This window comes from Cynocephalus volans, chromosome 4 (genome assembly GCF_027409185.1).
Source record: "Cynocephalus volans isolate mCynVol1 chromosome 4, mCynVol1.pri, whole genome shotgun sequence".
Lineage (NCBI taxonomy): Eukaryota > Metazoa > Chordata > Mammalia > Dermoptera > Cynocephalidae > Cynocephalus > Cynocephalus volans.
In genome coordinates this window covers 41372135-41444223 of record NC_084463.1, presented here as the reverse complement: position 1 = coordinate 41444223, position 72089 = coordinate 41372135, and the positions used below count along the sequence as shown (strand labels likewise).

At 39.4% G+C, this 72089-nt stretch overlaps 2 protein-coding genes across 2 annotated transcripts; both read left to right on the top strand.

Annotated features, from left to right (window-relative positions):
• Nucleotides 1-20039: 20039 nt before the first annotated feature.
• Nucleotides 20040-57557, top strand: LOC134377293 (death-inducer obliterator 1-like). Its single transcript, XM_063095937.1, is given in 15 exon segments — nucleotides 20040-20875; nucleotides 21632-21953; nucleotides 23910-24122; nucleotides 27391-27604; nucleotides 47340-47784; nucleotides 47924-48083; nucleotides 49227-49343; nucleotides 49487-49537; nucleotides 49540-49593; nucleotides 49856-49991; nucleotides 50235-50739; nucleotides 51035-51187; nucleotides 51924-52014; nucleotides 52915-53110; nucleotides 56670-57557. Coding segments are annotated over 15 exon segments (4173 nt in total). The 3' UTR covers nucleotides 57350-57557.
• Nucleotides 57558-61348: 3791 nt separating this feature from the next.
• On the top strand, nucleotides 61349-61609 carry LOC134377294 (cytochrome c oxidase subunit 7A2, mitochondrial-like). The gene has a single exon (XM_063095939.1). It carries the CDS (start codon nucleotides 61349-61351, stop codon nucleotides 61598-61600), a length of 252 nt encoding a protein of 83 aa, XP_062952009.1. The 3' UTR covers nucleotides 61601-61609.
• Nucleotides 61610-72089: the final 10480 nt, after the last annotated feature.

Sequence of the window (72089 nt, the reverse complement as noted above, 5' to 3'; positions counted from 1 at the left end):
ACAAAGTTTGACAAAAGAGGCCAAATGCTAAAGAATAAAAACGGCTTGACTCCATTTATGTAAATTTTATAAACAAGGCAAAACTAGCATATGTGGTAGTAAGACAGATTAGTAGTTACCTTTGACAGAATAGAGATATGTGTGATTGGAAAGGAAGGACAAGGGGTCTTTTGGCAGGGATGAGGGTATCTAATATCCTGTGTTTGCTTCATGATAATATGCTTAGGATTTGTGCACCTTTCTGTACTTGTATTTACATTTTACTTCAATTTTTAAAAAACGTAATAGTATATGGAAGAATTTGAAATAGCAGATGATTCTTAAAAAGTTTTGCTATAGGGGGAACACAGAAATGGGGTGTTAGCTAAAGGGTTATTTTAAAGATGGAAAAAATGACTGTTTTGGAAACTTTGCTTACTCATATTTACTATTAATGAGAAACAACTGTCCTGTTACGTACTCAGATTTTCTTTGAATCAACTCATTTTCAACTTAAGTTTATTTAAAAAGCAAATTTCTTATCAACACCGTATCACTTGCCATGATAGAAGTAACTGTAAAAATAGAATGAAGTCACTTAGTTAAAATAATTTTCAAATGTAAAAACAACTGAATGCAAATAAAAACCAACCTAATTGAACTACAAATATGAGCACCTAAAAATAAATTCCTCAGTCAGAAAAATGGAGCTGTTAGTGATTATTCAGGAAAAAAGTGTTCCACTAATAATCACTAATAGTCTGTCTGATTATTAGACTATCTAGTAGTCTATCTAATAATCACTGCCACTGCTCGCACATCCCTCATCATCTTCACCTTTATACTTTAAGCATCCTGTTTTTTAACACGTATCTATGTTGAGCTCAACAGAGGGACAAAAAGAAAATACAGCCCCACGCCTCAAGGCAATAGGGTGCTGCTATGCTCGGCACTTGAGGTTGTCCTCAGTTTCGTGTCTCTCCAGTTTAAAGGGAAATTGGGTTTGAGAAAAAGTTTCCACATGCTGCTGACTGAAAAGAATCCCCACTCCCACATCTCTTCTTGGAAAATACTGGTGTCCGTATCCGTGGGTGTGTGGGATGCTGCTCAGCAGTGAATCCAGCAACCCTGCATGAAACCAGGCAAAGGTACGAGACCATCCAGAGGGGCCCCTACCAGTCACTGGGGCCCCAAATCATTTGCTCTATTCTGTACTTCTATAACAATGGAGACAATATTTTCTAAATTAAAAATCAGGGTACCCAATCTTTCAACAACATAGAGTATTTACAGATAAGGACTGTCCAGAAAACCTGGAATTTGTGGTGCCTTATCTAGGACATTCATTTATTAGTCCACAAAGTTAGACTTTTTAAAATCTGTACTAGAGCTAGACATTGAGGATATGAAAATTTGTAGATATAACTCCTGCCCTCAAGGTAAGGTTGCCAGATAAAAATACAGAATGTATGGTTAAATTTGCATTTTGGGATAAACATGGATTATTATTGTTGTATGTCCCAAATATTGCACTAGACATACATATGCTAAAAATGTATCTGTTGTTCATCTAATATTCAAATTCCTGGGTGTCCTATATTATTATTTGCTAAATCTGGCAAACCCACCTCAAACGCTTTTGGACTATTGGGGGACAAGGTGAGAGTATAAGAAATATCAGGGCAAAGGAGTCATCATAGGATACTTGGGTGCATGTTGAACAAATATCCATCTGAGGGAAGACTTCTGGGAACTAGTCATACTGAAACTGAGTCTTAAGGTGAGAATTTATAGAGCATACCATTTATTTCAGAATTTAATAACATCATTATGATTTGTGATCTAGCTTTCTGATGAGCATGTGTTTTGTCTGCAGAACTTGATATTAAGTTCCTTGAAGACGGGCCATCTCTTTGTGTACCCACACCATCTGGGACTGGATGGCACACCTAAGGCATGTATTAAATTACTGCACAAAGTGATTCAAATGGTTTTTTCTTCCCAAAGAGTAAAAATATTCTGTTTGGTGCAATCTTTTTTAACTGGTGGTGTTCTAGTGTCAGTGTTCGAACACTGCAGCCAAAAACCCAGTCTGGAATCTTGGAAGCCAAGTTAGTAGTAAACACATGGGTTGTTTGCAGTGCAGCAACCTCTCATGTTAGTTTCATGATGGATTGAGTGTGGCTGGAATGGGCAGCTTTTTGATTCCGGGGTTCCTTTCTAACACCTGCGTGTATGGTATATTCTTGGTTGGATCTGGGATATTAAAACAGTTACAACAGCTGAGTAGTCCAATCTCTGCCCATATTTAAGTTCCTCTTTGACCTATTACAGTTTGAAACTGTCTCCTTTTCCCTAGCGGTCTGTCTGTTGGTTGGTTCAAGTTAAGGTCTACTGAAGCCATGGGAAGAGGAAGGGAAGATAACTTTTCTCCTCTTCTCTCCTAGTCCAAACTCTAAAGACTAAAACTGGGAAAAAGCAAAATCCTCCAAACACATTCCCCAAGCGTGGCACCTTTTCAGCAACTTTTAAGGTAATATGTTGGCATGACAGATGTTAGACCGATCATGAGAAGACTTTAAAAGAAGCATGAGAGAAACGTGTAGAGAAGGCAGTCAAACGGAACATTTTTAACAACATTCTTCCGCTTCAATTCCTTGAATTGGGTCTGAATTATTCCTGCTGATCTCTGGGCCCAGAACATACTTGGTGGTCTTGCCTAAGGTTCTTCCCTAATTTTTTCACCACTTTACTACTAAGAGAAGAGGACAGCAATCAGGCCTGGGGTATTACAGGGACTGGAAACCTAGTCCCTGTGGCACCAAAGTCCAAAATGTTCTTAAAGTCTATGCACTCCAAGGCCCCTTTTAAAGTTAGTTTGGTTATAAAGGAAATGTTTTCCCTGCCTTATCTCAAAGATAAATGAAGCCGGACACTAGGTGAAGCAGTAAGGACAGATTGTACTCAGTAACACTACTGCAGTAGGAAAAAGAGTTCAGTGTGAACGGAATTCATTGATTTGTGCAGAGGTGACAGGATGTTTTAAAGAGAGAAAGAAGCTGAAAGAAAACAGGAGAAACACTTCAGGAAGTAGGAGTGGGCACAGACTTCATGCCCCAAAAGCATGGGCAACCAAAGGAAAAATAAACAAATGGGATTGTATCAAACTAAAAAGCTTCTGCACAGCAAAAGAAACAACAGAGTTAAGACAACCAACAGAGTGGGAGAAAATATTTTCAAAATATACATCTGACAAAGGATTAATATCCAGAATATAAAAGGAACTGAAACAACTTTAAAAGAAAAAAACAAGTAAACCAATTAAAAAACGGGCAAAAAAGCTAAATAGGCATTTCTCAAAAGAAGATATACGAATGGCTAACAGACATATGAAAAAATGCTCAACATCACTCAGCATTCAGGAAATGCAAATCAAAACCACACTGAGATACCATCTCACCTCAGTTAGGATGGCTAATATCCGAAAGACTGTGAATGATAAATGCTGGCGAGGTTGCGAAGAAAAAGGAACTCTCGTACATTGTTGGTTGGACTGCAAAATGGTGCAGCCTTTGTGGAAAATGGTATGGAGGTTCCTCAAACAATTGCAGATAGATCTACCATATGACCCAGCTATCCCATTGCTGGGAATATACCCAAAGGAATGGAAATCATCAAGTCGAAGGTATACCTGTTTTCCAATGTTCATCGCAGCACTCTTTACAATAGCTAAGAGTTGGGGGCCGAGCCCGTGGTGCACTCAGGAGAGTGCGGTGCTGGGAGCGCAGCGATGCTCCTGCTACGGGTTCGGATCCTATCTAGGAATGGCCGGTACACTCACTGGCTGAGTACCGGTCATGAAAAAGACAAAAAAAAAAAAAAAATAGCTAAGAGTTGGAACCAGCGCAAATGTCCATCATCAGATGAGTGAATACGGAAAATGTGGTATATCTGCAGAATAGAATACTACTCAGCTATAAAATGAATGAAATACTGCCATTTGCAATGACATGGATGGACCTAGGGAGAATTATAGTAAGTGAAACAAGTCAGGCACAGAAAGAGAAATATGGCATTTCTCACTTATTTGTGGGAGATAAAAATAAATAAATAAATACACAAATGGGGTGGGAAGAAGATATAACAATAACAATTCCTTGAAGTCGATATGACATGCGAACAGAAAGGAGGTTGTTGGGAGGAAGGGGGAAGAGGAAGGAGGGAGGGAAGTTTTGGTAATGGGCCACAATAATCAAACACATTGTATATTGACAAAATAAAATTAAATTTAAAAAAAAGAAATAAGATATCTTGGCAAGGGCAGTGCACATTCCAACCCTCTGTTTGGCTTGAATGGATCTTTTCTGTCCACCAAAATGCACCTCCCGTGGTTGGGCCATGGGCATAAAATGTTATATGCATTCTGGATCCTATACCATGTTTGATGGCTCAGGGCTGTGTCCTCTGGAGAAAGAGCCCATTGCCTAGGAAGTTACATGAAGGCCCGTTTTTTTCCATTCCCAAAAATGTACTATAAAGACTACTCGAAATCCTGAAATCCAGGGGCAGCTGAAGAACATGTGTGAAGGCCACCAGGAATCTCCTGAGTCAGCAAGGATACTTTGGATAATCTGACCTGAAAATTTAAAAAATATTAATTGAATTTAGAACTATTGTTTAATTCTGTTTTTGTTGACAAGGACTGAGATCAGACAACCCGCCTGGGTAACCCCCCTCTGAGACATTGAGCTCACACATGGAAATGTTTGGAACCCAGCTTCTCCTGCTCTGCTGTTTCCCAGGAATAAAGTAACATCAGTTTTCCCTTTGTTGACTTCTGTTTCTAGCAATCTCAAGGCCTGGGATGTCCTGCATCGACAGGTGGCATAAAAATTATGCACCTAGAGGGAGATGAGCTGACAGCATTCCTTCCTTACAGCCATGTCTTAGGGACCACAATTCACATGCACATAATTACTCCAGGACTCAGCTGGGTGAGTGTCTGTTTCTCAGCTTCATTAATAGTGACAGCTCAAGACTCAGGTGGGTGGTGAAAGGAAGCAGGATTTTCTCAGTGATGTCTGTAATTCTCTCATAATTTTGTTCTTATATCTCACGGAATTGTAAGTAATCAGTAAGTGTTTCCAGACAAAATATACATTTTGTTAAAGTCAGCACATAAATGAATGGATTTGTGGAAAGAAATTTGAAATTTTGTGATGTTACATTTAAAGTGAAATTTTATTTGACTCTTTATTTTAATAAATTAGTACAACAACAAATTTTAGGAAATTATGATCCTTTTTTATCTTTTAAGGCATGGTAAATCTAAACTAATTCAGAATAATTGAATCAGATTGCTGTGTTTTCTTAAGTTTAGAGATCCTTTAGTATATTTCTAATGTTTTAGGACTATGTAGCTAATAATGTCATAAAACATGAGATTTTTTAACATTTTACAGTAATGAAATTTTATGAGATGACAATATATATGTGTGTGTGTGTGTGTATATATGCGAATACAGGGTTTTTTTGTTGTTGTTCCCGGAAAACTGTCTGGAAACATTATCTTCTGCTATATATCAAATCTCTATAGAGTGAATGACTACCTTATGTAAATGAATAGTAATGTTCATCATAATTTCAAATATTTCTTTAAATTTAATATTTGGTGTTTTCTAAATCTTTGAAAACATAAAATGTTCTATATATTAGCTTGTATGAGATTGTTTAGTGATGACAAAATAATAATTTACAAATGTGAGTGACATGTCATTTCCTTATTAAAAAATCTAAATTTAATCTCCCTACTTTTTTCTCTGAAAGATTCAAATTTCAATAAGCTCAATATGAAAATATAATTCCAAAAATTAAGTAAATTTCTATTTAGTTGTTGAAATTCACAAGTTAACATGTGAGTTCAGTCAGTTTAATGCCTTCTAATGCTCATGTGTCTTTAAAATTGAAGACAGAGAGGATGGAATCATGATAAGGTAGAAAATAGAAGAAAGTGGCAGAAATTGTCCATTTGTTGCTCACAAGGGCATCATAACCTTAAGAACCTTGATGAGTAGAAAACTTTTGTTCTTGAACATTGGAGAAGTTTGTCTTAAATTCTCTCTTGTTAAAAGCCCCTGCATTCCATGTATAGGGAGGATGTCTGAGGATGGGCATGACTGATCCTGACCAGGCTTCCTGGCGCATAGAGGACAGTGACCAGTCATAGGTTTTACAGTGCTGTGCATAAAATATAGTGAAATTGATGAGGAATGTGATATTTTTTTACTATTATAACAATAAAATAAGACAGAGGATGTTGTTTTGTGATATATAAGGATACATTAAAAAGATCATGGGAAGATTCGCATTATCTTTTAGTTCTCTTTTTCCATGAAGTTTTTAATGTACCCTCATAGGTTTATACTTAAATATAAATCGGGAAGAATGTGAAGAACTGTGTTAATATGATATCAGTCCTAAAATAATACAAGTCTAAATATTAGATATTAGTATAAATATGAGAAAATAAATGTTATTGAACTTCATTTTCTAAAAATAAAATATTTCTTAATGCAAATAGCATTGGGTTTGTAAGTGGCTTCCTCTTTTCATTACACTCATCCTCTTTTTTGGACATCTGGTCTAAACCCATAGATATTATGATCAGTCTTTGGTTCCTTGTCCATGTAATGATGTTATTTTCCCTACAACAGTTATGACTGCTGATATTCTTTGGGGCTTACAATACTAAGAATATTCTAAGTTGAAAGTAAGAATAGTGAGGATGAACTTGATCTGCATCATCTGTCTTCCGATTATGCTCAGGGACTTCACCCTCAGCCCAAGGACAGCCTGGTTGTCACTGCTCACAGTGAGTGCTGAGATGTGCATTCAGGTTTGTAACTTTTCAAGGCATCAGGACCTTTAAGGTGTTAGGCCCCAATTCTCCTTCACACTCAGACTAGACTATACGACCTCTATGAGTTTTTCTTCTATCCTGTTTCTCCTAGTATGTACCATGTTTTCAAATCCCAGTATTATTTTATGTTGGGGTTGCCAGATTCACCAAATAAAAATACAGGACACAGAGTAAAGTGTAAAATTAAGAAAGAAAAATAACTTTTTAGTATAACTATAAAATCTTTGCATATTTGCACATAATACTTCTATGTAATATCTGGGGATATATTATATATTTTATATATACATGTAATTCATAATAATTATCTGTGAAATGACTTTCATTATTTATCTGAAATTCATGTTTAGCAGACTGTCTTGTGATCTATCTGGTAACACCAGTTCATGGGAACCACAGTCCTCCCCAGTCCAGGCTGAGCACCAGTGCCCTCCAGAGTCTCATCGGAGAAGGATGCACATGATGGAGTAGCAGATACACTCTTTGCTCAGGATGTGATATTCGGTTACAGAGTGGGGCCATGAATTAGAGGAAGTGAGCTGGATATGCCTTGGGGTGAGAAAAGAAACATTAAAATTCTTATCTATGTTACTTTTTCTACTATTTTATTTCATTTTGGTATATGTCCTATAATATACACAGGGCAATAACAAAATGGTTCAGACACGTAGTTATTAAATAATTACACATATATTAGTGGTTCATGACCAAATATTGTTTTCCTTGCACTAGATGGTGAACTTTAAAATGTAGAGACCATTGTGCATAAATCAATATTATTCTGGTGTTTTCCCAAGTGGAACATGCCAACAGATTTCAACTGAGCTGAGAGTGCAGATGTATATTGTTGGGATTACCAGTTTTTTGGTTCTGGCAGTTGAGATAAATAAATGACTTCTTTGCTAAATTAAGCATTTGAAGAAAGAGCAAAAATATATATAAGCATTCCATGTATTTTTGTTCTTTCTTCAAATTCTTAATCTAGCATGTGATAACATATGCTATTATATATATATATGTATATGCTTATTATATATCTATGATATTCATAGATACAGAAGTCATATGTGTGGAACAATGTTCTCCTTCAGCTATAATTTTCTGAGGATGACCCAAGAGCACTTTCTGCTATCTGCATTGCTTTCCATATTTATATTTAGGAGCCTGTATAATCTTAAAATCTAATTGAATAGTCTTCTATCTAAAAAGAAATAGAGTGAATGTGTGGATTTTTTGTGTGTGTCATACAGTTGAATTGTTCTAAGCCATAGATTGGTTTAATCTGATAAAATAATAATGCCTGAATTCAGGGAAATATCATGATAAAGTGATTTCAGGATCATTCTGTGAACATTTACAAAGGGTTTCTGATACAGATATCTCTTGGTTAAGACAAGAGTGGAATTGTCTGCATTGGTCTTATACAGGGAGGGATCATTCCTAGGTCTACAAAGTGGAGTGGGCGGGAAGGGGAGGAAGGTTGGGGGATAACTGGGTAGGGACACAGAGTACAAAAGTAATTTCTGGTAATGTGTATGCCCCCAGTATGAATCTGGCTCTCACATTATGGGCAAAAGAGGTGACAATTGGGTTTGTATCTTATGAATATCTATAATAAATGAAGGGAGGGAGGGAGGAAGGAAGGAGGGAAGGAAAGAAGGGGGGAGGGAAGGAGGGAGGTAGAGAGGAAGGAAGGAAGGGAAGGAAGGAAAGGAAGGAAGGGAGGAAGGAAAGAAAGGAAAGAAGGAAGGAAAGGAAGGAAGGAAGGAAGGAAGGAAGGAAGGAAGGAAGGAAGGAAGGAAGGAAGGAAGGAAATTGTCTTTACTATTGGAGACCTAAGTATTTTTACAGGCATAGGAGGGTATCCTCATAACTGAAGTCTGAGGAAAAGAATCACCATGTAAATATTTTGATGCAATCTCATCAATGTTACAAAGTAGATAAAAGTACTGCCCTCTTGAAATTGAGAGCTGGGCTTAAGCAATTTTCTTCGTTAGATGAATACTTTACATGGGAGGTCTATGGTCTAGAAAGTAAACTGGGAGAGAGCTGGGATTATTTTGAGGAGATAGTTAGCATAAAGATGTCACACCTTAATCCCCTGATCTTGTGAATATATTAGGGAATGTGGCAAAGGGAAATTTAGGTGCAGATAGAATCAAGGTTAATAATCAACTGACTCTATGATAAGAAGATTATCCTCCATCATCACAATGCTCATCATGTAAAGACAAGGGTAGTTAAATGTAGAGGGTTGATGAAGAAGAAAGAAGTGTCAAAGGATTTGATGTAAGATGAACCACACCCAACTTTTATTAAAAAAACGTTTTGGGGTGATTCTTTTCTAATTAGCATGAAATTTACTTCAGTTCATTTTCACAGACAACCATGGTTTATTTTTATATGCACATCACTGCTCTGGTGGCAAGAATTAAATAAAGATAGTAAAGCAATGCTCTCTAAACAGTGAATCGCAGGTGCTACGGAAGTATAGATAATGTGCACCCTGCACATGTGTGATTGTGGATGTGTTGGTGATTAATGTGTATTGAGTATTTGATAGATAAAATAATATTCAGACTGTACTTTTAAGAATTCATGTAAAAGAAGGTAAATCAGCATAAATGAGTAAAGTTCAAATGATGTTGGTGATAATTTTGACTATGGGGTAAATAACATTAGTGATAAGAGGTCTATTTCTTTTTTTCAGATGTTCCTTCTTTGCCGGTAAAATGATCAATTTCAATTTATATTATTAAAAATGCCTTTCTTTTCCAAGTTGGCATTGGACTCATAGCCAGCACCTTCATTCTTCTCATCTGTATCTTCACACTCTTTCTGGATCGCAGGCCTAGGCCACTGGTCTGATCACCTGTCATTTGGCTCTCATCCACATAGCAGTGCTAACTACTGCTCACTTTCACCCATGAACTGTATTACATACATGTTTTTACTCTGACAGTATCCAGCAATGTCTCCTTTGAAGGGATCATTCTTCAAGTGTATACATGGTGATTCTCTTGGTAATGGTTGTAATGTCACTTAATATGATTATAAATGTGTCAGTTTTGTCATTTTCCATGAATCTTTTTGTTATACATTTTAAACTCTTAGCTCTAACATTGAGAGGGCTAAGTAAATACTCTGATTTGTCAAATTTTATTTGTTTATTTTTCATTTACCAAATTATTTTGTATCTGTTTTTATTAAAATTTGCTTCTCTGATGTGTGTAAATACTGATTTAAAAACAGGTAGGCTAATGTGCTATCTTGATAAAATCCGAAGTCGAATGGAATGCTTCACTGTTTTCCTTTAGATTTAATAACTGTTTGACTCACACAATAAATATGAGTATTAAGTACAGTAATTATAGTCATATTCTCCATCCTATATCAGAAGAAACTTTTGGTCATTCATTAATCACACCAAAGCTTCATTCTTTTAGTGATGACAAAATAATAATTTACAAATGTGAGTGACATGTCATTTCCTTATTAAAAAATCTAAATTTAATCTCCCTACTTTTTTCTCTGAAAGATTCAAATTTCAATAAGCTCAATATTAAAATATAATTCCAAAAATTAAGTAAATTTCTATTTAGTTGTTGAAATTCACAAGTTAACATGTGAGTTCAGTCAGTTTAATGCCTTCTAATGCTCATGTGTCTTTAAAATTGAAGACAGAGAGGATGGAATCATGATAAGGTAGAAAATAGAAGAAAGTGGCAGAAATTGTCCATTTGTTGCTCACAAGGGCATCATAACCTTAAGAACCTTGATGAGTAGAAAACTTTTGTTCTTGAACATTGGAGAGGTTTGTCTTAAATTCTCTCTTGTTAAAAGCCCCTGCATTCCATGTATAGGGAGGATGTCTGAGGATGGGCATGACTGATCCTGACCAGGCTTCCTGGCGCATAGAGGACGGTGACCAGTCATAGGTTTTACAGTGCTGTGCATAAAATATAGTGAAATTGATGAGGAATGTGATATTTTTTTACTATTATAACAATAAAATAAGACAGAGTATGTTGTTTTGTGATATATAAGGATACATTAAAAAGATCATGGGAAGATTCGCATTATCTTTTAGTTCTCTTTTTCCATGAAGTTTTTAATGTACCCTCATAGGTTTATACTTAAATATAAATCGGGAAGAATGTGAAGAACTGTATTAATATGATATCATTCCTAAAATTATACAAGTCTAAATATTAGATATTATAAATAAGAAAATGTTATTTAACTTCATTTTCTAAAAATAAAACATTTTTTTAATGCAAATAGCATTGGGTTTGTAAGTGGCTTCCTCTTTTCATTACACTCATTCTCTTTTTTGGACATCTGGTCTAAACCCATAGATATTATGATCAGTCTTTGGTTCCTTGTCCATGTAATGATGTTATTTTCCCTATAACAGTTATGACTGCTGATATTCATTGGGGCTTACAATACTAAGAATATTCTAAGTTGAAAGTAAGAATAGTGAGGATGAACTTGATCTGCATCATCTGTCTTCCGATTATGCTCAGGGACTTCACCCTCAGCCCAAGGACAGCCTGGTTGTCACTGCTCACAGTGAGTGCTGAGATGTGCATTCAGGTTTGTAACTTTTCAAGGCATCAGGACCTTTAAGGTGTTAGGACCCAATTCTCCTTCACACTCAGACTAGACTATACGACCTCGATGAGTTTTTCTTCTATCCTGTTTCTCCTAGTATGTACCATGTTTTCAAATCCCAGTATTATTTTATGTTGGGGTTGCCAGATTCACCAAATAAAAATACAGGACACAGAGTAAAGTGTAAAATTAAGAAAGACAAATAACTTTTTAGTATAACTGTAAAATCTTTGCATATTTGCACATAATACTTCCATGTAATATTTGGGGATATATTATATATTTTATATATACATGTAATTCATAATAATTATCTATGAAATGACTTTCATTATGTATCTGAAATTCATATTTAGCAGACTGTCTTGTGATCTATCTGGTAACACCAGTTCATGGGAACCACAGTCCTCCCCAGTCCAGGCTGAGCACCAGTGCCCTCCAGAGTCTCATTAGAAAAGGATGCACATGATGGAGTAGCAGATACACTCTTTGCTCAGGATGTGATATTCGGTTACAGAGTGGGGCCATGAGTTAGAGGAAGTGAGCTGGATATTCCTTGGGGTGAGAAAAGAAACATTAAAATTCTTATCTATGTTACTTTTTCTACTATTTTATTTCATTTTGGTATATGGCCTATAATATACACAGGGCAATAACAAAATGGTTCAGACACATAGTTATTAAATAATTACACATATATTAGTGGTTCATGACCAAATATTGTTTTCCTTGTACTAGATGGTGAACTTTAAATTGTAGAGACCATTGTGCATAAGTCAATATTATCCTGGTGTTTTCCCAAGTGGAACATGCCAACGGATTTCAACTGAACTGAGAGTGCAGATGTATATTGTTGGGATTACCAGTTTTTTGGTTCTGGCAGTTGAGATAAATAAATGAGTTCTTTGCTAAATTAAGCATTTGAAGAAAGAGCAAAAATTTATATAAGCATTCCATGTATTTTTGTTCTTTCTTGAAATTCTTAATCTAGCATGTGATAACATATGCTATTATATATATATATATGTATATCCTTATTATATATCTATGATATACATGGATACATAAGTTATATGTGTGGAACAATGCTCTGCTTCAGCTATAATTTTCTGAGGATGACCCAAGAGCACTTTCTGCTATCTGCACTGCTTTCCATATTTATATTTATGAGCTGTATAATCTTAAAATCTAATTGAACAGTCATATCTAAAAAGAAATAGAGTGAATGTGTGGATTTTTTGTGTGTGTCATACAGTTGAATTGTTCTAAGCCATAGATTGGTTTAATCTGATAAAATAATAATGCCTGAATTCAGGGAAATATCATGATAAAGTGATTTCAGGATCATTCTGTGAACATTTACAAAGGGTTCTGATACAGATATCTCTTGGTTAAGACAAGAGTGGAATTGTCTGCATTGGTCTTACACAGGGAGGGATCATTCCTAGGTCTACAAAGTGGAGTGGGGGGAAGGGGAGGAAGGTTGGGGGATAACTGGGTAGGGACACAGGGTACAAAAGTAATTTCTGGTAATGGGTATGCCCCCAGTATGAATTTGACTCTCACATTATGGACAAAAGAGGTGACAATTGGGTTTGTATCTTATGAATATCTATAATAAATGAAGGGAGGGAGGGAGGAAGGAAGGAAAGAAGGAAGGAAGGAGGGGGGAGGGAGGGAGGAAGGAAGGAAGGAAGGCGTGGAATTGTCTTCACTATTGGAGACCTAAGTATTTTTAAAGGCATAGGAGGGTATCCTCATAACTGAAGTCTCAAGAAGAGAATCACCATATAAATATTTTGATGCAATCTCATGAATGTTACAAAGTAGAAAAAAGCACTGCCCTCTTGAAATTGAGAGCAGGGCTTAAGCAATTACCTTCGTTAGATGAATACTTTACATGGGAGGTCTATGGTATAGAAAGTAAACTGGGAGAGAGCTGGGATTATTTTGAGGAGATACAGTTGGCATAAAGATGTCACACAGTAATCCCCTGATCTTGTGAATATATTAGGGAATGTGGCAAAGGGAAATTTAGGTGCAGATAGAATCAAGGTTAATAATCAGCTGACTTTATGATAAGATTAGGCTCCATCACGATGCTCATCATGTAAAGACAAGGGTAGTTAAATGTAGAGGGTTGATGAAGAAGAAGTATTAAAGGATTTGATGTAAGGTAAACCACACCCAACTTTTATTTAAAAAATGTTTTTGGGTGATTCTTTTCTAATTAGCATGAAATTTACTTCAGTTCATTTTCACAGGCAACCATGGCTTATTTTTATATGCACATCACTGCTCTGGTGGCAAGAATTAAATAAAGATAGTAAAGCGATGCTCTCTAAACAGTGAATCGCAGGGGCTATGGAAGTATAGATAATGTGCACCCTGCACATGTGTGATTGTGGATGTGTTGGTGATTAATGTATATTGAGTATTTGATAGATAAAATAATATTCAGACTGTACTTTTAAGAAATCATATAAGAGAAGGTAAATCAGCATAAATGGGTAAAGTTCAAATGATGTTGGTGATAATTTTGACTATGGGGTAAATAACATTAGTGATAAGAGGTCTATTTCTTTTTTTCAGATGTTCCTTCTTTGCCAGTAAAATGATCAATTTCAATTTATATTATTAAAAATGCCTTTCTTTTCCAAGTTGGCATTGGACTCATAGCCAGCACCTTCATTCTTCTCATCTGTATCTTCACACTCTTTCTGGATCGCAGGCCTAGGCCACTGGTCTGATCACCTGTCACTTGGCCCTCATCCACATAGCAGTGCTAACTACTGCTCACTTTCACCCATGAACTGTATTACATACATGTTTTTACTCTGACAGTATCCAGCAATGTCTCCTTTGAAGGGATCATTCTTCAAGTGTATACATGGTGATTCTCTTGGTAATGGTTGTAATGTCACTTAATATGAGTATAGATGTGTCAGTTTTGTCATTTTCCATGAATCTTTTTGTTATACATTTTAAACTCTTAGCTCTAACATTTGGAGGGCTAAGTAAATACTCTGATTTGTCAAATTTTATTTGTTTAATTTATTTTTCATTTACCAAATTATTTTATATCTGTTTTTATTAAAATTTGCTTCTCTGATGTGTGTAAATACTGATTTAAAAACAGAGATAGGCTAATGTGCTATCTTGATAAAATCCGAAGTCGAATGGAATGCTTCACTGTTTTCCTTCAGATTTAATAACTGTTTGACTCACGCAATAAATATGAATATTAACTACAGTAATTATAGTCATATTCTTCATCCTATATCAGAAGAAACGTTTGGTCATTCATTAATCACACCAAAGCTTCATTCTTTTATGTTGCACTTCCTGAACCTTTTATGACAACAGTATAGAAAATTTAGAAACATGGAATATGACACATGAGACATAACTACTTGATAGGCACAAATTATCAAAGTAAACTCAAGGAATACATATAGTTAGGCCTACAACAAGTAAAGAAATTGAAATAATTTTTAAAATCTTTCTACAAAGAAAAACAGAATTAGATATCTTGCATGATCAATTCTACTAAATATGAAGAAGAATCAATATTAATTATTCACAACCCCTTTTTTCACAAAAAAAAACGTGAGGAGAGGACCCTCCTTGGTTCATTCCATGAGATCTATGTTGATATCACAGCCAGACAAAAGCATCACATGTAAGGTATGATATGAATGAGCATCCCTAATGAATGCAGACACAGATGTCCTTTAAAAACTTTACCAAACTGTATCCTGGAATATATAAAAATGACCAACACCATGACCAAATTAGAGTATTTCACAAATGCAATGTTGACTTAACATTCAAAAGTCAATTAATACAATACACAGTATAGTAGACTAAAGAACAGCAAAAACATTACTTCAATTGACACAAAAATATTTCACATATCCAACATCCATTTATAATAAAATTCCTAGCACATTAGGAATAGGAAGGAATTTTCTAGACCTGTAAAGGGTGCCTGTATAAAAGTACTGCTAATATCATGCTTAATGGTGAAAGACTATATGCTTTACCTTAAAGCCTGAGAACAAATCAATAATGTCCACTTTTATCACTTTATTTAATATAGCCTTAGGGTTCAAAACAGTAAGAAAATGGACATTTACAAGGGGTGACATTTTTAACTTTATCATACATTGGCAACCTCTTTACATCTAGAGGCCTCAAGGTAGCAAACATTTTATATTAAAAGGCTGGAAGTTAGTGGAGAGCAGCATGTATACACGGGCCTCTATCATTAGCCAGTACATCTTTGCAATCGGCAGAGGGTGTTTCCTATTGGCCAGATGCAGAGTGTTCCTCCACATTTCCCACTTCTGGTATAGAGGTCTGCCAGAAGGAAGTCAGGGTAGGGCTGGAATACTCAAATGCCAAGGTGGTTCAGGCAGGGAGGTGGAGTGGAGAGAGGTTCCCAGTGCTTCAAGTCCTGGGCCTGGACAATAGGCTCCATTGTGGCACTCCAGGTTTCTACATGCATGTGTGCATGTGCACGCACGCACGCACAAATGTATGCATACATAATATTTAACCTTAGATTCCATAGCATCATCCCTACTTCTAGTTAGTAGGAAGTAGAGCAGTTTTCAGCTGAGAAGAAATTTGTGCTTAGAAATGTAGAAAGATAATTTTAAATTCAGTACATTCAGTCTTACCCTACAGTTTATTTACTTTCCTAGTTTCAGAGAAGCCCACCTTTCTCTTCCTATTTCGAAAAAAAAGTGTTAATATGGTGTGATTGACCATGTTCCCCATGTAATGTGCTGGGTAGTGGGTAGAGTGATACACTAATTCTAAGTTGTGCTAGAAATTTAACAATTTTTTGTTTTACTTTTGCCTTGGTATACATGTTTTTATTTCACAAGCTAACTGAAATTTTATATCAGATTCCCAGTGTTGAAGATATTATAAAAAGATATCTATTTTGCATATATGGAATGATCTGATCTGTTCTGAATATGCCCTTTATCTCATTCTACTTAACAGAAATAACTATATTTTTTCTGATTATTCAGAACTTAAATCCATAAACATGTTTATGTTTTCAGATTAATATAGAATTTGAATTTTTAAAACGTTTTTCATTCCTGAGAACATTGCTTTTATAAATGTTCAGTGTTGTGAAATATAAAAGTGTATTTCCAGGTAGTTTCTGAATTCTTGAAGCAGGCATTTTGAGGGTAGATTTACTACATTAAAGAGATTATGTGACCATGATGATGTCATTGGGTAATCAATGAACACTAAATGGTCACCGTCTCTTTAAAAGGATGAGGTGGAATGTTTTCCTCTCTGTTCTGAGGTCACCAGGGAGACCACAGTTAGAGTTGGCAGCTGGAGCAGGTGAGAAGGTAGGAGGTGGTAAGCACTGCTCAGGAGGGTGGGCTCTGGGGCAGATGTGCTAGAAAAAGGTAGATATTCAGGTCCTACCTAGAAATAAAAGCATCTCAAGTGAGTGTTTAGGTGTGGCTATTGAAAGAGGATCTAGAAGGAGAAATGTTATTTAAGTACACGTAGATGAACTGTGCCACATTGATGTTTAGTAATTGTAAACATTAGTCTTCTAAAGATTTTCTTAGTTTTTTGATTAAAATGATGACATAGCTACAGTATTATGAGTTTTTGAATAGTTACATTCATATACAATTTTTTTTTTTTTTTTAAAGTGACTGGTAAGGGGATCTTAACCCTTGACTTGGTGTTGTCAACACCACACTCAGCCAGTGAGCGAACCGGCCATCCATATATGGGATCCGAACCCGGGGCCTTGGTGTTATCAGCACCGCACTCTACCGAGTGAGCCACGGGCCAGCCCCATATACAATTTTATTCAGCCTTTTCACCTTTTGTTCGTGTTTCTCTGCTCTGTCCTGGGTTTTGTTGAGCTGAGTTCACCTCTAAAGCAGGCTTCTCCTTGGAAAGAAGGAGATGCCTGATGGCTGACCTCTGAGCCCTCTGAGCCCTCATCTTCTGTGCCTCTGCCAGCCCCCCCGGGCAAACCCAAGATTGTCCGCTCCTTCCCGGGCTCTCTTAGTCCCTTCTCTCAGAGTGTACTGGTAATATCTGCCTTTCTGTGTTAAAGTCCTTAAAGAGAGGGTGTTATGTGCTTTTTTCTAACTCCCCAGATGTATTTGTGGGTAACATAATGTACATTCAAATATAAGATCACTTGGAAAATGTAGTGCCTTTTTATTTTAAAACTACTGATATGTGGCTTTAGTTACAGTTATTTAAGAGCTATAAAAATTTATTTTTTAATTTTCTTTTAAGATCTCTAGATAAAGTGAGATGTTGAAAATATGAATCCTGTTACTTGTGAACAGTGACCAACAACAACGGTGTTGTGAGGCCTGGCTGTCTACTTGAACCAAGAGATTTTGTCAGCTAGGTTTTTTTGGGTTTTTTTGTTTGCTTTTTGTTTTTTGTTTTGTATTTGGGATTCCAGCAGAAAAAGTATCCAAGCTTTCATTATTGGGCTCGTAAAGTATCAGTTCTGTTAAATGGTAATAACTAAATTTTAACTTAATAAGTTTGTGTCTTCTATTAATAAAGTGGAATTTATTTGTAAGGAGATCAACATAATGGAGCATTCATATTTATTTGAAATATTCTAAACTTTTGCCTAAAGTTTTCATTTGAAAATTATCTGTTAAGAATTAGGTTCACGTGCTAACACCAAGGTCAGTGGTTTGGATCCCCTTACCGGCCAGCCACTCAAGAAACAAACAAAAGGAATTTGATTCACAGCGTCCCTTTATTCCTCCTGCAGAAAGCTTTCCCCACAGAGGCAGGTCCCAGCGGTAGAGGGACTGCATCCACATGCCCTTCTTGGTGAAGGCCCCTCAGACTGCATCTTTAGTAGAAATTCAAAGTGTTATAAGAAAATTGGGACTTGACTTTCTTTTAAAATGTCTGTCAAATTTACTGCAAGTTTGCTGATTTGTGTAAGCAAAGAAACTGTTTCCCAAGAAGTAAAATTTTTAGCAAGAATGAATAAACAATTGTAATTTGGTACTGTATTATAATTATCTATTACAAGTATAATGTAGTATACTGTAGTATAGTAACAGCTCTGCTGTATGTACTGATAAGGAGCATGTCTTTGCTTTTTGTGTTATTTCTCACATTTCAAACCTATGACCTTTTCAGGTCAGCATTGCCTCCTAGATGAGAGCAGCTCAGTGTGATTTGCCCAGTGTCCCCAGCTGGCATGGTAAGCCCCCCTTTGTGTTGCCACCATCACAGAGGATCTTCTGCACAGTACTGGGGGCCTGGGGTTTCCATGCTGATGCAGGGTCAGTGTTGGTGTCTGGTTTAGTTTAGCCATGTTGGGGCATAAAGGAAGGGGTGTGGTCCATGCCTCATCAGTTTCTGGGTGACTGAGGAGTGTGTGGGTCAGGTTTGCAGTCAGGCAGCACCTACGGCTCGATAGGAAACTGGGAAGTGATAACATTTAGATGGAAGCAAAAAGAAAAATTTAGGTTGCAAGTGATCTTAAGTTGTGTGTTTTATGTTTTTAAGGTTTTCATTTTATACCTGTCTGTTCTCTCAGATGGAACATGGCAAAAACCAGAGTCATTAGCATTTAAATGTGATTAAAGCTGGACAGCTTGGAAAAGAATTCTCATGGTATGTACTGTTTTTCAGGTTTTGTTGTTTTAAACAAGAGCAAAAGTTTCACAAACATGATCCTTTAGAACCTATTAGAAAGTGAAAAAAATAGAGAAAAGAGTTATACCTTAAAGCTATTGCCTAGGTTCATATTTTCTAAGTGTCTCAATTATCTGTTGCTGCTGACAATATCCCAGAAACTCAGTGGACTAAAACAATGCCTGTTTCTTATCTCTCAACGTTGTGGAATCTGAGCAGTGCTTCTCCCACATGGCATCCAATAGGATCACTCAGAGTTCAGCCAGCAGGAAGGCTGGACGGAGGGTCCAAGAGCAGCATCCCTCCTGGGCCTGGGTCAGGGCAGCTAAAGGCAAGGGCTCAGCTGTTCCTCTCCCCTGCATGTAATCTCCAGCAGGGTGGTCTGCAGCCTAGGACTCCAGAGCCAAGTAGATGTGGCCAGTCCCCTTGCTGGCTGTCTGTCGACCTCACTCTGTGATCCTGTCTTTACCAAACTTGTGCTGGAGCTTATTTCCTTTGTTCCCTGATCCCTGTTTTGTAAAGTCCTGTCCTTAGCAGGTAAATGGCAGCAGGACACATTTGATTGCTGACTGTTTTTTCCTACCAAACATTACGTATGTAACTATTAAAGTTACCTTAATGAGTCTCCTGAAATCATCTTATGTGCCACACTTCACGAAACACTGGTCAACAGGGCTTACTTCATGCACAGTCCCACATCTTGTAGGTAGAGGATTGTTCCATTTCATCCTGTTCTTATTTACATTTAGACAGGTTGTGCTCCCTCTTGTGTGTGTTTGAGGTTGTGTCATCTTTTTGCTCAGTGGCTTGCTGGTCATGATGTGATTACATTTTCTCATTAGGTATGGAAGGTAAAGGTGACCTGAGCAGTGAAGAGGCACCTGATATGATCAAACCCACAAGGAAAGCCTTCATCAAAACCCAGGGATTCGGAAGAACAACTGTTGCTAAGCGAGAGAGTGTGGGAGATGTGGAGGCAGGCTCACAGGGGCAGCAGCCCCCTCGGCAGCACAGCCTGGCCTTGGGACGCAGTGGGACATGGCCACAGTGCACCGAGCCAGTGGAGGAATCCCTTACAATAGTTCAGCGCCGAGGAAGGAAGAATGCTCATGTCTCCTTTGAAGATTCCAGTGAGCCAATGTCTTGTCCAGTCCCAGATGTTGAAACTGCCTTGGAAGGGAGGATAGGAAGTACCTCTGAGATGAAAAGTGGCCCCCATTCTGGTTCCTTGAGTGTACAGGAGCGACCTGCCTCTTCTGGAAAGGCCACAGGAAGCAAGGAGAAGGAGGACACATCCGACAATGACAGTGATGGCCTGACTTTGAAGGAGCTTCAGAATCGCCTTTGGAGAAAGCAAGAGCAAGAGCCACCTGACAGACCCCTGAAAGGCATCCAGAATCACCTGAGAAAGAAGCGTCGGGAGGAGAATCCCACAGACACTGTGCATGTCGAGGCAGGAACTACTGTCGAGAATGCTCTGCCCAGCAAGCAAGAGCCAGAGACTGTCCAGAGGGTTGTGTCCCAGGCAGTGACCGATGACCAAGAGAGTCAGCGGGAGAGGGCAGCAGCTTAGCAATTTAAAGATGAAGAGAGCAGGGACTCGGGCAAGCCTAAGCCTGAATGTGAGCTGCACGACCCCAACACCCTGGACCGCATGTGTCTCCAGCCTTGTAACAACAGGTGGGTCATGGGAGGACAGGGATGGGCTGCCCCAGCTTTATAAGAAATCTGGGTGATGAAAATAGTGTTTATGTTTGTTTTGATTTTAAATGTTACAAAGCTGGGCTCCATGAATAATTTGTTCATTCAAAAAAGACGAACACATCATTATCAGGGAATGAAAGGCCTGCCTAGAGCCGCCCCTCCCCTGTGGTAGCCACCGGACTTGTGGCTGTTTACAGTCAAAGTGATGAGCATGAGAGGAGGTGAGATGCTCCCTGCCCCCACCCAGCCATGTGCAGCCAGTGGCTGCCGAGTACCCCACACGTGGTCTCAGTAATCTGTCAGAGAGTGCTCCCCTAGACTGTTCCTTGGGAGACAGCAGAGGGCCAGGTGCAGACTGGTTGAACCCCAGTGTGGACATGGGGGCAGCTCAGAGTCTTTGCTAGACTTTGGTGTTAAGGAATCTCTGTTGGCTTGTTGGTGGGACAAAGGCATCACTGCTGTTTTGAGGAGACATATACTGAAGTAGTTAGTGTACAATGCCTTGAAAGCCTATAGCTCACTCCAGCCAAAAAAGGATAAACAAATTTAGTTGAATATTAGTAAAATCAAAAGAGGGCCATATGTGTTCTTTGTTCTGTTCTCTGTACTTTTATGTATATTTGCATTTTCTAAGCAATAGAATGTTAAAACCTATTGGACTTCTTAATTTGTCAAAAAGTGAGTGTTTGTCCCTCACGTCCCATTCCTAATATCACTGTTTTGTGATTTCAGGTTTATGAGTTGCTGTGACCGATGTGAAAAACGGTTTCGTGGTGATTGTGGGGGCGCTTCTCAGGCTCGAGGAAGGCTTTTGGAAAGGAACAGGGAAGGTTATATCTGCCCAAACTGCACTGTTCTGCAAGTGCAGGATGAGACTAATGCAGAAACCACAGATCATCGGGAAACTAAATTTAGACCTGGAGATGCTGATGACACAGAGTTTACAAGTACAGGAACAGTGGAGCAAAAATCTAGTGAAGACCGAAAGATAAAGAGGAGAGTTGAGAAAGCTGCAAATCCAAGTGGCAAGAAAAAACTCAAGCTTTGCCAGCCTGTGAGTATTTTGCCTACTGAGGTAAACATTAAGGGGATGAACTTATGGGTTCCAGACTTGCTATTGGCAGAACTATCAAGGCTAGGAAAGTTTCTGTCTTGAAATAAGCTAATTTCTACCAGGACAGGTGCTGCATCTGGGTGGGGCCTCCTGAGCTCTGCCCCCATCTCCTGCCCACACCATCTGGACAAGCATCTGTACCTACCTCATCTGCTGTTGTGGACTTAATTCTTAACAATTCACTTTTATTTCCATGTACTTGATGTTACTTATGTATTTTATGTGTATCAGCAGAATTGTTTTTGAATTGCTGAAATGCGTGTGCCCTCCTGTCCACCCACACACACCATCTCGAGCTGCCTTGTGGTTCTTTTGTCATCTTGGTGTGGGAAGCCCTGAGCGGTCTTGGTGCCTGCAACAGTCTGACCCTCACTATTCTTGGCTCAGTGTGTCATTTCTCTGCCTTGTGGCTATTTCCTTGACTCTCCTTGCCACCTGGTTTTTATGTCCCTCTGGGGCTGTGATTCTTCATCATTTTTTCCACATATGTCAGCTTCTGCTGTTGAGGAGAGATGTCACATGCTCATAATCTCCATTCCAGTGCCCATGAGGGGGCGTGACTCAGCATGTTTCACTTTGAGCCTTCCTGAGTCCCTGGCCCACCCCTACCCCGGCAGCTTGTCCTCTAACTGGGGCCAACCAAACAGGAGGCTTTGAGGTTGCTGTGTCTCAAAGCATCTCTGCCTTATGAACACTCTTGCACTGTTAGCTGCAAGGTGGAAGTGCAAGGACTGAGCCATTTAAATAAATGTGCCATGAAAGTATTAAGAGTGACTAAATGGAAATATGACATTACTGTTAATATCACAGTCATTAAGAAAAATTAATAGGAAAATTTCTCCATTTCATCTTTATCATCACTGTGTTTTACGTAAGCTTACATAAAATTTTGTTCAAAGTAAAACAGATTCTGTGGAAGAAATATAACTGTTAATTATTTAATTTGAGAAATAAGTTTTCACTTAAGTACATTTGAGGGATGCCTTCATGTGTATTTTAGTCTTGACCATCAACACAGAAGCAACCAAGTGTACATCTTGTGATGTATTAGGTTTTTGTTACTATATACCACACTACCACAAACTTAGCTTAGAACATCACACATTTATGGTTTCAGTTTCTGTTGTTCTCAAGCCTGGGCATGACTTCACTGGGCCCTCTGATTGGGATCTTAACAGGACTGCAGTCAGGCTGTGACTTTTGTCTCATCAGAGGCTCAGCAGGGGAAAGATCCCCTTCCAGAATCCCTCATGCTGTTCAGTATATAAGTATGTCCCATGCAATTTTTGTGGCATACTTATATAATAATTTTGTTTGTTTATTTGAAATCCACATTTAGTTGTGTGTCCCGTATTTTATCTAGCAGCTGTACTCAGATCCTAAACTTGGTTGGCCTTCCCAAAGCAGGGTAGCTTATTTCACAATCAGCAATGGAGTCTCCTCTCTTTAGGAAAGGCCCGTTTCTCTCTTAAGTGTCCTTTCTGGTCATCTCATTTGGGACCTTGCTTACCTTTGCAAATTACTGCACATTTGCCCTATAGCAGAACCTGATTGTGGGTATGAAATCTCACCGTGTCCATGGACCTTGTTCACGCTCAAGATGGAGGGAATCATACAGAGCATATGTACCAGCGGCAGGTGTCCTAAGGGTCACCTTAGAGTTCTGCCCACTACAGATGGTTTGAAGGACAGTTAAAATTTGAATACCTTGCCTCGGGGAAATACACTCATGTAGTTTGAATAAGTAAAGATAGGATTTTATTCATATTAAAAATATTATCGACATCTCTTAATTAAAAACAGTGAGTTTGGTACTACACATAGTGATTTTACACAGCATTTTAACTGCTGAAATTGTCAAGCAAACTGTCTGAAGCTCCCTGTTTTGCTCTGCAGGTGGTAGAGGCTCCAGGCACCTCCAGGTGTACCAGACCTGGGCGCTCCAATGTGGTGCAGCCCAACCTGGCCTACTGCAGCAAGGACCGCATTCTTAAACATGCTGCAGCTACTATGAAATGCTTAAGTTCAGGCAAAGAACAGAAGCCAAAACCTAAGGAGAAGATCAAGATGAAGCCAGAGAAGCTCCGTCTTGCACAGTATAGTGTTCAGGTAAGCTGACTAACACCAGCCATTTGAACAATTGGAGCAAAATTTGTGTAACAGTGTTTCCCCCTGAGACTTGTTTTTTTATTTATTTTTATAATGTAAGGGAAACCAGGTACAGATGTACTGCAGATAGTATCACCTTTACCTTTGTCTTCCACTTTTTCCACCTATTTTTTTTTTCATAACCCATTAGCTGAAATTCAGTCACATAAATGCAGTAAAGCAAACGCAGCTAACTCACTGCTGCATGGAGAACATAAGACTTCAGGACACTGGCAGCAGTCTTGAATAAAAGAGTTGGTAGTCACCTGATGGAGTTTGTATAGAAAGTAGACACACAGGGCAGTTGGGAGGGAGGTGAGCTCTGGACAAGTCTGTGTTCTTCATTTGAGACCTCACTCACAAGATTGTTTGTTTATTATTTTTATTCATTTATTTTTAATAGACTTTACTTTTTAGAGCAGTTTTAGGTTCACAGCAATATTGAGCAGGAAGTACAGAGATTTCCCATGTGTATCCCTGACCCACACATGTGTAGCCTGTCCCATTATCAACATTGCCCAACAAAGTGGTACATTTGTTACAATTAATGAAAAGGATTTATACATCATCATCATCCAAAGACCAAAGTTTACATTAGAGTTCACACTTTTTTGTGTATTCTGTGGGTTTGGACAGATGTTTAATGATGTATGTCTACCATGATACTGTCACAGAATTTCATTGCCCTGAAATCCTCTCTGCCTATTCATCCATTCCTCCTCTATAACCTCTGATCTTTTTACTGTCTCCATAGCTTACCTGTTTTTATTTATTTACTTCTTATGTTTTATTTTTTGCTAAAAGAGAAATTTATTTAATATAAATGCATATATTAGTAAAAAAGAAAGATCTCAAATCAACAATAACCTTTCCACCTCAGGAAACTAGAAAATGAAGAGCAATCTAAGCCCAGACCTAGCAAAGAATGTAAATAATAATAATTAGAGCATAGAAAAAGAAACAAAATAGAAAAAAATAGGGAAAATCAATGAAAGTAAATGTTGGTACTTTGATGAGATCCACAAAATTGGCAAACCTTTGTCTAGGTAGACTAAGAAAAAAGAAAACTCAAAAAACTAAAATCAGAAATGAAAGAGGGGTCATTACAATGAAATTTACAGAAATCAAAAGGGTTATAGGAGAATACTATGCATAATTGTTGGTCAACAAATTAGATCATCTAGATGAAATGAATAAATTTCTTGAAACACATCACCTACCAAGACTGAATTTTCTAAGAAGCAGTATGAACAGAACTATGGCTAGTTAGATGGGTGATTACCATTTTTTGAATTGCTGGTGTAGGACTCCCTTGAGGATTTCTTACAGGGCTGGTGACATGGTGGTAAACTCCCACATTTTTTGTCTGGAAAATACACTGTTTCTCTCTCATTTCTGACGGATAGCCTTGCTGGATATGTTATGCTTGGCTGGCAGTTTATTTCTTTTAGTATTTTCAGTATGTCATCCCATTTCCTTCTGTCCTGCAGAGTTACTGTTGAAAAGTCTACTGGTAGTCTGATAAGGGCTCCCTTATAGGTGACTTGATGTTTTCCTCTTGCTTCTTTTAAAATATTCTCTGTCTTTGAGCTTTGCCAGTTTGACTATTGTGTGTCTTGGGGAGGATTATTGGGGTGAGTGTGTTTGGGGATCTTTGAGCTTCCTGGGTCTGGAGGTCCATGTCTCTCCCTGTTCCTGGGAAGTTTTCCATTATTATTTCATTGGATAGGTTTTCCATGCCATTTCATTTCTCCTCCTCTTCTGGAACACCCATGATTTGAATTTTTGTGTGCCTAAGGTTGCCTTGTAGCTCTCTTAGATTTTCTTCCTTTTTTAAAGGTTTTTTTTTCTTTTCTTTCTTTCTTTCTTTTTTTTTTTTTTTCCTACCTGGGTAATTTTTAAAAAGCCCATCTTCAAGATAAGAAATTTTTTCTTCTGCTTGTTCTATCCTGCTGCTTAAGGCTATTCATTGTGTTATTTTGTTGAGTGAATCTTTCAGTTCCATGAGTTCTGATCATTCTTTTATAAGATATTAATCTCTTTGTAAATTTCCTCCCTTATATCATAGATTTTTTTTCTCATTTCTTTATGTTGTCTGAGTCTTCTCTTGTCTCAGTGAATTCCTTTAAGATTGTTGCTCATAATACCCCTTATGTCCTTGCAAGGGTTTCTTGCTATATACAGTCTGGTATTTCTGAGTTACTGTATTCTTTTGGTGGTGTCATATTTTCTTGGATTTTCATATTTCTAGTATCTCTATATTTATGTCTGGTCATCTGTTAGAGAATAGTTGCTGCTGCTTCTGTTACTCTAGAGTGGGCTTTGCAGAGAAGGATGTACTCTTCTTTTTCCACACTCCACTGGTGGCTTTCCTTGTGTCAATGCAATCAGGTATCTGGTAGGCTGTCTGCATGACACCTGTGCTACTGTGGTGGTCTTAGCTGCTTTTGCAGCAGCCATGGCTGTGGTAGTGGCTGTGGTGGCCCACCCATGTGGAAGGGGTGTTTTAGTGTGCTCCGTGTCTGCTTCCAGGCAGGAGATGCTGCCCTCAGGTCCTGCCTTGGACTCCAGGTATGCTCTGCTTCTTGCCTGCTTCCAGGTGGATGAGGCTGCCCTTGGCTCCTGCCAAGGTTGTCCTGCTTTGGTACTCTGTGGAATTTGGGGAGAATTCAGGGATGGCTGGAAATCACAGGTTCTTGTCTCAGGCCTGTCCTGGGGCTCAGGTTGATGTTACATTTATGACAAGCAAAGTGTAACTAACACTGTTTGGAGAGTTTTCTTGATTAATTCCAAATGCTTATTTTACTTTTAGGTGACTTAATTTCTAAAGTTGGTAGTTTTGAATCATAGAACTGACAAAGAAGTGGTTGCTGCTGCACCCAGGAGGGAGAATGGCTGCACCCAAGCATGCCCTGGGCCTTGCAGAGGATAAAGAAACATCATTTGTGCACTTCATGCATCCTGTATCACTGCTCTCATACCTCAGCAAGGTTACAGGGGTTTCTGTGTCAGCGATCTTCTTGTCACTCAAAAAGTTGGAATCCTGAATAAGAGGTGGGAGTGCTAAAGGTTGGCTCGATGTGTAAAGGTAGCCAGACTGCTGTGGTGTGCAGACTCAGGGTAGATGACCCAAAGAAGGTATAGGATTATGACCTTTCTTTCTCAGTGAAATGAAGTGGAGGTGTACTTTCTGGCCTTCTTAATAATTGGGGTTTTACTTATTATCCAGGGAGGCATTAAAAGCTCTTCTCTGCACGAGAGACCAGCTCTAGAAAAAAAAGGAGGCACAGTGAAGAAGGCGGTGGTAGCTTTTTCTAGGAGCAAATCCCTCGGGAAGGAGACAACTTGTGAAAGCAGCATGTCGTCCTGGGCTAGCAACCAGAATTACAGTGCAGTAAAGCTGGAAAAGATTTCCACTGTCTCATCATCACTGTTGTGTAAACGTATGTATCACCTGGGGGCTGGCCTCTTGGACCCCTCCCACTCTTTCCAGATAGCTGTTTCCTGAGCCTGTCCAGGACTGGGGGTTGCAGTTGTGTTTTAATGCTGATCATAAACACTGGCTGCACCATCAGTGCTGGAAGGGAATGCCCATGTGCAAGATGCCTCCTGACACTGAGGATCTATCTCTAATCTCTTGGGACTTCCAGTCCGTGTTTTCCAAAAAGGTGTACAAACCTCATTAGTAAATGTTTCACCTTGATGATTAAGTTTTTAAAGCTGTTTTCCTTGTCAGGCTCTGATAAGCATTTGTATTGTCTTCAGCAAAATCTGAATAGACTGCCCAGAATTTAAAATTCCTCATTGTCCAAACATCAGTTAGTCTTCTTACAGCCCGTATAAAACTTAAGTTTTCCCACATGATCCAATCTCAGCACATAAAATCAGCACATTTTTTTAATATGTTTTGGGAACCTCTGCAAATTAGTGTTGCATCTGGTATTCAACTTAGGTATGCTTTTCAGGAGTTAAGTTTATCTCTGACTGGACAGGTGGAAGTTTTTTCATGTCCTACTCATATACTACAAACCCACGTAAGATGCATTTGAATTGTGAAGGGCATTTACTGCTGCTCTGTAGATCCCACAGTGAGTGAGGGGTGTGCTTGCCCATGTGGAACCGCAGGGTGTCCTCACTAAAGAGAAAGTGTTGAGAATTCTAAGTGTGACTGGTTTCCTGGCTCATCTTTTAAGCTATTATTAAAGATCAGACTATTAAAGGTCATACCCTGGCATACATTTCAAATTAATGTAATGAGCATATTCCAAATAGATCCATTAAACCCGATGAGATCACGCAGCTTGTTGATTTGATCATGCATCTTGTTTCTCATACTAATGTTGCACAGTTAAATTTTAGAAATTTAAATTCAATCCATCATACATTTTATTCTATCATAAAACTATGGTCAAATCAGTTCTCATTTATGGTGTTGATAGTGCATTTTGTGCCTTAAAAAATAAACACCAAAAAGGTTAAATAGCCCTAGATTTCAGGATTATAAATGTGTTCTGTGTTTTCCTTTTTATTGTCCTTTGAACACATCACTTGGCAGGGGAGTACTTGTGTAGGTAGGTGCTATATCTATTGTGGTCTATATATGTATATAAAAAAGTACTTCCTTTTGGTTATGTAAGCAGCCCAAGACGTAAGAAATGGAATCCCAATTGAGTTATCCTGTTACTGTATTATAATGAATCTCCATACACCTTAGCTTGTTTGAGCTGAGAATTTCAAGCCAGCAAATAGCATGTTTCATATGTTCATCCAATCATAGCACCTGTGCAAAATAGCACTTTTAGAGCCAATGAACAGATGTTAAAATAAGTATCCCATATCTGTGAAAGGGGGGTGGGAGCAGTCACTTTGTAATATTCTGCTAAAATGCTTTAATTAAATTGATTATATGCACTTAACAGAAAAGGAAAGAAAAACTGGAGGGTATAAATAAACACAGAAGAGATAATTTGGATGATCAATTTCAGTTCAGTTAGTTTTTCTCTGTGTTGACCAGAATTGGAGAGCTGACCCCAAGACTCCAAGTATGGGGGTTGAGGAGACTATGCACATTGGAGAGAGGAAAAGATGGGGAAGTAATCTCCTACTTCACTCACCTTTTGAGGGGGGACAGGGATGGATGGAAGTCCAGATCAGAGAGAGTAATTTCTGTACTCATAGGTTTTCTCCTTTGACCTTGCCCACTTCTTCCATCAGCTTTTCACTGACACTGATATCGCTAATTAACCTTCCCAGCACATCTCTACATCTCAAAATTGAAATTGATTGATATCTCAAATTTATAAGGGACATACATTTTAGCTACTTGCTTCTGATCATTTTCTGTTTCCCCAGAAATGTCATTTTTCCAAATGGTGATTGGGAGGAGAGTATGGTCATGGGTAAAATAATTCAAGTTCAATGTGCCTCTGCCTCTCTCTCCCACCAAACATCTCTGACTTTTTGGTAGCAGGGCACATCCTCTGAGTCCTGACAGGTATAGTGGGAGGGGGCAGCATGTACACAGCCCATCATAACTGCACCCCATGAAGACCCTTGTCTCCCTGACTGGCTGCAGAAATGCTTTCAGGGGGCGGGGGTCTTGAGGCTGATATCGGGTCCATTTCCAGTCTGTGTGACTGTATACATTGTGAGAAGTCCTGTGGTGTAGAGCTGAGCATTGCTGCTGCTTGTGGAGGTGGCCTTGACAACATCTTCTGCTCCCACATGGCTGGTGCTGCCCTCAGTGTGTGGTCACAGGTATAGCTGCTCAGTGAACTGGGCCTTGCTGTGCAGGAAACTCTCTGCTGCTGCTTAAGGAGGTGCCCTGCCTGTTAAAGTATCCTTCACATTCTCAAGGTGATGCGATTAACATGCAATTTTTGTAAATTTTGGGGGGGCGGATTTCTGTATAATTTCCTTAGTTTACAGACACAGTTTGCTTTTCAGTTCTCCCCAAGAAAATGATGTTTCTCTTGTGTTTTTATATCTGTTTGCTTCCATATTGCCTCTCTTTGTTTCCACTGTTTACCCCCCATTACTCAAGGCTTGAAGTGGGCTGAAAATTCTTTTCTAACGTATTTCTGCTTTATTGCAATTTTGAAATGGAAGTGCCTGGTCTTTATATTTACAGGCACAATTCCCAGTATATTGGACTCCCTAAAGTCTTGTTAAGTAACTTAAAACATTTGGGATGTGAACAGGTTATAAGTAGAAAACAGATTTCAGCAGTTTAATTCTAGCTGTGGGAGTTGAAAAGGAAAACTTTAATAGCCTGCAGACGTAAACCCAGATAATTGCTTGTGTGAGTTCCCCATCTGAAAGCCTTGTCCTCCCGCTCATGTGTGTGTGCCACACAGGTGGCCAGGCACAGTGTGAAATGGATCCAGGAGAACATGTGTCCTCAAGGATAAATTCTGGCATTGGCTCCAGAAGCACATTGCATTGAAATCATGAGCAAATTTCCTTTAATAAAACAAACATATGGTAGAATACCAGAACCCAAGATCGTTTTGTAGAAATTTAAAGCTGGTGGTGGAGGGTGTGTCTGTGTTTTACAAGTTGCATAAGCCATTTTCTCTTGTCTCTCCCAGAGTTGTCAGTGACAAATAAATGAGGCTGGGAGTAACCAGACATTGTTCATGTAAACCAGCATTCTCCTCCCAATTTGAAGAAATACCAAAATTTGTTCTGATAAAGGATTTAGCTTGACAGCTGGTTTTTAATGTAATCCACATAGCTGGAATTTTCTTGAAGAACAATAATGACATTCTTTTTGTATTTAAGGTGTTACTTTTAAAAATATTGTTATTAGCATATTCATTATTACAAATTGTGTTTTTTCTCATGCCCTTTACCTGACCCATCATGCCCCAAACTCCCTCCCTCCCTCCGTCCCCCCATCTCTAGTAACTAACCATTGTTTCTTCTGTCCTTCTGAAAGTTCAAGGAATTGTAGTCTTTTCTGTTTCTTTGTTACTTTGCTTCTTTGTTTCTTTCTTTCTTAGCACCTAGTTGTAAGTGAGAGCAAGTGGTATTTATCTTTCCTTGTCTAGCTTATTTCACACAACATAATTTTCTCCAGACTCATCCAGGTTGTTACAAATGGCAGAATTTCATTCATTTTTTATAGCTGATACATGTGATACATGTGTACATGTATCACATTTTCCTTATCCAGTCATCTGTTGATGGGCACGGAGGTTGGTTCTATATTTTGGCTATTGTAAATAGAGCTGCAGTGAACGTGGGAGTGCAGGTAACCCTTTGAAGTGATTTCCATTTCTTTGGATATATATACAGTAGTGGGATTGCTGGATTATATGGTAGTGCTGTCTGTATTTGAGGAAGCTTCTTTGCTGTTTTCCATAGTGGCTGTGCTAATTTACAGTCCCACCAACATTGTAGCAGAATTCTCCTTTCCCCATATCCTCAGTAGCATTTGTTATTAATGATCTTTTTAATAATGGTCAGTCTAACTGGAGTGAGATGATAGCTCAGTGTGGTTTTGATTTGAATTTCTCTGATGTCTAGTGATGCTGAGCATTTTTTCATGTACTGTTGCCATTTGTATGTCTTTGAAAAATGTCTATTCATCTCCTTTGCCCAGTTTTTATTGGATTACTTGATTTCTTACTGTATAGCTGTTTGAGTTCTTTTTGTATATTCTGGATATTAAGCCCTTGGCAGATGTAGAGTTTGCAAATATTTTCTCCCATTTTTTAGGTTGTCTTTCTGCTCTGTTGATTATTTCCTTTGCTGTGCAGAAGCTTCTTGGTTTGATATTAGCTCATTTGTTTATTTTTTATATTGTTGTTTGTGACTTTTGGGATGTTATTCAGAAAGCCTTTGCCCCCTCCTCCTTCCTGGAGTGTTTCCCCAATGTTTTCCTTTAGTAATTTAATGCTTTGGGGTCTTATATTCAGGTCTTTAATCCATTTTGAGTTGATTTAAGCATATGGTGAGATACTGGTCAGTTTCATTTTTCTGCATTTGGATGTCCAATTTTCCAAGCACCATTTATTTACTGAAGAGGCTGTCTTTTCCTCAATGTATGTTCTGGCTGACTTTGTCAAAGATCAGTTGGCTGTAAGTATGCAAGTTGATTCCTGGGTTTTCTATCCTGTTAGATTGATCTGAGTGTCTGTTTCTATGTCATTACCATGCTGTTTTGAGCTTTGTAGTATAATTTGAAATTGGGTAATGTTATGCCTCCAGCTTTTTTTCGTTTAAAGCTCAAAATTGCTTTGGCTATTCAGGGTCTTTTTTTATACCTTATGAATGTTAGCATTGCTTTTTCTATTTCTGTGAAGAAAGTTGTTGATATTTTGATAGAGATTGCATTGAATTTGTAGATTGCTTTGGGTAGAATGGACATTTTCACGATGTTAATTCTTCCCATACAAGAGCCTGGTATGTCTTTCCACTTTTTTTGTGTCCTCTTTAATTTCTTTCAGTAGTGTTTTTGGTTCTCATTGTAGAGATCTTTCACCTCCTTTGTTAAATTTATTCCTATGTATTTTATTTTTTTTGGTGGTGACTATTGTAAATGGGCTTGCTTTCTTGATTTCTTTTTCTGCTAGTTCATTTTTGGAGTATAAAAATGCTCCTGATTTGTGGGTGTTGATTTTGTACCCTGCAACATTATCAAAATTGTTAGTCAGCTGTAAAAGTTTTTTTGTAGTGTTTAAGGTTTCTATATATAAAATCTTGTCATCTGCAAACAGGGACAGTTTGACTTCGTCCTTTCCAATCTGGATGCCCTTTATTTCTTTCTCTTGCTTGATTACTCTGGTTACACCTTTCAATACTATGTTAAATAAGTGTGGTGGGAGTGGGCAAACCTAATGGTTTGTCTATTTTATTTATCTTCTCAAAACATAACTTTTTGTTTCATTGATCCTTTGTATCATTTTTCGGGGCTCCGTTTCATTTAATTCTGCCCCGATGCTAATTATTTCTTTCTCTCTAGTTCTTTTATGTTTGGATTGTTGTTGTTTTTCTGGTCCTTTGAGGTGTAGATTTAGGTCATTTATGGGAAGTTTTTCCGTTCTTTTGATGTAAGCATGTATTGCAATATACTGCCTTCTCAGCATTGCTTTTGCAGTATCCCACAGATTTTGGTATGATGCATCTTTTCTCAGTTTCAAGAACGTTTTTGATTTCCTTTTTAATTTCTTCTTGGACCCATAGTTCATTCAGGCATCTGTCGTTTAGTTTTCGTGCACTGGAGTATTTTCCAGAAATTTGCTTGTAATTGATTTCCAGGAAGGATGTCAGTTTTTAAAAATTTGCCGAAACCTGTTTTGTGACCTAACATGTGATCTATCCTGGAGAATGTTCCATGTGCTGATGAGAAAAAATGTGTATTCTCTAGTCATTGGGTGAAATGTTCTGTAGATGTCTGCCAGGTCCAATTGTTCTAAGGTTAAGTTTAAGTCCTGTGTTTCTTTGTTGATTTGTGGCATGGAGGATCTTTCCAATGCTGAGAGAGGGGTGTTCAGTTCACCCAATATTATTGTGTTAGGGTCTATCTTTTTTTAGGTCTAAGAGTGTTTGCTTTACATCTGGGTGCTCCAGTGCTGGGTGCATACATACTTATGATTGTTATGTCTTCTAACTGGAAAGGTTCCTTTATCATTATTTGATTACTTTCTTTGTCTCTTTTTATGGATTTTGGTTTGAAGTCTATTTTATCTGGTAGAAGAACAGCCACTTCTGCTCAGATTTTGTTTCCATTTGCATGGTATATCTTTTTTCATCCCATCACTTTTAGTCTGTGTTTCTTTATAGGCGACGTGGGTCTCTTGAAGACAACATATAGTTGGTTCTAGCTTTTGTATAATCATTCAATCTGTGTCTTCTTAATGGAGAGTTTAGTCTATTTGCATTTATGGTTATTGGTAAATATTGCTTTTTGCCTGTCATTATATTGCTTTTTATTTAGATGTTTTATATATCATTTGTTCCTTTCTTCCCCTTTTTTTTTTTCACCTTCAATGTTAATTAGATTTTTAAGGTGACATGATTTAACTTCTTTCTCTTTCTTATTAGTGTTTTGGTTTTTTTTTTTTATTTTTTTTTATTTTTTTATTTTTTTTTATTTTTATTTTTTTTTAAATTTTATTTTGTCGATATACATTGTAGCTGATTAATGCTCCCCATCACCAAAACCTCCCTCCCTTCTCCCTCCCCCCCTCCCCCCCAACCATGTCCTTTCTGTTTGTTTGTTGTATCAACTTCAAATAATTGTGGTTGTTATATCTTCTTCCCCCCCCCCGTTTGTGTGTGTATGTGTGTATGTGTGTGTGAATTTATATATTAATTTTTAGCTCCCTCCAATAAGTGAGAACATGTGGTATTTCTCTTTCTGTGCCTGACTTGTTTCACTTAATATAATTCTCTCGAGGTCCATCCATGTTGTTGCAAATGGCAGTATTTCATTCGTTTTTATAGCTGAGTAGTATTCCATTGTGTAGATGTACCACATTTTCCGTATCCACTCATCTGATGATGGGCATTTGGGCTGGTTCCAACTCTTGGCTATTGTAAAGAGTGCTGCGATGAACATTGGGGAACAGGTATACCTTCGACTTGATGATTTCCATTCCTCTGGGTATATTCCGAACAGTGGGATGGCTGGGTCGTATGGTAGATCTATTTGCAATTGTTTAAGGAACCTCCATACCATTTTCCATAGAGGCTGCACCATTTTGCAGTCCCACCAACAATGTATGAGAGTTCCTTTTTCTCCGCAGCCTCGCCAGCATTTATCGTTCATAGTCTTTTGGATTTTAGCCATCCTAACTGGGGTTAGATGGTATCTCAATGTGGTTTTGATTTGCATTTCCCGGATGCTGAGTGATGTTGAGCATTTTTTCATATGTCTGTTGGCCATTTGGATATCTTCCTTAGAGAAATGCCTACTTAGCTCTTTTGCCCATTTTTTAATTGGGTTGCTTGTTTTCTTCTTGTAAAGTTGTTTGAGTTCCTTATATATTCTGGATATTAATCCTTTGTCAGATGTATATTTTGCAAATATTTTCTCCCACTCTGTTGGTTGTCTTTTAACTCTGTTAATTGTTTCTTTTGCTGTGCAGAAGCTTTTTAGTTTGATATAATCCCATTTGTTTATTTTTCCTTTGGTTGCCCGTGCTTTTGGGGTTGTATTCATGAAGTCTGTGCCCAGTCCTATTTCCTGAAGTGTTTCCCCTATGTTTTCTTTAAGAAGTTTTATTGTCTCAGGGTGTATATTTAAATCCTTAATCCATTTTGAGTTGATTTTAGTATACGGTGAGAGGTATGGATCTAGTTTCATTCTCCTGCATATCGATATCCAGTTATCCCAGCACCACTTGCTGAAGAGGCAGTCCCTTCCCCAGTGAATAGGCTTGGTGCCTTTGTCAAAGATCAGAAGGCAGTAAGTGTATGGGTTGATTTCTGGATTCTCTATTCTATTCCATTGGTCAGAGTGTCTGTTTTTATGCCAGTACCATACTGTTTTGGTTATTATAGCTTTGTAGTATAGCTTAAAGTCAGGTAGTGTTATGCCTCCAGCTTTATTTTTTTTGCTGAGCATTGCTTTGGCTATGCGTGGTCTTTTATTGTTCCATATAAATGTCTGAATAGTTTTTTCCATTTCTGAGAAAAATGTCTTTGGAATTTTGATGGGGATTGCATTGAATTTGTATATCACTTTGGGTAGTATGGACATTTTCACTATGTTGATTCTTCCAATCCAAGAGCATGGAATATCTTTCCATCTTCTTGTATCCTCTCTAATTTCTCTCAGCAGTGGTTTGTAGTTCTCATTATAGAGATTTTTCACCTCCTTGGTTAACTCAATTCCTAAGTATTTTATTTTTTTGGTGGCTATTGTAAATGGGCAGGCTTTCTTGATTTCTCCTTCTGCATGTTCACTATTGGAGAAAAGAAATGCTACTGATTTTTGTGTGTTGATTTTGTATCCTGCTACTGTGCTGAAATCATTTATCAATTCCAACAGTTTGTTTGTAGAGGTTTTAGGCTGTTCGATATATAGGATCATGTCATCTGCAAACAGGGACAGTTTGACTTCATCTTTTCCAATCTGGATGCCCTTTATTTCCTTCTCTTCTCTGATTGCTCTGGCTAGTACTTCCAACACTATGTTGAATAGGAGTGGTGAGAGTGGGCATCCTTGTCTAGTGCCTGTTCTTAAAGGAAAAGCTTTCAGCTTTTGCCCATTCAGGATAATATTGGCAGTGGGTTTGTCATATATGGCTTTAATTATGTTGAGATACTTTCCCTCTATACCTAACTTATAGAGGGTCTTTGTCATGAATGAGTGCTGAACTTTATCAAATGCTTTTTCAGCACCTATAGAGATGATCATATGGTCCTTGTGTTTGAGTTTATTAATATGGTGTATCACATTTATTGATTTGCGTATGTTGAACCAACCTTGCATCCCTGGGATGAATCCCACTTGATCGTGATGAATAATTTTTCGTATGTGTTGCTGTATTCTGTTTGCTAGTATTTTAGTGAGGATTTTTGCATCTATATTCATCAAGGATATCAGCCTGTAGTTTTCTTTTTTGGTTATATCTTTACCTGGTTTTGGTATCAGGATGATGTTTGCTTCATAGAATGAGTTTGGGAGATTTGCGTCCGTTTCAATCTTTTGGAATAGTTTGTAAAGAATCGGTGTCAATTCCTCTTTGAATGTTTGGTAAAATTCTGCTGTGAATCCATCTGGTCCTGGGCTTTTCTTTGTTGGGAGCCTTCTGATAACAGCTTCAATCTCCTTTATTGTTACTGGTCTGTTCAAATTTTCTACGTCTTCACGGTTCAGTTTTGGGAGCTTGTGTGTGTCCAGAAATTTATCCATTTCCTTCAGATTTTCAAATTTGTTGGCGTATAGTTGTTTATAGTAGTCTCGAATGATTCCTTGTATTTCAGATGAATCAGTTGTAATATCGCCTTTTTCATTTCTAATTTTTGTTATTTGAGTCTTCTCTCTTCTTTTTTTTGTTAGCCATGCTAATGGTTTGTCAATTTTATTTATCTTTTCAAAAAACCAACTTTTTGATTCGTTGATCTTTTGAATTGTTTTTTGGTTTTCAATTTCATTCAGTTCTGCTCTGATCTTAATGATTTCTTTCCGTCTGCTAACTTTAGGATTGGATTGTTCTTGTTTTTCTAGTTCTTTAAGGTGAAGTGTTAGGTTGTTCACTTGCCATCTTTCCATTCTTCTGAAGTGAGCATTTAATGCAATAAAATTTCCCCTCAATACTGCTTTTGCAGTATCCCACAGGTTTTGGTATGATGTATCATTGTTTTCATTAGTTTAAATAAACTTTTTGATTTCCTGCTTGATTTCTTCTTGGACCCATATGTCATTAAGTAGAATGCTGTTTAATTTCCATGTGTTTGTATAGTTTCCAGAGTTTTGTTTGTTATTAATTTCTAGTTTTAATCCATTGTGGTCTGAGAAGATACATGGGATAATTCCAATTTTTTTGAATTTATTGAGACTTGATTTGTGACCTAATATGTGAACTATCCTGGAGAATGATCCATGTGCTGATGAGAAGAATGAATATTCTGAGGTTGTTGGGTGGAATGTTCTGTAGATATCTGCCAATTCCAATTGGTCTAGAGTCTTGTTTAGATCTTGTGTTTCTCTACTGATTCTTTGCCTAGATGATCTGTCTAATATTGACAGTGGAGTGTTCAGGTCCCCTGCTATTATGGTATTAGTGTCTATTTCCTTCTTTAGGTCTAATAGAGTTTGTTTTATAAATCTGGCTGCTCCAACATTGGGTGCGTACATATTTATGATTGTTATGTCTTCTTGATGGATCAGTCCTTTTATCATTAAGTAGTGTCCCTCATTGTCTCTTTTTATGGTTTTTAGTTTAAAGTCTATTTTGTCAGATATAAGAATAGCCACTCCAGCTCGTTTTTCTTTTCTGTTTGCATGGTAAATCTTTTTCCATCCTTTCACTCTTAGTCTGTGTGAATCTTTATGGGTGAGGTGGGTCTCTTGTAGGCAGCATATAGTTGGGTCCTGCTTTTTGATCCAGTCAGCCAGTCTGTGTCTTTTAATTGGGGAATTTAAGCCTTTAACATTAAGAGTTGTTATTGAAAGGTGTTGATTTATTCCTAGCATTTTATTGGTTGTTTGGTTGTCTTAGGTGTCTTTTGTTCCTTGCTTTCTGATTTACTGTTTGGTTTCTTTGTTTGTTGGTTCCTTAGGTTGTAGATAGTGTTTTTGTTAGCTTGTTTTCTCTTCATGAATGCCATTTTTATTGTACTAGCGGGTTTAGATTTTTCTTAGGTTTTTATGGCAGTGGTAGTTATTTTTCAGGAACCAAACCCAGTACTCCCTTGAGGATTTCTTGTAAGGGTGGTCTTGTGGTAGTGAACTCCCGCAGTTTTTGTTTGTCTGAGAAATATACTATTTGCCCCTCATTTCGGAAGGATAGCCTTGCAGGGTAGAGTATTCTTGGCTGGCAATCTTTGTCTTTTAGTATTTTGAAAATATCATCCCATTCCTCTCTAGCTTTTAGGGTTTGTGATGAAAAGTCTGATGTTAACCTGATTGGGGCTCCCTTATAGGTGATTTGACGCTTCTCTCTTACAGCTTTTAAGATTCTCTCTTTATCTCTGAGTTTTGCCAATTTGACTATGACATGTCTTGGAGAAGGCCTTTTTGGGTTGAACACGTTTGGAGATCGTTGAGCTTCCTGGATCTGAAGATCTGTGATTTTTCCTATACCTGGGAAGTTTTCTGCCACTATTTCGTTGAATATGTTTTCAATGGAATCTCCATTTTCCTCCCCTTCTGGAATACCCATGACTCGGATATTTGAGCACTTGAGGTTGTCTGATATCTCTCTCAGATTTTCTTCCATGTTCTTGATTCTTTTTTCTTTCTTTTTGTCTGCTTGTGTTATTTCAAACAGCCCATCTTCAAGTTCAGAGGTTCTCTCTTCAACTTCGACAAGCCTGCTGGTTAAACTCTCCGTTGTGTTTTTTATTTCGCTGAATAACTTCTTCAGTTCAGCAAGTTCTGCTACATTTTTTTTCAGGACATTGATTTCCTTGTATATTTCCTCTTTCAGATCCTGTATACTTTTCCTCATTTCATCATGATGTCTAGCTGAGTTTTCTTGTATCTCATTCAGTTTCCTTAGAATTATCACTCAAAATTCCTTGTCAGTTATTTCAAGGGCTTCTTGTTCTATAGGATCTAGAGTATGAGATTTATTAACTTTTGGTGGTGTACTTTCTTGATTTTTTGTATTTCTGGTGTCTTTTTTTTGGTGTTTATTCATTGTGGCAGGGGGTTTCACAGTCCACCAGTTTAAGACTAATGACTAACTAGGATGTTGCTGTGGTTGCCAATTTGGTATGGCTCCCACCGTGACTGCTCAGTTGGCCTCTAGTGTCTTGTGTGTGTGGTTGCCTCGGGTCTTGGGCTTCTCCGGGGATCCACCTTTCTGGTCAGCTTGTACTCTGCTGGGCTGGTGGATCACGTACCACAGGGTGTGTGATCTCTGTTGAGCTTTCACTTTCTGTACAGGACTTCTCCCCGTTCCGTGTGCTCTGGCCCAGGCTGTTAGATCGTGCAGTGGCGACCCCACCGGGTGTGTGGTTTCTGTCGAGTCTCCGCCTCCCTGGTCGCACGTCTCCCCCCTCTGTGCACACTGTGCTGGGCTGGGGCGTGTCTTCTGCACCCCTCGTCTATCAGCTGGGCCTTCAAGACCCTGCTCAGCACCGCCTCGCCCAGGAAGTCTACCAGGTTTCTGCTAGGCACAGACGACCGGTCTCTCTGGGTGCCTTTGTAGCACTGTGTAGATCTTTCTCGGGTCTTGTTCACCTTTGTATCCCCCCGGTATAAACCGAGTCTAGTGCCCGCCTGCAGCCTGCTCTCCGGCAGGTTCAAGCGGACCTGGGAACTCTCCTACCACACTATTCCCAACCAGAAATTCGTTAGGCTTTTTTCCAAACTGGTGGTGGCAGAGATGGTATCTGCCTCCCAGTAAGAGGAAGTTTACCGGGGCAGAGTCCAGGGTGTGGTGGAGTGACAGTCGGCCCGCCCGTACTTCCTAGCCCTCCCAAAACTGGTTGGGACACCCCCAGCCCTGCCAGAGAACCACGGCGGGAGTGGGAGAGGAGGTCGGCCCGCAGGGTCCGGAAAGCCCCGCGCCAGGCCAAGCAAATGGGCTCAGTGATGGCCGAGCAGGGCGGAGCTGCCCGCACCTGGGAAAATGGAGGCAGCACCGTGGCAGTGAGTGGCCTGGTGGTGCAGGCGGGAGCCGCGTGGGCATCCACCCCCCGAACAGAGCTGTGCCAGGGATCACTCACAGTGCTGTGCCAGGTCGGGCGCTCGCTCTGACTCTGGTTTGTTGCCTTCCGTGTTCTCGGCGCTGCCGCCTCGGGCTGTTCAGTCGCGGCGCCGCTCGGGCGCTCCCAGGAATCTTCTTTAATGCCAGCCTGAAACCTCGAATCCTGAATAGGGCAGCTGGCCGCCTTCAGTGCGGCCCCAGCCTCCGGGATCCTGGCTGCATCCACAGCAGCCCTGGCGCCGTGTTCCCTGTTTCAAGACTCACTTTTGCAGCTAAGAATCAGTTCTTTTCCTGCTCCACACTTCAAAGCTGTTGCCTGTAAATGAGGCAGCCTCTCCTGCCGGGGGCAAAGTGGCGTTGAGCCCCCACGACCGGCCAGCAGCAGCAGTCCTCCCTTAAGAGATGGCCAGAGGAAGGTCCACAAGTTTCCCGGCTGCCTGAGGCCCAGTGGCCACCTTTTCCACCTCAGCTACTCCGCGCCAGCCGCCGCAGCCGCCGCCATCTTGAAAACTCTAGTGTTTTGGTTTTAATGGTGAGTTTGGCTCTTTCTTGTAAATCCATGAGAGTGATTATCATTTTTCAGTTTCTGGATGCAAGACTCCTTTGAGAATTTCTTGCAGGGTTGGTCATGTGGTAGTGAACTCCTATAATTTTTGTCTGTCTGGGAAATACACTATTTCTCCCTCATTTCTGAAGGATAAACTTGTTGAGTATAGAATTGTTGCCTAGAAGTTTTGTCCTTTTAGTATTTTTTAATATATCATCTCATTTTCTTCTGGCATGTAAAATTTCAGTTGAGAAGTCTGCTGTTAGTTTGATGGGGACTCCCTTATAGGTGACTTGACACTTTTCTCCTGTTGCTTTTAGAATTCTGTTTGTTTATAAATTTTGCCAGTTTGACTGTAATGTGGCTTAGAGAGGATCTTTTTGGATTGCATCTTTTTGGAGATCTTCAGGCTTCCTAGATCTGAAAGTCTGCATCTCTATGCCTGGGAAGCTTTCTGTCATTACTTTCTTAGACAGGTTTACAATGACTTTTACTTTGTCCTCCCCTTCTGGAATACCCATGATTTGGATGTTTGTGCACTTGAGGTTTTCTATTAGCTCTCTTAAATTTTCTTCATTTCAATTTTTTTTTTCCTTTTTTTGTCTGCCTGGGTTATTTCAAAAAGACCATCTTCTGGGTCTGAAATTCCTTCTTCTGCTTGCTCTTGCCTGCAGCTCAAGCTTCCTGTTCTGTTTTTTATTTCACTGAATGAATCCTTCCTTTCTAGTTTTGTTACATTCTTTTCAAAATTATTAATCTCTTTTTAAATTTCCTCCTTCATTACCTGCATAATTTTTCTCGCTTCATTGTGTTCTCTAGTTGATTCTCCTCTTATCTCTCTCAGTTTTATTAAGATCAGTGCTTGCAATTCCTTTTCAGACATCTCAAGGTTTTCCTGCTTGATGCAGTCTGGAACTTAAGAATTACCATATTCCTTTGGTGGTGTCATATCTTCTTATTTATTTGTAGTTCTGTTATTTTCATTGGTGTTTGGTCATCTGATAGGACATTTGTTTCTTCTGTTACTCTGGAGTGGGCTATGAGGGAAGAGACTTCCTCCTCTGTTTGTAGGCTGTGGTGGTGACTCTTCTTGTATCAATGCATTTGAGTGCATGCTTGGCTCCCTTGGCTCCTTCTGGGTCAATGTGCATGCCCCACTGGGGCTCTGGTGGGCAGCGGTGGGCCTACGGCTACATAAGAGTTTGGCTTGCAGTATCCTGCACTCACTTGGGTGCTGGCTCTGTTGGTGTGTGTAGGCCCCTCCAGGGCTCATGCATGTGTGGGTGGGCCTTCAGCTTCCTTAAAGAAGTGTCTTACATTTCATAAATTTAAAAAAATAGCCTATTCAGAAAATTAGGTCAGGGAAAGGTTTCACATCTCTGTAAACTTGAACCTGCAAGGTGAGATCTTGTCAGCACTGTCCTGTGGCATCCTTCAGTCTGTCCTTTACTTGTTCCCTTCTTTCTTATTCTTCAGCCACTTTGGAGAAGTGGGATGAGAAGAGTAGAATTTTCAGCAGGAGTGGTCTCAATAAATTCACCTGCTCCTCAATAACCTTCATAGAGCCTTTTAGAGCTATGGATCTACTCTAATACACCTTAAAGATTAATAATCTTGGAAAGTCCCTTTGAAGGCATTATCAGTGTCATAGATTGCAAAGGTCACCTCTGAAGACACTTGGTACAATTCCTCCAGTATGGTATACAATCTTCAGATACATCTGTATAAAGTCATAAACTATTTAATAGTTGTTTGTTATATATCAACACTAATATAGTTATAGCCAGCTTGTGGGAATTAGAGAAGCAAATTTAGGAAATCAGTAGGAATTTTTGCTACTTTTTCTACTTAAATGAAAGTTGAGTCAACTTTTACTTGATGCAAACCTGGAAGTGTTCAGTGAGAAGAACTCAAGGTTGCATGTCCTGCACCATGATTTGCATGGTGTCATCAGCTCTGGGTTTTATGTGCATGTGACTCTTTGGGACAGGGGGAGTGCAAATGGACTATTTTAACATGCTTCTGTCTTGCTGGGTTTAAGTAGTAAACATTTAGGCACAAAAAATGATCTTGGTTTAAGTTTAACCTTCTCAATGTGAACAATGCTTGTTTCTGGCTTGGAAAATCTGGAAAAGCAGCATCTCTGCTCCCAAGTGAGCTTGGCAGCCAGGCACACCACTGCACAGCTGAGAGGTGACCCATGATGCAGCTGAGAGCAATCCCCATCTCCCCTCATGACATGAAATTTACTTGAAAATGTTTAAGCAGGGGAGCAAAAGCAAAACATTTTCTTTTGCTACTGGCACCTTGATTTTTCATACCAGGAAAAATCTTGACAGTGAAGAAACAGTTGAGATCGGAAACTACAATGTGCATGTGCCTTACTGAGGTCTAAAAATAGAGCAGAATTTACTCACACACTTTCTCCTCTGTGTCTCTTCAGAGACCTAGCTTGCAGGTTCACAGAAGAGAAACAGTCCTTACAGCTGTAGCTGTGATGGTGAGGATTCAGGACACAGTGTGAGAGAAAGAGGGTCTGGAACCTGACTTCCCTAGATCAGTCACCAGTACTGAGAAGGGGTGTGTCTCACCTGTTTCTTTGCATCTGAGGACCCATCCATTGTGCGTGGTCATTGGACATGGGTATCTGTGGGGTTGGTTGGGACTGTGCAGACTTGAGCTCTTGCCCTGTATTTTTCATCCCTGTCCTGCTGCAACTTCCATGTGGGTTACTGGGAAGATTCTACCCAGAGGAGCACATTATTAGTATAGTTCCTTTGCTGGAGGCCAGATTATCTCCTCCTGGTTTCTGTGAGGCCCTCTAGTTCCAACGAGTGTCCAGTGATGCTGTACTGCCACAGTAACCCTTGTAGTGAGACAAGACACCTAGTTTCATGATTTGGGGAAATTAGCCCACTAGGGTGTGCTGCTGCTCTCTGTGCCCAAGGGCCTGCTTCATTCTATACTCGGCTGGACCCCAAACAACTTATTTCCATTGTAAACAAATGGCCAGGCCCGGCAGTAGCAGTTTCATCTGGGGCAGCAGCCTGGCCATGGGCAGCTGTTTCTCCTGCTGCTAAGGTTTAAGCCAGCTCCCTAAGGTGACACATTTTCTCCCCCAAGCAGGCCCCATGGGTGCAGATGCTGAAAGATGCTGTGTGGACAGAATGGCTTCCCTCCTGTCCAGTGGACAAATGGGAGGGGACTGGGTGTCACACCTCTGATCATGATGCAGTTAGTGCTGCCGTTGACCAGCAGAGAGCTCAGCAGCTCGCAGGAGTGTCTCAGCCCTGAGAGGTGGTGCTGCTATTTTTCTAGAATAGGTTTTTTTCTGGTTGGTCACAGAGTTACTCCTTGCCATCCTGTAAATTTATACACGACATAATTCACTAAAAAGTGAACTTGCAAGTTTACAATTTAGCTGTGCTCAAAAATGAGTTTCTCTTTCGCTGCCATTCCAGCAGAGCTGACCCAAGTCCAGCACCACCGATGCGGTTGCCACTCACAGTGGGACAGAAGTGCGTGCAGGTCCCTGGGGCAGCTGCTGGGTAGAACTTTTGGTATGTTTTGAACATTTTCCGTCGACGTAGAACAGAGGCTTAATATGTGTCATAGGAAACCAGCAGGTAAACTGTGGGCAACTGGCCACTGAAGTCTCCCAGTTATAGAACATTTTACCAATAATTTACTTATTTCTATTTATATACTCAGTAAAGAGTAGGTAAAGGATAACAAAGGTTGGCTTTTAAGAGAAGCAGCTAATTTTATAAAATAGCATCTTCATGGTTAAGGAAGGCAATCACCTTTTGTAATGTATTACATAATTTACTACTACTGCTTTTGGGTAATAAATGACTTTAGACACATGTGTTGGAAAGTCCTAGAAACAATCCCTTGGTTTTCCATGAATGAGGGAGAAAATACATAACTAGACCAGTCGTGGAAGTATTAATCATTTGTGGACGTCTCATTTTAAAGCTTATAATTTGGAGAAATGTTGTTAATATTTTTGAGGTGGTCATGTATTTGTAACCTGAAACAAGGTGATTGTTAAATGTCACTAAGGTTTGGCTTCAGGTCACATAGCACAGGTGTCCCATGTGCTGCATTCAAGGTGTTTTGTTGAGGTTTCTGGAAATGTTAAAATATTCTCAGAAAAATTTCTGTTTGTAGAAACAGTGACTGAACTGGATTTAGGTCTCAAGTTCATTCATGCCAGGTTCATTCTTTTCATGACTGCTGGATGGTCAGCTTCCTGGCTGGTGGTTAGTTACACACCTCTCTAGGCCAGTAGTTGGTTCATGGTGCCCTGGCTCAGTGTCAGAGTCCTTTTGACATTGTCATGTAGCACTTCACCCTTGCTGTGCTTTATATGTTCAGCCATTTCCTGCCTCCACACTTCTTCCCCCGTGGACAGGGGACTCTGCCAATTTCATTTAATCTAAACTCCAGGAGCCAGTCAAGTTAGATGCTGCAAACCTTGCTACCTAAATCTGAGTTGTTAAAAAATAAACTTCCAAATACTAACGTACAGTGATCCCTTAGGTATACAAACTTGATCTGATAAAATAATACACGTAAAAATGTTAAAACAAGGTGTCTGGACATTAAAAGGTAGTCTTTGTCATTGTTCCTAGTGTGTCCCTATTTTTGATTTTGTCAGACACTGTCATTGCTGTGTAGTGCACTTCATTTGAAGACCCAGAGGTGCCAGAGGCATGAAGCATTTAGAGGGGTGGCTGTTGTAGCATGTGAGCCGCAGTCCCCTGGGGACACAGTGGTCTGTGGAGAGCCTCGACCATTGAGACTTAGAAATGCTGCCAAGTATGGAGTGCTGTGGGCAGACCCCCTGTGGCAGGGGACAGGACAGGCAGGGTATGAGGTTGGAAGGGCTCTATGAGAGGAAAATGTAGGATTTGCCATTTGTGTGAATTACCATTAAAAGGACGTTTAGGACAAAAAATACGAAAGCAGTTGGAATTAAAGTGAACTGTAATGCCTGTTAACACTGTCTGACTGTCCTAAGCTTTGGATCCATGTGGTACTGTTGCAAATTTGTAAAATTAAAGAATTTTATTTGTCCTGTAAAGTGGGGAAACTGCAGCTCCCAGGTTTTTAGTGAATTGACTGAGAACTTACAGGATCACTCGAATATGAGTCGAATTCTCCCACTAAGATGTTTGGGAATTTGGAGGGTTGCTGCTGAGTGGATAGTTTGAGAAGAACTTGTACCTTGACCACTTCCCTGGGAAACCCTCATCCCATGCAGCCCAAGGCCGCCTGCAGCTCTGACCTGTTCCCACGACATTTCATGCCTTGTCCCACCGCCTGGATTGCTGCTGTGTTACACAGTTTCCCAAACAAGCATCATCCACTGACATGCCGTCTGCACCAGAGCCCCTGCCTAGCTGAGGGGCTGCAGTGCTGATCTTTGAGTTCTGGTGGACTATATAGGATTATAATGCAATGGGTTCTTTCCTGGCATGTAAAGGTTTTTTTGCAAGTTGGGGGCTTTTGAGGGTTTTTTTTTTGAGCTTTTGACTATAATCCTTGTTTTAATTAAAAGCACTAATTTACTGTTTACCACATTAATTAAATAATGACTAGAGGGCTGTAAAGGGGGACATTTAAACAGCAACATTATTATATTGTTGGTTGCCAATTCTTAGTATGGAAACATGATTGACTTTCCCCATCTTGCAAATTCCTCTCACCTTTCCATATTTCATTAATGGCATCACCTCCAAGTGACTCGTCTAGTAGGACAATGTGGCATGTGAAACCTCCCCCACCCCCCTGCTCAGATGTGGTTGCCACAGAGGTCCACTCAGGGGGTTGAATGTGCATGGAAAGCACACTCGTCTGTTTACCCTTCCTGAGAAGAGTTTTGAAACTCAAGTTTACAAAAAAATTTCACTTGAATTCTTTAGTGCTATCCTAAACCCACGTAGGGTATTTTTGTTTGTTTTTTTGGTAAAATGAAGTTTGTCCTTCAGTTTTAAAGCTCAACTGAGGAGTAAATTGAGTCTTTGATTATGGAGTTTGTTGGTCGAAGTAAAAGCTTTAATATAGTAATATAATAAAGCATTTTTATATCTCAAATAAGCTATAGTCACTATCATAAATACTGCTGACAGCCCTTAATTTTGCTTCTTTTCTGAATTTTAAGATTTTAAAAATCCTTTTTTCTAGATGTATCCTATTCAGTAATGCCTAGTAAGCTCCTGCTAGTTAAGGGTGGGCGTGTTTGAAGCCTGTTCTCCTGTGTCACCCACACACCTGCGCTCTCTCTTGCAGCCAGGAAGGCAGACGGAAGAGCAGAGGAGAAGGCAGCGGTGGCCTCGGGCTCAAAGAGAAAAGCCCGCCCGGGCTGCTTGGTGGGCAAAGGACCATCGCCAAGACATCTCGCTCCAAAGAAGTCTCCTCCTTTTGCTAATGTGGCAGCAGCTCAACCGTCCATTAAAAAGGCACCCTCTAGCTTCAAGGGCACCATCTCCCAAAAGCTGTGGCTCTCGGCCACCCCATCAGGTGGCACTTCTGCTGTCAGGCAGACGGCGGCTTCCAGACAGTTCCCTAGATCTGCTGTTTTGGTTGGTGCCATTGGGAAGCCGGTAACAACTTCTCTCCCTGTGGCCTCTCCAGTCCCAGGACACCTTGGGACCTGGAGCCCTGCCCAGTCACAACCCAGTTCACAAATTCGGCAGAATATAAGACGCTCCTTGAAAGAGATTTTGTAGAAAAGGTGGGCTGTTGTCCTTGGCTTTTATCTGTGGAAGCTCTTCCATGTATGGCGTGATCACTTTGAGATTGCCCCACTGTTTCAAAAATGTAATGTATCCAAATTCAAGGGGTTTATGTAGTTTCTTTTTCATTCCATTCAGAGTCAGTGACAGTGATGACTTAATCATGACTGAGAAAGAAGTAGGAAACATCACCCTTCATCTGGAGAAGGAAATGTTTAACTTGTTTCAAGTTACAGATATTCGCTACATGAGAAAATACCGCAGCCTCCTGTTCAACCTCAAGGATCCTAAAAATCAGGTGTGTGTGGTCTCTGTGTACTGCAGTATTCCTGACGCAGAAGGAAACTTGGTGTGTGTTTTCTATTCGCTGAGTTTCACAGTAATACATCAAACAGCATTTGCAACATTTATATTCTTTCCATGAAAGTTAGAAAGTATTTTTATCCTCTGTGACACTTCTGTATGGCCCCATGTACTTGGTGTTACTTGCGGATCTTTCTGTTCCCTACCTTAAGTGGACTCTTATCAGGGATCTCACTGGCTGAAGTTCATCTTTTATTTCACCAGATTAGCCTCTTCTAAACATTGCAGTGCCAAATTACATGTCCATCCCTTCATTTGCTCTAAAGTAAAGTACAGATTCTTTAACCTAGAATATGGGTGTGACCATATTCTGGCTACAGACAGCCTTTTCTGCCTTATTTTCTTTTCTCTCCTCACTTGAGTGAGCCCAACAATTTGGGCTACTTCACAGTAATAATAAGGAACAGCCCCTCCAGTTCTCACCATTTGGACAGGTGCTGCAGGGCAGCTCAGTCCTCATAGCAGCCGTGGAGTGGGGGCTGTTCTCCTGCAATGAAAATGGAAATGAAATCTGAGAAGGCTGAGCTGCATGTCTGGTACAGTCTCTTGCCTCCTGCCTCCAGGGCTCACAGTCTTCTGGTCCTCTGTGTCACTCTCTGAGCTCTTAGCTGTGCAGTAGAACCAGGGTCAGATACTCTGTATCTCATCGTGGTTAAAAGCCCCCCAGCACAAGTCATTTCATCCTGTCTGTATTCCTAAAACTGTATCTTACTGACCTGTATTCCAAATTGTGTACATGCTTTTGTTTTTCCTGCAGAGGTGACTTTTTGTTTTTTAAAGAAGAATCAGTGCAACATGGGCCTTGCTTGACTTTGAAACCCATGTTTTCTGTGCCTCCATTTGCTCTCAGCTGGGCGGCCTGGTGCGTGCTCTCAAGGGACTGTTTGGGGAGGCAGGTGAGGTCGCGCCTCTGCAGGGCTCTGTGCAGTGCAGCCCTCCATTGAAAGCTTTGGTTTATGTCCAGTGGTCCTTGAACCTCCAGGCAGAGCTTCTTGTGCTGCTTTGTTGTTTCCGTAGCCTCCACATTAACACACACAGATATTGTTAGGATGAATGAATGAATGATGTTTCTTTATAGGGACTCTTCCGTCGTGTTTTGCGTGGAGAAATCTCTTTGGCAAAACTTGTGAGAATGAAGCCAGAAGAACTTGGATCTAAGGAAATTTCCCGGGGGAAAGAGAAACTGATGACATCTGTGAGTACTGACTTAGAATGGCTGCTTCAGATACCAGAGACTTAACTTTACCAGAAGTCAAATAATACACTGTTTGCAGGAGTGATGTTCTTTCCTCCTGGAAAACAAGGTGGAGGGCTTGATTTTTGTCTTTTTTATTTTAGGTGATAGAATCCAGAAGTAAATTGTGCCATGAAAGCAAAAAGACTGACATTAAAAACAGGAAACCATTCCCAATATAAAAGATTATACACCCGTGTCAGACTTAGGTGTGAGCATTTGGTATTATCAGGGTTCAGAAAAGATAGAGTAAAATTTCTCCATTCAAAATGTTTTTAGGTGTCTTAAATTATTGGGCAGGACACTGAGCTTATAACAAATATATATAATTTCATTACTTCTCAAGGACTTGTATCCAGTGATCTTTTATTTTCTTCTGATGGTTCTTCATCACATCCACCTTTTTTCATGTGTGCTGTTAATTTGGAAGTGGCATTGGAAAATAAATGACCTACCTATTTGTTTTCTCTGAGGAACAGCAAGAATCAGTACAAGCTGTCCCTGAAAAAAGCCCCCAGCACCTTCTGGACATTCGTAGCAGTTTGTTGAAAGACACAACAAGCCACCATGAGGCGCATCTTTTTAATCTAAATTGTAAAATCTGTACAGGTGAGCATAATTTTGGGATAATGTTAAACTGGATTTTGTTTAAAATCACTAATCCTTGTAAAGGTGAGTTTAAACCAAAAAAAAAAAGGGGGGGGGGGTAGAATGGATTTCTGGAGTTCATGAAGTTAGCTCCTCTCTTTGCATTGTTGCTTTTGGATTCTCGTAAGCAATTACCTGCTCGTGAGCACGCTGTGGTCTTGGATGTGTCAGATTTCTCACCATGTCTTTCCTCATCTACCTCAGGTCAGATTTCCTCATCAGAAGATGAGCCACCTCTGAAAAAACAGAAATTGTTAGCTTCTGCTAAGAAAGAAGACTTAAAATCCAAGTGTACCAACTCTCCCTCTGATCCAGTTCCTAACTCAGCTGATGAAGGGATACCAGGAACTCTGCCCAGAAATGCTTCTGAGCCAGACCTGGAAAGTGCTTCTCATCCAGACCTGGAGAGAAAGTATTTCCCTGGGCCCCCAGGAGATGTCATTCCTGAGCTCTCCCCACTGGAAGGCCTTGGGAATGCGGTTGTCACCACTGTCGTCATGTCCAGCTGGGACTCCAGGACTGCTCCAAGTGGATCGTGCACAGTCACAGCCTCCATAGCAGCCCAGCCAGACAGTGCCCACGTGGTAGAAACCAAACAAGACACACCGATGCCTGCTTTGACTTCTGTGATGGTGCCCAGGTTCATACTGGCTAAGCCGTCCTCATCCCCTGACCCAGGACACTTGTCAGTTCCATCACAGAATATCAGGTGTGTATTTCAGATATAGTCTGAAAGAGCCAGTGAAGTTTTCTTTTAAACTAATGAATGGAAAGACAATTGGTGATTTCAACTCTGAATTTTACTCAGAAATACAATTCAGGTTATTTTTTCTTTGACCAAAATGTCTATTTATATCATTATGATTAAAGCATTTAATTGGCAAAAGTAAGCTACTAAAACTTGTAGGAATTTACTTTTACTTTTAAACACATGCTCTTCATTCTTTTGAAATTCTGATTGTACACAGAGAGATTTCCTTATTTTTCATGGTTTTGTTTTACAGTGTCTCAGGGTCACATTCCTCTGCAGAAGGAGATACGAACCGCTTTTTATCTGAACTCAGCACCGTTTGGAAAGGATTTATTAACATGAAAAGTGTAGCAAAATCTCTCACTAAGGCATATCCTGTCTCTGGGTGTTTTGATTATCTCAGTGAGGTTAGTACCAAAAGTGTATGTGTGTGTGCTTGTGTGTATGTGTCTTTCACAGGAATTCCTCTACTACAGGCAGACATGTGACACTCTTACGCTGGCTGCCTGGGCACTTAAATACCTCCAAAGGCAAGATAATGGTTGCCACAGTGGGTCAGCAGGTCATGCAGTTTGCACAGAGCCGAAATTTGACTGAGCAGTTGGGCAGCCCAGTGATCTGTTTAGCAAGGGCATTTACCACACGTGTGTGCCCAGCCACCAGCATGGCCAGGCATCTGTAACCTGCATAGTGTGGGTGGCAGGTGTAACCCCCTGATAGGTCTTTCATTTTTCAAAGTTAACAAAGATGGCACTAGAATTTATGACCTTAGGAAGGAGTGGCAAGTCAGTTGTCCTGGTAATAACTGAATCATTACTGTGTGTGTGTGTGTGTGTGTGTGTGTGTGTGTGTGTGTGTGTGTGTGTGTGTGTGTGTGTGTTCACAAAAGATAACGTAAAAAGGTTGGGCAGCAGTTTCTAAACAATCCTGTTTGTCAGAAGGTTATTATACCACCTTTGAGTTTGGGAGCTCGTAATCCTTGATGGTAGTTCACCAGTCAGTATTTAATACAGTTATCACCATTTTCCTTGGAATTGTTGTTTTCTTGAATTTTGGGTTGTTTGGTGCCTTCATGTTACTACATTAGTCTCTTTTTGAACACTAGAGTTTCACAGGTGATTTACTCAAAGTACTTTTTTTTTGGACTTGCCCAACATAATTCACATCAGTGGGAGGATCGCACCGAAGATGGTTTGGGATTATGTTGGTGAACTCAAGTCTTCTGTGTCTAAGGTATCCGCTTATAGTATAGTCTCTGCAACAATGGAACATAGAGCTTATTTAAACATCTTTTTTAACGTTTCATTTTGATGGTTAACACTTGAAATGTCAGCCTGCAACTTATTAGATACTTTCAGGTGAATGTTAAAATAAGTTTATATAGTTCCATTCCTATGTGGCGGTGTGTTTGAGAAATACAATGATAGAAATTTCTTTTCTTGTTTATTGTAATCATGTATATATGATTACATTTTAGTAAAAAAATGTGAAAACTTTATTTCCTCATTTTTATGTTTATTTTTTTATGATTGAAGGAGTACAATGGGAATTTGGAGGTGATCTGGCAAAGGGCACCGAGCCTGGGCTCTTGAATGGGTTTTGATTTTCTGGGAACCCCTGAGGTTTAGCTACAGCTGCGTGTGTCTGTATGTACAGTTTTCCATCAGATTCCCAAAAGGGTTTAGACCCTGTGCCTAGTTTAACCCTCCCATGTGGAGACACACAGGGAATGGCTGCAGATCGTGCAGCTGCTCACCGTGCCCACAGCCGCTGTGCATGCGGGAAAGCTTACACGTTGCTCCAGACGCAGCTAAGCCTACACCTTACATGGCCTGTGCCTCTCACAGGACAGTTCTCTGAAATTGAGGCTGTGAGTAGAAGTCATTTTAAAGGGTGTCCTGCTGAAACCAAGACTTGAGTTAAGCATTAGGATGCTTGATTGTGAGTTTCTTTTACTACTTCATTATTTCATTGTTTCAAATGTTGGACAATAAGGCTATGAAAGTCAAAATCAATTGCTAAAATCTCCCATTTCAGGCTGTACCTTTGAGGTGTGGGTAAAAATTTTAAAGCAGATGCTTTCCTCGCATAGCCACAGGTGAAGGCTTCCCCTGTCCTCTGTTTGCATTGTAGGAGCTCTTTCTGATCCGCTTTCACCCCCTGACAGAGGAAGAAGAGGTTGCCTACATTTCTCTCTACTCCTACTTGAGCAGTCGTGGCCGTTTTGGTGTTGTACCTAATAAGACCAGGCACATCAAGAACCTCTACCTCATCCCACTGGGTGCTAAGGACCATATTCCATCTGCACTCTTGCCCTTTGAGGGACCAGGTAAGCACCAACTTTCTGGGTGGCAATTACGAGCATGTGATACCCACACATATTCTCCCCTGACATGGAGTCCTGCTGAGTTGGGATCCTGTATGGGCCCCTCCACTTCCTGGGCTTGTGTTGGGGGCTGGAATCCATCACCCCCAGCATGGCCCATGCACCGACTGGAGCCCACTCTTAACACCTGGCATGGGCTTGGCTTGTGCCAACTTTCTGGAATTAAATGCCCATAGAGGTATTGATTGGTATCAGTATGTACCCCTTGTCCTTGGTTTCTTTTCCCATACATGTGACTTAATTTTAACCACTGAGTCTGAGGCTAGACCTTCCACCATGAACTCAAGGGACACAGACATGGAGCTAAAAAGTCTTCATATACACAGTACATGCTGGTGTTTTGGAGGGCATCAGGTGGGGGTGTCGCTTCTGTGGAAGTGGAAGATGGCACATTTTAACTGCAGCTGGTCTTTCAATATCTCACATACCTACTTGCTTATTTTCACACACTTTATGAATTGTAAACCTCACAGCAGCCCTCACATGGGAGGTGGGTAAGTAGCATCCTATGCCCAGCTGGTGCCCGGCCTCCCACGGGGCAGCCTCCTCCCTGCTGCAGCTGGCATGGCCTCTGCTTCTGTGCTTTCTTGGGACACACACCACTCTCCAGGTAAATACTCATGACACAGGAGCTGTCAAAATGGGGTGAGCCCAGAGAGTTACTCCCGGGAAACCTGGGCCTCTCTCGCTCCTCCCCTAGATGTGGGGCACAGTTGGGGGTGCTCATGTTGCCCTTTGCCCTCATTTGTTTGGTATTGTCATGCTGGACACACCTGTCTGACAACAGTGTAGAGCGCCATTAAATTTGAGACAAGTCACTTCAACTCAGTAAACATTGCTTCTAAGGTCCAAGATAGATAAGTGAATTTTATTGTTTCATCCATGAATATAAGTTATTTCCAAGGTGCTAGTTATATTTCAAATATTCATGCAACCATAACATAACATAAATATGTGAGTCAAGTGATAAGATTTGACTATTTCAGGATAGGAGTACACATTTTGGGACAGGCCTATTTAAATTTAAAATCTTTGGGAAGATTGCTGGGGATGTTCAAAACCATGGAGCTTCACTACATCATTTCCCAGTGTGTGCAGATGAGATGGGCAAGAGTTGAAGGTATCTAAAAACCAGCTGCTTATTAGATGCCAATCTCTAGACAGCTTGCTGTTTTCAAGACAAACATAAATATTGAGTAACCTCACCTATGATGAATATGACAACAAAGGTCAAAGCCAGCTTGCCAGGGCTGGGATATACTAATTGTTTTTATCAATAAGCATATTAGGCTATTAAAAGATAGTTGGAGTGAAGCACTTTACAGAGCCCCGGGACCGTGTCTTCCTGAGTTTAACACAATGGCTTGCCTGGGCAAATCACATGCAGTTGATTCATGCAAGAAACTTGATTTGTGCAAGAGCCCTGATGTTGGCCCTTTAGAAGTTGAGCCTTTCCCTGAGTGAGGTAGTCCCTGGTGACTCCCCCATGCAAAGACCCCCCAGTCCTTGCCGTCCAGTGCCCCACCCCCACCCCGGCCAAGCCCACTCCTACTTCTGCTCCTGAGACCAAGTTCTGTAGGGAGAGAGCCTGGCTTACAGAACTGCCCCACAGACAGAACTTCAGCTGTGACTCAGTAGGTCCGAATGTGCTCAGCAGTTAAACCTGTACTGAAGCTCTGGGACCATCTTTAGCAGAGGTACTTGGTCCACAAGGCCGTGATAGCTGATTTAACAATTGACCAAACCCCAAAACTGTCTGTTTAAATTAGCTATAAAGTATTCGGTAAATAGCTATTACGGTGAAAGAAGTAGTATTTGAAGATAAAATACCCATAATGAATGCTAATTAGGAAATTAACTTGATAAGTTGCTCTTCGCATTGGCCAAGCAGGAAATTTTGGCAGTGCTCTTCAGTGTGGTGGCCAGACTCCAGATGCTATCCCCTCCTTTGCCTTTTCTTTTGCTGACACACTGCTGTTCCCAGATGGGGCAGGGAGAGGACATTATGACAGAAAGTTCTCATGAGAGGAGGGTGGCGTGGTACTAGGATATGTTGTGATCACAGCTCACCCAGGGGTGCCTTCAACACAAATCTCTTACACAGCAGCCTGTGAAGCAGGAGGCCTTAGGACACCCTTAAGCAGGGAGGGGAACAGAGCGGCGTCAGTCTGCGGAGGCCGGGTTGCCCCAGCTCAACCTGGTGTCCTCCTCCTAAGTGGCGGGCAGGCCATCCACCTGCACTTGTGTGCTCAGCTGTCGGTAATCAATTCTGTACTGAATTTTGGAAGACTCACAGCAAACATATTTAGAACTATGAAAACAACCATGTGAAGTGATGTGTGATCATCTCTAAATCACAAAAAGAACAGGACAATCTTAGCACTGGTTTAAATTGTAAGAAAAAAGTGTGATTACCTCCTGTATATTATGTAATGTTATCTGTAAATTGAATTTATACAGGTTGACTGATTGTATCCTTATGCTATTGAAACAAATATTCTGTCCTTTGTGAATGATTTTTCTGTAAGTTACTGTTTGTGATTTGGCTGTTTAGTTAGTTCCCCTTTGGGAATTCTTGATGGAGTGTGAGTGTGGGGGTGGGAGATCATTATGGGAACGTTAGCATTCCTGATGTAAGTTGTCACAACTTAGGATCTTTGGAGTAACCGTCTCTTAACAAATACCTATTCTGTAAACTGATGCTGTGCCCTGAAGCTCCCAGTCTGTCTCCGTGTGACTGTCCTTCCCCACCAGTGTGCTGAATGCCTCGGCGCTTTACTTAAGCACAAGCCCTGTGTTTACAAAGACTCAAACATTAGCTAGTTTTTGATAAATTAATGCTCATTGAATTTTTTTCTAAGCCTCAAACATCTACTTTAGCTATTTCAGTCAGCATTATTGTTTCATTCATTGTAATTCTGGTACCAGAAACTAATGAATATACCTAATGGTTTTTGTGCTTTATTGATCATTATAATCCTATTGGTCATTGTGTTGCAACTCATAAGTGAACGAGAAAAAGTGCTGTTACCTTCTGGATATGTCACAAGAGGCACCATAAGAGCGTATCTGAGATGCGTTCGTTTAAAAGACATGCTGGTCCACACGCACTTTTGATTCCTGCAGGTTAACGTTAGTCATTGCTGTAGTGCCCTTCCTGCCACCTGCACCATGCTATTGCTTTAGCACTGTGTGTAATTTTTTGTAAAATATGTAACAAGTTCTGACAAATGGAGTGAGTTTATTCGTGAATTGGGCCCTTGGTTCTGTAGTTGGTGGCTGGGGGGCTAATCCCTCCCTTTCAGCAGCCGCCATCAGGGCTCGGTAGGACTGGTGGTGACTTCGTGGGATGGGAACCATTTGGTCTTTGGCAATTAGCTTATCAATCACTTGGCTTTATTTTGCTACATAATTTCTCCATGAAAGCCCTTAATAAAATTTACCTCTGAAAGATGAAAACTGGATTTAGATTCTAAAATTCACACAATATTTTGTTTTTCAGGTCTTGAGTCACCATGTCCAAATATAATCCTTGGGTTAGTAATCTGTCATAAAATAAAACGTCCTTCAAGTGCTGGAGAATTAGACAAAATTGAGAAGAAACGGCCCCGACTTCAACAGGAAGAAGTGGAAGGTTCCATCTACCCCAAGATAACTGCAGCCCCGTGGTCTGAGGAGAAGCCCTCCAAGTGTCCCCTGTACCCTGCAGGCACCGCTGTCGGCACCGCACCCACAGGGTCCCCTCCACCTCCACCTCCACCCTCTCTTCCAGAACCATCAGAGTTAAAAATACAGTCATCCGTCAAGCCAGAAGCTACCCAGATTGTCACAGCCTCCACTAAGCGAGCAGCAGTCACTACAGCAAATTCCTCTGTTGTGTCACCGCTGGAATCCATCTTGCAAATTCTCTTCAGAAAGAAGAAATCATCTGAGCCCCCTGCCAAGGAGTCTGTCGGAGCTCTTCCTTCCTTCCACCAGGACTCCAACACCACGGCAGACGACGGGGTGTCCGCAGCTCCTTGGCCAGATCCGACTATTCAGCAGTTCGGTCAGTTCTCAAAGGCTCAGGCTCTAGAGGAAGAGGAGGAGGATCAGCCGCACAGCCCTGAAGAAGAGCAGAACCTGGAGAGAGCCTTGGATGCACAGCTCGCCAAGCGAGGGAAAATAGTGATTATTAGTTAAAAAACTACAAACTAAATAGAAAACTTTTCACTGTGAAGTACAGGATATGCCTGTTGTATTTTTCAAGTCCTTCTGAAGTGTGAAATAAGAGAAAACCTGGCTAATTTATTTGACTGTACAAATACATGTTGATAATTTTTATATTTTCATGAACTTTTTCAGATGCAAAATTAGAGAATTTCATATGTTCTTTTGGAGTCTATTGCATTACACATCACTACAGATTTTCACTTTATAGCACAAATTTTTAAGGAAATATGGAGAACATGTCTATTTGGGGTGTTTGTGTTATAAACCAAGTGTCGCTATGTTAAATTACCTTAAAGCAGGGGTCATTTCCAATATTTAATATGTTGTGAAGGTTTTTTTTCTTCTAATTTAAATATACAAAAGTAAAAATGAAGTTAGTTTCTTTAGGTTTTGTTGATAGAAATTTCTGTAAGTTGTATTTATATTGCAGAGTATTTTATCACTGTATATTGGGCTGTCAGGTTCTGTTAGTTGAAGTAGAATAAATATCTACAAAGAGTTTTTTCTCGTGTGTCTTAACTCAGCCTTTTTGTCCTAACACTGGGCAGTCAGAGGTTGGACATGGGCACCTGGACCCCCAGCTTCTGTTGCCCTCGGCCCCTTCCTGAACTTGGGGGATGAGCCTAGTTCATGGCTGGCCACCCGGGTTCCCACATTCTTCATCACTCTGCAGGTGTCACACACTCCTGCTGGGGGCCACCAAGGAGCCTCCCTCCCATTGAACCACAGAGTATGATGAAGGGGGAAACGTGGTCACAGTGTAACAGTGAGGAGGTGCAGGGATGGGCTGAGCATGTGGCTCCTGGGCAGGAGTTTGTCCCCTAATCCCAGTTCATTGGGGTTCAAAGGAGCATCCAGCTGCCATTCAGGCTTCTTAGGAAGTGACTGGTTGGGCAGAGTTGGTGGCCCAGACTCAGTACTTGCAGGTGAAGGGGAGATGGTGTGTGGCCACAACTAGAAGGAGCATGTGGGTGTGGGTCTGGCCCACCTTCCACATGACAGATCGATGTGGTCACCCTTGGGCCAGCACTTAGCTTCTCAGCAAGCACCTATGTCCACAACTCTGCCGTGAGCATAGACCCTAAGGGAACATTCCTGAACAAAGCATTGACCAGCCCAGACAGGACAGGCCTTGTGTGGCAGAGTGTTCAGTGGGGCTGGTGTCTCGTTTCGCAGACAAGCTCAGGCAGACCTGAGGCAAGTGTAACAAGGGAGGTGACTTCATAAGGGGACCCCTCTGACCACCTGTGCTGGCCACACAGCCCCCACTCCCTTCAGACTGCTGTCACAGCCATTGGCACTGCCTCCACAATGGCCCCATCACCTCAAGGGCCTTGTCAAGCCGAGTGGTGGCACATGTGTAGGTGTCCCTCATGGAAGACTGCTCTGAAGTGAGCTCCTGGTAGCTGACAGTGAGGAAAGTGGAGTTGGTTTGTCAGGTCCCCTCACCTCATATCCGGCTGGGTGTGACTAGGTACATCCTTTGTAAACAAGTGATGTAAGAGTAGAGTTAGTGCACATGAACCCGGGCACCCCTTGGCTCATTGCCGCTGTTGTATACTTCGTATGGAAGGCAGCGGCTCTGAACTGCAGGTCGGTGGAGCTCGTGTCTGAAGAATAAAACATGTCCACTTTGCCAGCAGCTGCTCGGTTTTTCTTTCCCTTACCTGACTCAGGACCTGCACAGGACGAGGCAGAGGTGTCTGCGATCCAGCCCAACAGTGACACTTTGCCAGAGAGTGGAAGTTCCAATTCCACTACACAGACACTAAGGGGTGCCTGGCACAGCCCCTGGCTCCACACTTTGTGGCCTGCAGGTTCCCATCAGGGTGGCCTCCCAGATGCCTGGGAAAATATGCCCCGACTTGAAAGCCCTCGGGCCTTGCAGGCCTCGGATATTGTCTAGTCTCATTCTCGTTCACCCCAAAGCCCTGTTGAAACCCTCCTGCTGCATCAGGCAGCTCTGCCATGCTCCTTCCACTGCTCAAGCACCTGTCCACCCCGACATCCCCTCCAGGACCAGCTCTAATGGCTCCAGCCCATAGTGCCATTTGGCCGACGTCACCCACAACACTTGTGCACTGTGCCATGCATGGCTCTCTAGAAACCTGACAGGTGAGCAGTCCAGCCCCAGCCTGTCCCTAGACAAGGGCACAGCCATGTCCACCTCACAGGGCAGAGAAATACCCAGGCCAGAGATCCTGGGCTGCCAGTGCACAGGGACCACTTGGGTGTGGCTCCTAGTCCTGGCACATCTGTTGAGGCAGGTGTCATAAAGTGGAAAGAGCCATCTCTCTAGAAAACTCGAAGGTGTTGGTGCCTCCAGTGGAGGGTAACACCCAAAGGGAGTAGGTACCCCGTGCCCCTCCATGCCACACCAGACCCTTCGCCCCACTGAACTCCATGGCATCAGCAACGGTGGCAGCAGTGGGGCCCTTAGCTGTGGCTGTGCCCTGGGAGGGGCCTGAACAGGAGGGTTGAAAAGGAAAGGCAGGAACCACGTGGGTTCAAGCACAGACAGGACCTCATGCACTCAGTGGCAGGGCAGGGCCAGGCACTCGACTGGTAGCCACCGGGTCCTGCACCTGCTTCCTGCAGGACACTCAGCAAAAGAGAGGAAGGAAAACCAAAGTCACCCATAATTTTATACCCAGCACTAACTGCTGTTGACATTTTGGAATATTTCCTTAACCTTCTTTTCCTCTCTCTCATATTTTGTTTAACATCCTATTTCCTAGTCCTATAAAGCTATTGAATAATATTTTTAAAAAATATTCAAGGGCTGAGCCCGTGGCGCACTCGGTAGCGTGCTGCGCTAGCAGCGCGGCGACGCTCCCGCCGCTGCGGGTTCGGATCCTATATACGGATGACCGGTGCACTCCCTGGCTGAGCGCCGGTCACGGAAAAAAAAAAAAAAAAGAAAAATTCAATATTGAACAAAGTTAATTTTTCCAAATATTAATATATCAGTTACGAACATATTTAATCAAGTACTCCTAAGGACTTAATTAAAATCACATCCATAATGAAGGTTTATCAGATGCTCTTAGGTACTTACATCTTTAAGAGCAAACAAAACACAAATCCCAGTGGTGACAAGACACGCATCATGTGGTGTCCACACTGCTGGTGCCACAGACACACGCCCGTCCCTTCCTCCTCCTTCCTCTTCCTTGTGTCAGCCTGTGGTCAAGGAGGAGAATGTGACAGGACCAGACAGATGACAGCCAGTGAGGGGGACAGTGGGAGACAGAGACAGAGAGATGGGGTGAGACAGAGACAGGGAGAGACTGAGACACAGAGTCACAGAGACAGAGATAGAGATACAGAGATAGGGAGACAGAGAGAGATGGGGAGAAACTGAGACAGAGGGACAGAGACAGGGTGAGACAGGGACAGACAAGGAGGGACAGAAAGAGGGACAGAAAGATTGAGACAGTGAGAGAGAGGGATCGATATGGGTACACAGGAAGAAAGTGAGGGACAGAGGGACAGACAGGGAGAGAAAGAGCAAGAGAGTGAGAGACAGAGACAGAAAGAGATAGAGAGACAGCAGGAAATACAGAGACAGGGAGAGGTAGATGGGGACAGAGACACGGAGAGATAGCGAGACAGAGTCAGAGAGAGATAGAAATAGGGAGAGACAGAGACAGACAGAAGCTGGAGAAAGAAGCTCTTTCAAAGAACCATCACTTACTTGATCAGAAAACCACAAGCAAACCTCTGTGAGAAGCGCTCCAGGTGGCAGAATCCGAAACTGGAATTGGCGAATTCATTAAGTTTGAGTCAAAACCTCTGGGGTGCCCAGTCTTGGAAGTTTCCACAAATTAAGGAGTTTTACCTCCAGAAACACGACCAGGCTCTCACGTAGAAGATCACAAAATGATTGCTTTCAGCTTCAGCAGGAGGGGAAAGTAGGCATTTAAAATACGCCCATTGAGGCAGTTGGTGGGCAGTAACTGAGCAAAGATGCTGAGCAATCTGCCGGCTCTTCGTCAGATTGCCCAGAGGACCCTAAGCACTGCTTCACGGAGGCATTTTGAAAATAAAGTTCCAGAGAAACAAAAGCTGTTTCAGGAGGATAATGGAATTCCAGTACATCTAAAGGGTGGGGTAGCTGATGCCCTCCTGTATAGAGCAACCATGATTCTTACAGTTGGTGGAACAGCATATGCCATATATCAGCTGGCTGTGGCTTCATTTCCCAAGAAGCAGGCTTGACTTTGGTCATCCCAGGAATCACTTGGTTCATCTTCATTCAGCTCTCTATGGACCAGTAATGTGATAAATAACTGAGCTTTTTGTGGATCAGTATTTATTGACTTCTACTAACTGCAACTAATAAAGCAGTCTTTACCATGCTTTGTCTGACTTTATCACTTTAGAATACGTTATACCAATAATTTCAGCTGTTGATCAGCCTTGTAAATCTTAGATGAGGAGTGAAAAAATGATTTTTTTTGTCATCAAGCTTGTATAAAGCACCATTATTTTGATATTATTTTACTGAAGTTTACTTTTAGCAGCTCAGAAGTATACAGTGGGTGGTCTTCAATTTCAGTTGAGCATAACACTTGAAAGCATGTTGCTTTCTCTCCCCTTTCTCTGTTCTATATTCTGGGGTATGATAGAAACTGGGGGTAGTAGGAGTAGGTTATTTTTGGTTTCTGGGGTTTAAGTTTTTTTTTTTTTCCTCAGCTATGTGAGTATGTTTAAATATTCAGTGTATTCCACAGCTTAGAATTAGGCTTTAGTCGAGTGAGTGGCTGTAAAATAATTCAATATTACTTTTTTTCTCACTTGGGTTGGGCCTTTATTATGTTACTTTAATTCATAACATAAAGTGTAAAATGCTTAGGTCATTTCTAAAAGTTATCTTCTAGGGGAATATAGGGAGTCAAACTTTGTTTTTCATCTGCAAGGTGTACTTTTGAATTGCTACATGAAGATTGGAATCTAGCTTTGTCAGATCTAGGGGAAATTGATGAGTAAGGGTTTTATAAACTTTAATTTCTAGATAAAATTCACAAAAGTATATTTGGAAAAATTGAGTCAAGTCTGAAATAGCCAAGTTAAGCTTTTTGGTATCAAAACATTGAGGCTTATTGGTACAAATTTCTCAAAAAGTAACCAATTAATGATATTTTAGCCTTGAACCCTGAAGGTTGTAAAGGATCTTGGAGGCCATATTATCTAACCTGCCAGCTTTTGAAGGGAGTGTAATAAACATTATTAGACATTTTTAAACGCTGAGAAATTTCTTAAGTTGGCCTGGAATCTGGTCCAGTTCAGTGCTCCAGAGCTCAAAACCACTGATAATGTTTTGAAACAAACTATATCAGCATTGTACAAAGGAGAATTTAGGTAACTTATAAATGTGATGTAAAATGCCTTTATGACATGATGTGAAAGATAGTTTTGTAGCAGAAAGGAAAAACAGCTTGATGTCCTGTACAACTTTTATCTCTCAATATTGTGAGAAGTGTTTTACTATATCTGGTGTAACCTAGTGAAACAATGTATAAAACATTTCTGGTAAGTTTTTTATGCCAAAATGTTCTGTTTGGGCTATGTTAATGTGGTGGGATTGGATAAATTAAAATTAGGTTAAATGTGTAAGATACTTTAAAAATTTTTTAAATAAACTCTAAGATTAACTACTTAAAAAAAAAAAAATACGCCCATTGAATTCTGTCCTCCTTAACAGGTGCTGCCTTCAAAGGAAACGATTTCTTAAGAGCCTAATAACCAACGAGATTTTACCGGGGTCAAACCTCCTGGGGCAGGGGAAATGCCCAACTCCATCCCTCTCGAAGCTTCCAGTCCCAAGAAGGGGATAAGGACTGAGAAGCACTTATAAATGTCATAAGCCAAAGAGACAGAGTCTTCCTAACCACTGGAACTGCCAGTGACCTCTCGGATGGAGCACCCCTTCTACACTTCACCGTGGTGGGAGGGGGACTAGCTGCTTTCTGAAATGTGAAGTTCCTCGGAACTGTACCATGAGGTAGAAATTGAGGCAAGAAGAGATCCGCTAACTGATTCAGGATGGACAACGTTCTGAACGTGACTTAGCTGTCCTGCCTCATTGCCCCCACTCTTCCTAGGCACCCCCATGCTTCAGGGCATGTCAGGAGGCCCCTCGTCCCCAACACGTCATGATCCTCTACACCTCTGATGCTTCTTGTTCAGTCTGCTCCCTCTGCCTGAATGCTCTCCTTTTGCCCCTTTTCTTATTTTTTAAGCAAATTTAAATTTTATGTGTTGTTTCAGTACATGCATACAGTGTTTAATGATCCAGTCAGGGTAGTTAGCATAGCCATCATCCAAACATTTATCATTTCTTTCTGATGGTGGCATTCAAGATCCTCCGTGCTGGCTACCTTGAAATGTACAGTACGATATTGGTAGCTATCGTCACCCTAGAGCACCGGCACTTAGTTTTCCTGCCGGACTGTAACTTTGTGCTCATTGACCAATCTCTCCCCCGCCCCCTCCCCAGTACCCTCCCCAGCCTCTGGTGACCACTATTTTCCTCTCTACTTCTATGAGAACAACTTTTTCTACATTTCACATATGAGTGATGTCATGCAGTACTTGCCTTTCTGTGCATGGCACATTTCCTCAACATAACGTCCTCCAAGTTAATTCATGTTGCCTGGAATCCTACAGTATCAATGCTGTGTGTCAGGGACATATTTCTATAGTTTTCTTCAAGGCTCTTTTTTTGGTTTTAATATCAGGCCGACACTAGCCTCCTAAAATGAGTTTAGAAGTATTCTCTGTATTTTTTCTTCTGTTTTGTTTCTTTGGAAGTATTGAAGAAGACTTGGTATTGGGTGACTGTAGTTAACACAAAAGTGTTTTATAGTCGTGAAAAGCCAGAAGAAAGAATTTTGAATGTTCCCATCACACATATTAAACTGGTACCTAAGGTGATGGATACACTAGTCATCCTCACTTGATCATTCCAGTTTCTATACAGGTATCCAAATGTCACACTGTCCCCTAGAAGTGTGTACACATTATATGTGAATGAAAAGGATTAAAGGATAATGATAGTTATTAATATTTCTTTGGGTGTAGGTAGAATTGACCCACAAAGTTATCTGGTCCTGAGCGTTTTTTCATAGGAAGATTTGCAGTACTAATTCCATCCCTTCTTTTGTTGTCGGTACAGTCAGGCTTTTTTTTTTTTTTTTTTTTTTCCTATCTCGATTCAGTTCTGGTAGGTTGTGTATGTCAGTAAAAAAGGATTTATTTTTTCTTTGTTATCAAATTTGTTGTCACATACTTGTTTAAAATTGTCCACTATGATTTTTTGATCATTTTGAAGTCATATTGTTATGTCTCTTTTCAGTTTCTGATATTTTTATTTCTCTTTCTTTGCATAATAGACTAAAGGGTTTGTTGACTTTGTCTTTTCTGATGTTTTGTTTTGTTTATTTGGGAGGGAAACATTTTTTCTTGTTTTTCTACCCTTTATTAAATTCTGTCCTAATCTTATTTTCTGTCTTCTTTTAATTGTGTGCACAGTTTGCTCTTCTTCTGCTTCCTTGAAGTGTAAAGTGACATTGCTTATTTGAGATCCTTTTAAATATAGAGGGTGATGGTTCATAAGATTCCCTCATAATACTGCTTTGTTTGCAGCACAAAGGTTTTAGTATCTTGTGTTTTTATTTTCCTTGATTTGAGATATTTTTCTAATTACTTTTTAATTTTCACTTTGGCCCAATGGTCATTCAAGTGTGTCTTGATTAGTTTTTCTGTACTAGTAAATTTTCTTATTTACTTAAAGTTATATATTTGTAGTATCATTACAAATGATCATTACAAGTAACATTGTTTGGAAAAGATACTTGGGATTATTTTGAACTTCTCAAATTTTTTAGACATTTTATAAGCTGATACACATACTATTCTGTAAAATGTTTCCTATGTTCTTAGAAAGAAGTTAGATTTTGCTGTTGGGTGGAAATTTGTGGATATTTTTGCTAGGACACTTTGGTCTAGAGCATTATTCAAGTGAGCAGGTTCTTTAATCATTTTCTCTGTGGGTGTTTCTTTCAATATTTAAAGTGAACTATTTAAGTTTCCTACTGTTAATACTGCTGTCAGGGTTTTTTTGTGATACGTCAGTATTCATAAATTATAAATGTGTACAATTATACATTATGGAAAAATATATGTGTGGATTTATTTATGGGTTCTCTGTTCTGTTGGTGTATATTCCACTTTGTATGTCACTACCATGTTGTTTTCTTTACTATAGCTTTGTGATATATTTTGAAGTCAGGAAGATTGATGCCTCCAGCCTTTCTATCTTTACAAAATATCCCTTTGACTATTCTGGGTCTTTTCTGGATCCATATAGGTTTTGTGGTTGTTTGTTCTGTATTGGAAAAGAATGATAGTGATTTCTTTAAATTTGTAGATAGGTTGAGATAATTTGGATATTTTAATGGTATTAGTTCACTCATCCATGAACACTCTATGTGTTTCTACCTACCCATTTCGTTTTAAGTTTCTATCATCAATATTTTATAATCTTCTGTAGACCAATATATTAATACTTAGTTTAAGTTTATTCATATGTATTTCATAGTTTTTAAATATATGAGAATGTTTTCTTCATTTTAAAAAACATTTTAAATTTAAATTTGTGTTTAGAAACAACTCTAGTTTTGTATCCTGCAACAATAGTAAATTTGTTAGATATAACTAGTGTTTTCTACATTTATAAACATCTCATCAACAAATAGGGACAATATTACTTCTTCCTTTTTGCTTTAGATTCTTTTTATTATGTATTTCTTATATAATTGCTCTGGCTGGGACTTTCAGGGCTATGTTGAATGGATGAGGTAAGAATGGGCATACTTGCCTTGTACTGGATCTTACAGGCCAATATATTAGTTTCTCCCCATGGATTTTGATGTTAGCTCTGTGGCTTTATTATATACCCTTTATTGTAATAATGTAAGTTTTCTATACAGATTTGGTTGAAAATTTTTGTATCATGATAGATGCTGGATTTTTAAATGCCTTTTTATAGCATTTTGAGGTAATCGTGTAGTCTATATTTTTCATTTTTTAAACGTGGTGTATCACAGTAAGCAATTTTTGAATGTTGGATGATCCTTGAATTCCAGCAGTAAATCCATCCTGATTGTGGTATATATTCCCTAATGTGCTGTTGAATTTGGTTTGCTCATATTTGGGGGGAATTTATACATCAATGCTGTATGTCAGGGACATTTTCCTGTTTTCTTCAAGTTTCTTTTTTTAGTTTTAATATCAGGCTGATACTAGCCTCCTAGTATGAGTTTAGAAGTGTTCTGTGTATGTTTTCTTCTATTTTGTTTTTTTGCAAGTATTGAAGAATTGATATTGGGTGACTGTAGCTATCACAAAACTATTTTAAGTAGCCAGAAGAAAGAATTTTGACTGTTTCCATCATACATATAAAACTGGTACATAAGGTGACTGATACACTAATCATCCTGATTTGATCATTTCATTTTGTGTACTGGTATCCATATGTCACACTGTGCCCTAGAAACGTGTACAATTATTGCATGTGAAGGAAATGTAGTAAAAGATAATGATAGTTATCTTCTTTGGGTGTTGGTAGAATTGACCCACGAAGTTATCTGATCCTGAGCTGTTTTTCATGGGAAGTTTTGTAGCACGAATTAAGTCCCTTTATTTGTGGTTGGTCCATTCAGGCTTTTTTTTTTTTTTTCTCTTTTCTAGATTCAGTGCTGGCAGCTTGTATGTCAGTAAAAGAAGTATTTTTTCTAAGTTACCAAATTTGTTGTCACATACTTGTTTAAAATTGTCTACTATGGTTATTTGATCATTTTGAAGTCATATTGTTATGTCTCTTTTCAGTTTCTCATTTTATTTTCTCTCTCTTTTGCATAAGATCCTAAACGGTTTGCTGATTTTGTCTTTACTGATTGTTTAATTTTGGGGAGGGAGACATTTTTGTTGTTTTCTACTCTTTATTAATTTCTGTTTTAATCCTATTATTTTCTATCTTCTGCTATTTTTGTGCTCTGTTTTTTCTTCTTCTGCTTCCTGGAAGTGTACAGTGACATTGCTTATTTGAGATCCTTTTAAATATATAATATGGTTGTTCATAAACTTTCCTCATAATACTGCTTTGTTTGCATCATAAAGGCTTTAATATCTTGTGTTTTTATTTTCGTTGATCTGAAATATTTTTTAAATTACTTTTTAATTTTCTTTTTGGCCCAATGGTCATTCAAGTGTGTCTTGTTTAGTTTTTCTGTACTAGTAAATTTACCTCTTTTCTTAAAGTTATAGATTTGTAGTTTCATTCAATTTTATTCGGGAAAGGTACTTGGGATTATTTTGAACTTCTCAAGTTTTTTGAGACTTATTTTGTAAGCTGATATATATACTATTCTGTAAATTGTTTCCTATGCTCTTAGTAAGAAGGGGGATTTTGCTGTTGGGTGGAAATTTGTGGATATTTTTGTTAGGATACTTTGTTCTAGAGTGTTATTCAAGTGAGCAGATTCTTTCATAATTTTCTCTGTGGGTGTTTCTTTCATTATTAAAAGTGAACTATTTAAGTCTCCTACTGTTAATCTACTGCTGTCATATTTTTTTGGTGATATGTCGATATTCATAAATTATAAATGTGTATAATTATTATATACTATGGAAAAATATATGTGTGGATTTATTTATGGGCTCTCTGGTCGGTTGGTTTATGTGCCTCTTTGTATGTCAGTACCATATTCTTTTGATTACTATAGGTTTGTAATATATTTTGAAGTCAGGAAGTTTGATGCTTCTAGCCTTTCCTTCTTTGTTTAATATCCCTTTGCCTATTGAGAGTCTTTTCTGGCTTGACATACATTTTAGGGTTGTTTTTTCTATATTGGAAAAGAATGATAGTGATTTCTATGAATTTGTAGATACCTAGAGACAACTTAAATATTTTAACACTATTAGTTCCCTCATTCATGAACACTGTATGTGTTTCTATGTATCTACTTCTTTTTCATTTTCTATCATCAATATTTTATAATCTTCTGTGTACCAGTCTTTAGTTAGTTTAAATTTATTCATAAGTATTTCATACTTTTAAAAAATATGAGATTGATTTCTTCACTTTTAAAAAGTATATTTTCTGAACATATGTATATGTTTAGAAATACCATTTGTTTTTGTATCCTGCAACATTAGTGAATTTGTTATTTAAAGCAGTGATTTTGTGGAGTCACTAGTGTGTTTTAGATTTATAATCATCTCATCAACAAACCAGGACAGTATTACTTCTTCCTTTTTGCTTTGGATTCTCTTTGTTTATTTCATGTAATTGCTCTGCTAGGACTTTCAGGGTTATGTTGAATCAATGTGGTAAGAATGGTATTCTTGCCTTGTACTGGATCTTACCAGCAAAAATTTTAGTTTCACCCAAATGATTTTGATCTTAGCTCTACAACTTTTATATATACCCTTTATTGTAATAATGTAAGATTTTCTGTAGAGATTTGGATGAAGATTTTTGTGTCATGAATAGATGCTGAATATTTGAATGCTTTTTTATTGTATTATTGAAGTAATTATGTGTTCTATATCTTTCATTCTGTTAGTGCAGTGTATCACATTAAGCAATTTTAGCATGTTGAATGATGTTTGCATTCCAAAAGTAAATTGCACCTGGTTGTGTTATATAACGCTTTTAATTTGCTGTTGGATTAGGTTTGCTCATATTTGGGGGGAATTTATGTATCAATGTTGTATGTCAGGGACATTTTTTTGTAGTATTATTCAAGTGTGTGGTTTTTTTTTTTTTGGTTTTAATATCATGCTGATACTAACCTCCTAAAATGAGTTTTGAAGCATTCTCCACATTTTTTCTTCTTTTTTGTTTTTTTGGAAGTATTGAAGAAGAATTGGCAGAGTGACTGTAGTTACCACAGAGGTATTGTCTTGTTTTCAGTAGCCAAAATATAGAGTTTTGAATGCTCTCATCACACGTACAATAATCATACATAATGTGATGGATACACTTTTCATTCCGTTTCATATGCAGGTATCCAAATATCACACTGTGCCCTAGAAATGTGTACAGTTATTATATGTGAATGAAAAGTAAGAAAAGATAATGATAGTTACCAATATTTCTTCAGTGTTGGTAGAATTGGCCACAAATTTATCCAGTCCTGAGCATTTTTTGATGTTAAGCTTTGTAGAACTAATTCAATCACTTTATTTGTTGTTGGTACATTCAGTCTTTGTTCTTTTGTTTGTTTGTTTGTTTTTGTTTTTACCTCAATCAAGTTCTGGTACGTTTTATGTCAGTAAAAAAAGTATTTCTTGTAAGTTATCAAATTTGTTCTCACATACTTGTTTAAAATTGTCCACTATTATTTTTGGAGCATTTTGAAGTCTCTGTTTATATCTCTCTTTTTTAAATTTTGTTTTCTCTCTTTTTTTGCCTTATAAACTGAATGGTTTTTTGATTATGTTTTTTTCTGTTTGTGTGTTTTGTTTTTGGGGGTGCAAAACATTTTTTCTTGTTTTTCTACTCATTATTAATTTCTGTTCTAATCTAATTCTTTTCTGTCATCCACTAATTTGTTGCTCTGTTTGTTCTTCTTCTGCTTCCTTGAAGTGTAAAGTGACATTGCTTATTTGAGACTTTTTAAAATATATAATGTGGTTGTTCATAAACTTCCCTCATAATACTGCTTTGACTGCATCTTAAAGGTTTTAACATCTCATGTTTTTATTTTCCTTGATTTGAGATATTTTTCAAATTACCTTTGTATTTTCTCTTTGGCCCAATAGTTGTTCAAGAATGTCTTGTTTAGTTTTTCTGTAGTTGTAAATTTTCCTATTTTCTTAAAGTTATACATTTGTAGTTTCATTCAGTTATTTTTGGAAAAGATACCTGGGATTATTTTGAACTTCTCAAATTTTTTGAGAGTTATTTTGTAAGCTGATATATAATCTGTCCTGTAAAATGTTTTTTATGCTCTTAGGAAGAAAGTGGATTTTGTGGTTGGTTGGAAATTTCTGGATAATAAGTTAGGACTGTTTCTTATAGAGTGTTATTCAAGTGAGCAGATTCTGTAATAATTTTTTTCTCTGCGTGTTTCATTCTTGAAAGGGAAATATTTAAATCTATCATTGATATACTGCTGTCAGGTTTTATTGTGATACGTCAATATGCATAAATTATAAATGTGTACAATAATTATATATTATTAAAAATATATGTACGGATTTATTAATGGGCTCTCTGTTCTGTTGGGGTATATGCCTTTTTGTATGTCTATACTATATGGCATGGAATACTACAACTTGGTAATATATTTTGAAGTCAGGAAGTTTGATGCCTCCAGCATTTCCTTCTTTGTATAGCATCCCTTTGGCTATTTAGGAACTTTTGTGGTTAAATATACATTTTAGTGTTATTTGTTCAATATTGGAAATGAACAATATTCATTTCTTTGAATTTGTAGATATCAAAAGATAATCTGAATATTTTAACACTATTAGTTCCCTTATGCATGAACACTGTATGTACTTGTACCTAACCATTTCTTTTTAAATTTCTATCATCAACATTTTATAATCTTCTGTGCAGTCTTTTACTACTTACTTTATGTTTATGCATAAATATTTCATACTTTTTAAAAATATGAGATTGTTTTCTTCATTTGTAGAAGCATATTTTCTGAATATATATTTCTGTTTAGAAAACCACTAATTTTTGTATCCTGTAACATTAGAAAATTTGTTAATATAACAGTGTTTTTGTGGAGACACTAGTATTTTCTGCATTTATAATCATCTTGTCAACAAAGAGGGACAGTATTACTTCCTTTTTGCTTTGGATTCTTTTTATTATTTATTTCTTATATAATTGCTCTGGCTAGGACTTTCAGGGCTATGTCAAATGGATGTGGTAAGAATGGGTATACTTGCCTCATACTGATCTTACAGGCCAAAATTTTAGTTTCTCTCCACTGATTTTGATGTTAGCTCAACAGCTCTTATATATACCCTCTATTGTAATAAAGTAAGTTTTTCTATACAGATTTGGCTGAAATTTTTTCTTACATGAATAGATCCTGAATTTTTAAATGCTTTTTTACTGGATTATCAAGGTAATCGTGTGGTCAATATCTTTCATTTTGTTAATGTGGTGTATCCCATTAAGTAATTTTATCATGTTGAATGATCCTTGCATTCCAGCATTAAATCCCACCTGACTGTAGTATATAACCCTTTTAATGTGCTGTTGAATTTGGTTTGCTTATAATTTGGGGGAATTTTACTACCATAAATGGTTGGATTTTATTATTTTTCATAGTTCAATAGTATTATCATTGTGTACATGTACCATGTTTTCTTTTTCATTCACTTGTTGCACACTTAGGCTGGCTCATCTCTTTGCTCCATTTCTTTCTGAGGTACATCTACTAATCCTTCTAATTGCATGTCACCTCTTCACTATAATCCCTTCCCTCAAGTCTTCATTCTTCCAGATGCCATCAGAATCAAGCCCTTCCTCCTCCTCTATGTTCTGGTAATTTCAGTCATGCTGCTTTTAAACACTTATCACACTATACTATGGTGAATTACTTACCTGGCTTTACTAATCAGTTTAAAATTCTTTGAGATGTTTCACAAATGTAAACAAGCTCTGAGTTAGGTA

Bases quoted from the DNA above. Each gene is read 5' to 3' on its own strand.
- LOC134377294 (XM_063095939.1), top strand. From the start codon at position 61,349: ATGCTGAGCAATCTGCCGGCTCTTCGTCAGATTGCCCAGAGGACCCTA.